Source organism: Lactuca sativa, chromosome 3, assembly GCF_002870075.4.
Source record: "Lactuca sativa cultivar Salinas chromosome 3, Lsat_Salinas_v11, whole genome shotgun sequence".
NCBI classification, from domain to species: Eukaryota; Viridiplantae; Streptophyta; class Magnoliopsida; order Asterales; family Asteraceae; genus Lactuca; species Lactuca sativa.
Genome location: NC_056625.2, coordinates 229,243,689 through 229,315,777, shown reverse-complemented (window position 1 = coordinate 229,315,777; position 72,089 = coordinate 229,243,689). Strand labels below are relative to the sequence as shown.

Genomic DNA, 72,089 nt, shown 5'->3' with positions numbered 1-72,089 from the left:
CAACAACCTACCGCCAATAGGTCAAGCCCCAAACAACAACCCTCAACCAGCTTTTCCAGGTCCTACACCCTTGTGGGCAACCAACTTGAATCGCTGGAGCGACGAATAGGGTCAACCCTTACCTTATTTTGGGGACTGAAGCTTTTACAACCTCAGCGAAGGTGGCTCTACGGATCGAGATCTGCCCGTCATTGTCCGCAGAATAGCTCGTAATGTTGAGCAAGGTTGAGCAGCCATCGACCGAGTCATGGAGATTGATGCCAACTCTGGTGTCAACACAGTCCGTATCCGCCGTCTTGAAGAAGAAGTGGAAAGGACCAGGAGAACCAATGAGACCCTGCAACAACAGTTGGCTGCCTCCCGAGCGGAAGTCATGGAACTTCGAGCCCGTCAGAGGGCTCATGAACGACACCTTCAAGAAGTGGTTCGTCAAGTGGAAGACATCAGGGTTCGCCCGAGGAATTCCCATCGCCATTAGAAGATGTCTAGTACATCTTTATCTTTTGGTTAAGGAATAGCCTTTAGTGCTCTAAGTAGCACTTGTCTGTAAAATATTCCTAACTTTCAGTACTCTAACTAGGAATCTAGGAACTATAAAACTTTCCGTATGATATGATGTAAGACCTACTGTTAGGTCGATTTTCCCTGAACTTATTACATCAGTAATACCAGTATTATTGAAAACTACCTAATATGTGAGAAAAATCTGTACACTTGTGTTTTCCTACTAATCTTCTTTGTTGTGATCTCAAACACTCATTCAACTGTTGGGCTATGGTTAGTTAGTCCATGTGTCACTCTCACCCCACTTACAATTGATTCTTACCATTGTGTTTATCTTTATAAACTTATAGCTAAAAGATGCCTCCTCGCAAATCTCCCAGGAATAACCCTGCACCTCCACCTACTCAAGTTGTTTTACTTCAAACTGTTTTTACTTCAAACTGCTTTACAAACTCTTTTACTTATCAAATACTTTTACTTAAACTTTGTTATACTTATTATAAATTGCATACCCGTATATGCATAGTTATATAAGCAATGTTTAAAAGGCTTAGGAAGGTCGTCCGCCCTATTTCCTTTTCGCGCTTGAGATGTGGTCTGGTGGGATATCGAGTAGCCGTCCGAAGGTCATTTCAATATTAATAATATATCATGTCTACATATATAGTCATAAAACTTCTTCCATATTCATGCGTACTAGTTACATCATTAGTAAGTTACCATCGGGGTAGCACATGATCATACTTCTACTATTGCTAGATCAATGAGTCAGTTCATTCATGAGTCAGTATTTATTACTATGAGAACATATACATTAAATTACTATGAGAACATATACAACTATACTAGAATAAGAACATATACAACTATATTAGAAAAAGAACATATACAACTATACTAGAGGAAGAACATAGACAACTATACTAGAGAGAGAACATATACAACGATACTAGAACGAGTAACAATACATTACATATACATGAATACGTTGACAAAATTGTGATCCACTGTATCAGAGCATGCCTTAAATGTCATGGCCCGAGTTGTAGCCAGAGTCTCTTGGAGGGAGAGCGTGAGTTTATGTTTAGATCTATACTGGATTGAGTATCCTACACCTTGCTGCTAGCTACAGCCGGACCTACAGGTCTGTGGGTGCCAAACGTCATACCTTTTTACGACCTACATTTGTCGTTGTTACCTAATCGATAGTATGGTACAATTAATCACATGATACCTTAATATAAATTTGGTTTAAGGTAGTTAGTACAGCAGTAGTTCCTATAATACAACACTACAGTACTACAATAATTTACCTTTTATATACATTTAGTGATCATTTCACTTAAACATTAATGTACAAACTATATTTTGTTAATGATAGTTACACTTGGGAAAATTACACACTTTTACGATAAACGTGTTGGATATAGTGTCTAAGTCCATAACTTTATTTGGTATGTACTTGACCCGACCCGACATGGTCCATTTGGGTTGCATGGCATTGCAATACTTGGATAGACTAAATGAGAGAATAAGGCACTTATGATTATTAATATATTATAAGTTCTAATATATTAATAATAGTATTATTTAATTAGTATTGATCAAGTATTAATTTAGTATTAATTTGGTGATCAAAGTGAGACTAATTAAATATATAAGGGTTGATTATGACAATCATCAATTCTTTTATGGTGGATTAATGATCCATGGTTTATGGGTTATGGATGTAACCATTAGGAGCTCCATGGATAGTCCATGGGAGTTACAAACCCATGGGTCATGAGAAATGAAGAGTCATGGCAATTATGGGTCTTCATGATGAAACCCTAATTGTGACACCACTATAAAAGGGACCCTTTGGCTAGCAAAATTGTGACCTAGTATTTCTAGAGAGGGCATAACCGATTTTGAGTGCTAAAAGTATTCTCTCAAGTTATTCCAAGTTTTGTGGTGTTGTGTGAAGCATTTGAGGCACAACATTTGGGGTGCTAGGCTCACAAAGTCTTGAAGGAATCCAAGCAACAACAAGGTATGTATTTCTACTAGTTTTTATTTTTTGTGTAATCCCCATTCCATGCTAGTTAGGAAATAACCTTGAAAAACAAATTTTCATGTATATAGAGAAAACATAGATTCAAGGTTATTAGGGTTGCATGTACACTTAGGAAGTGTTAGAATGCTCAAAACCCATCAGTGGTATCAGAGCCTAGGATTGTTTTCTGTATACTAGATGCAAAACTACTTGAAAGTCGAAAATTCTGCTCACTGTCGACTAGACTCGCCAATTTCATGGGGAGGACTCGCCGAGTCCATGAATAAATTCATCCTACTCGCCGAGTAGGATAGTGCACTCGACGAGTAGGAGCGTGCTGGGCAGATTTTTCGTGTTTTGTTGCTAGAAATGGATTAAAATCATTATCCCAATCTGTTTCGGACTTGTAAAATCTGTTTTTCAAAATGATAATGATTATGTTAACCCATTTTTACATGACCTTTATCAATTTTCAAGTATTGTATATAGTTATATGATTTCTTGAAATTGCTTGACATGAATTTGTGTTCTTATGAGTTTTTAGAAGATCATAGGAATTATGTGTAACCTCCATGTGTGTTTAATTTATAATCTTAATGGCAATGATGGTGTCCATAACTTGTCCTCAAGTTATGGATAACCAAAAGTCACTTCTTTAAATTGTGATTAAAGAACTAAAGAGGTTTCATAAAATGAAGAGTCTTCATTTTTATGAACCATTAAAACTCATAAGTTAAAAATTGAAGAGACTTGGAATAGTTTCAATTCTTGCCCTCAAGTTTTGGAATTTGAAAAGTCTTACACTCTAATACTTTAATTCCAAATTAAACCTTAGTTTTTTAAAAAGTTTAAAAATCAACACTTATACTATTATTATAATTTTATTATATAGTTATACATAAGAATATGTCATTCTTACCGTTAGTAGGCCTCATTCACGAAGCCGGTCTATAAAGGGGGTATAAGGTTGTTGCCTATAAAATGGTGACTTAATGGGTGTCCACTCTCAACCACCGCTTCCTTGATCGGTGGAGGGTCGTTAGCCGAACGGGTAGGATACGACTTTAAATTCTCATTAAAAGTATAATGAATTATAAAGTAGTTATACATTATAAATTCCCAATCTTAGTTACTTTAGGAAAATGTGAAATTGGTGCTAGCCCATGAAATTACACTTTGTACCTTACCAAGTCGTTAGTGGAGTGTATGTGGTTAACCGGCACACTAACATGGACTAGTAAGAGTGGCAAAGGGTAACTTAACTTTATTATAGATCGGTGTAGCGTGTGTGGTTAACCGACACATCGATTAGGTAATATTGTTAAGGGTGCCATGTTAATTTGTATGGTTATTCACACCTTGTTTGTGATCCTCGACATCCCAGTCACAAACTTGAGAGGGTACAATCGAGATTCAAACTTGCCATTGAAAAGTTCAATGTATCTCAAAAGATCTAGGAGTTTCGAAACCAATAAAACCTAATAATTAAATATTTCGTTCTTATGGTGGAAATTGGTAAATCGTCATTTACCTACCTTCAAATATTTTATAGTGTGGATTACGGCATCCCTCTTCCACCTATAAATAGTTTGTTGGATCCTAGCCTTAATATTTCATTTGGGTGACTTATTAAGGATTCTTAATCTAATGAAACTTATCTTCCTTTTATTCCAGATGTCTTCCAATAACGCTGCTGGCTCAAACCCTACAGGCTCCTTTTCCCTAATGAACTTGTGTGGTAAGGTCATCTTTGATGGATCCAACTTCAATGAGTGGATCATAAACATCAGGATGATTACCTGCTATGAGGACAAAGAATATGTCCTTGATAGGGAGCTTAAGGTTGTTAATGAAGCCACTGCTACTCCAGAAGAGCTTGCGGAGTTCATTGCACATGAGAAGGATGCCACCAAGGTGTCCTACATCATGATGGCCACAATGACTCTGGAACTCCCAAAATCTTATGAAGATTTCTACCCCTATGAGATGCACCTAGATCTGAAGGAAAGGTACCATCAGAGCGCGCGTCAAGAGTGGTATGAAATCGTTCCCTCCATGATAACCGCAAGGATGAAGGATGGTGAACCCATCACCGGTCACTTGCAAAAGATGCAGAGGTTCGTTGACCGGTTGCTAAAGCTCAATGTTGACTTCCCTGATGATTTGGCGATTGACATCATTCTCCATTCCTTACCTCCAAGTTATGATCAGTTTCGTAAGACTTATCATATGAATAAGGAGGAAGTCACACTTAGCAAACTTCAAGGACTCTTAAGGACAGCTGAAAGTGGCCTTAAGGGTAAAGCGGTTGCTACTTCTACTCCTACAACAACCCCTGTTCTGGCCATTGGGCAGGGAAAGGGTTAGAAGAGGAAAAGCCCTTCGAAGGGTACCAAGGGTAAGACTCTTGATGGTTCCTCTTCAAGTGGGACAAAGAAAGGTCCCATTACTCCTTCTTCAAACCCAAAGGAAACACAGTGCTTCTATTGCTAGGATAAGGGACACTTCAAGCGAAGATGCGCCAAATATCTGCAAGATCTAAAGGATGGGATGGTTAAACCCACCCATGCAGGTATTTACACAATATTGTCTAACAACTCATCGAATGCTAATTCTTGGGTGCTTGATATAGGGTGTGGTATTCACATTTGTACTGATTTGCAGGCACTAAGAAGAAGTGAGCAAGTGGAGCACGGGAAGATAAACTTAGTCATGGGCAACAGGAAAGCATCACCTGTTACCAAGATAGGAGTTTATTCTTTATTGCTAAATAATGGGTTAATGTTAGATTTGAATAAGTGTTGTTACTCGCCCAAAATAGCGAGAAATATTATTTCTTTTCATGGCTTGTACAAACAAGGTTTTTCATTTTCATTTGATAATAAAAATGGTGCTATTAATGTTTATTACAATGATGTATTTTACTTTAAAGCAATACCTTGTGATGGTGTATATGAAGCTGTGAATGTTGTAGACAATTTAGGAAATAATGTGTTGTATATTGATTCTTCCGATAACTTGGATAAAGCGTCCTTGTGGCATTGTCGTCTTGGACATGTTAACAAGAAGCGCATAGGCCAACTCCAAAAGGCTGGAGTCTTGGAATCATTTGACCTCAAGTCAGATGATAGTTGCAAATCTTGTTTACTTGGAAAAATGAAAAAGTCACCCTTCACAGGTACTTGTGATAGGGGTGAAGGTTTGTTGAACCTTGTACATACGGATGTGTGTGGGCCCTTCAGAGTTGCTACAAGGGATGTTAATCGTTATTATGTGACTTTTACTGATGATTACAGTAGATATGGATATATTTATTTAATCAAGCATAAGTCAGAAACCTTTGAAAAGTTCAAAGAGTTTAAGCAGGAAGTTGAGAATCAATTGGGCAGGAACATCAAGATGCTCCGATCCGATCGGGGAGGAGAGTATCTTAGCATTGAGTTCCTTGACTATCTTAAGGAATGTGGGATTGTCTCACAATTGACACCTCCCAGGACACCACAGTTGAATGGTGTGGCCGAGAGGCACAATCGAACGTTGTTGGATATGGTCCGTTCCATGATGAGTCGAGCTTCGTTACCAATCTCCTTCTGGGGGTACGCCATAGAGACTGCCGCCCATATCCTTAATCTAGTCCCTAATAAAAAGGTTGCCAAAACACCTCACGAGATGTGGACTAGGAAAGTGCCTAATTTGGACCACATCAAGATTTGGGTTGTGAAGCTTTTGTGAGGCGTGATAATCATGACAAGCTTGAACCCCGAAGCGAGAGGTGTATTTTCATCGGCTACCCACAGAGATCCTTTGGTTACCTCTTCTACAGACCCAGTGATAATGTGGTATTTGTAGCAAGAAGATGAGTCTTTCGTGAGAGAGAATTCATAAGCCAACGGGACAGTGGGAGGCAAATTGACCTTGAAGAGCTTCAAGAGTCAAGTGGTGAAGGAACCTCAAATGCTGTCAGCCAACCTGAGGAGGAAACTCCTGTTGAGCCGATAGATGAGTCTGTACCTCCAAGACGTTCCACTAGGATGAGGAACACACCTGATTTTTATTATGGTTATCACATCACCACTGAAGGTGATACATTTATCAGTGATAGTACACTGATAGATTTGGATGAACCTAATAATTATAAGGAAGCCATGGCAGGCCCTGAGTCTGCGAAATGGAAGGAGGCTATGGACAACGAGATTCAGTCCATGTATGACAATCAAGTTTGGAACTTGGTTGACAATGTACCAGGTCGTAAGACAATTGGGTGCAAATGGATCTTCAAGAAGAAGAACGACATGGATGGGAAAGTACACGCTTATAAAGCGCGACTGGTTGCGAAGAGCTTTACTCAAACTCCGGGAGTTGACTATGTTGAGACCTTCTCACCAGTAGCTAAGATTAAGTCTATTAGAGTGTTGTTAGCCATAGCTGCATTTCATGATTATGAAATATGGAAAATGGATGTCAAAACCACTTTCCTTAATGGGAAGTTGGCTGAGGATGTTTACATGGCTCAGCCAGAGGGTTTTGTCGATCCAAAATACCCTAATAGAGTGTGTAAGCTTGAAAAGTCCATTTATGGATTGAAACAAGCATCTCGCAGGTGGAATCTTTTCTTTGATGAGAAAGTCAAAGAGTTTGGCTTTTCTAGGAGTGAGGATGAGTCTTGTGTGTATGTCAGGGCTAGTGGGAACATAGTTAGCTTCTTGGTGTTGTATGTGGATGACATACTTCTCATAGGAAACGACGTCCCAACCTTGCAGGAGGTTAAGGCATGGCTTGGGAAGTGTTTTGCTATGAAGGACCTTAGGGAAGCCGCCTATATCCGAGGGATAAGGATATTGAGAGATAGGAGTAAGAGACTAATTGGACTTAGTCAAAGTACTTATGTGGATAAGGTACTGAAGAGGTTCAGTATGCAAGATTCCAAGAAAGGAGAATTACCAATCCAGAGTAATGCCAAGCTAAGTAAAACTCAGAGTCCGAGTACAAAGGCTGAGATAGCTGAGATGAGTCAGATACCATATGCTTCCGTTGTGGGCTCGATCATGTATGCTATGACTTGTACTCGCCCTGATGTGACCTTTGCTTTGAGCATGGTCAGTAGATACCAAGGGAACCCTGGCAAGGCACACTGGACAACGATAAAGAACATTCTCAAGTATTTGCGGAGGACTAAGGACTGGGTCCTTACCCTCGGAGGTAGTGAGGAATTAAGAGTGGAAAGATATAGTGATGCTAGCTTTCAAACTGATAGGGATAATTTCCGCTCTCAGTCAGGCTGGGTCTTTATCTTAAATGGAGGAGCGATTACTTGGAAAAGTTCCAAGCAAGAAACAGTAGCTGATTCAACTTGTGAATCAGAATACATAGCAGCAAGCGAGGCAGCAAAAGAGGCGATATGGATAAAGAACTTCATCGGAGACCTTAGAGTTGTACCATCTATAAAGGATCCAATGGAAATTTTCTGTGACAGTGAACGTGTGGTTGCTTTGGCTAAAGAGCCAAGAGATCACGGGAGATCTAGGCACATTGACAGAAAATACCATTTCATCAGACATAGAATAGAAGAAGGACTCCTCGTAGCAAAGAGAGTATCATCAGATGAGAACCTGGCAGATCCCCTCACGAAGGGACTGAGCAGGGTTAAGCATTTACAGCATGTGAGGCGCATTGGGCTGAAGGATGATATTAGTTTCAATAATTAGATTCCTGAAACTTGTAAAATGTAATTGACATTTGATGATAAATAAAAGTTTTTATTTATTTATGAGTAAGGTGTTACTATCTTGTGTTGATTGTTTACTATGTTTCAATTTTGCATGTTTTTACTTCCAGAATAATTAAGTTATTATTCAAACCATCCACAGTCAGTCAAACTTTGGAAGTAAGTATTGATTTAAGACTGTCATGAATTTGGCTTGTATGATTTGTCTAAAGTGCTTTAGACAATGCAATGGTTGCTACAACATTCATGAGTACTCATAAGGGCTGAGTATTGGATTCAACCCATGCTCACTTGCATCACTTCATGGAATATATCTCGAGTGATCGTGAGACGGTAATATCATATAAATCTTCAAACCTAGAGATATGAGTTGTTGACTATGAGTTGGTTATTCATTGATTGTACGAAAATGCATTGGTAACTCGATGTTATAAAACGTGCCTTTGTGAGTAATTCAACAAGTAGTTAGTACAAGCATATCAGTCGAAGTTTATCTGTTCCTTCTAGAAATAGAAGCGATATCTGGGCCCCTCGATGATTTGGTTTTGACCCATGTACCGGGCCCGGTCAGAACCTAATTGATGTGTTCAATTTAGTTCTATGTCAAAACAAATCGAAGATCGAGAAACAAATGTTGAACAATAAGTAAGACCATGTTCCATGTGTTTGTCCGGCTGATATCATGAGAACGGAGGATTATATGATCACTTATCTTAAATGGCGTATCATCATCATCTCAGTTCCGAGAGACTTTGAAAGAGCTACGATTGCTAGTCGGATTTTGAACTCATATTTGCAAATATAGTTATTAGACTTATCCAAGTGGGAGACTATTGGATATAGTGTGTAAGTCTATAACTTTATTTGGTATGTACTTGACCCGACCCGACATGGTCCATTTGGGTTGCATGGAATTGCAATACTTGGATAGACTAAATGAGAGAATAAGGAACTTATGATTATTAATATATTATAAGTTCTAATATATTAATAATAGTATTATTTAATTAGTATTGATCAAGTATTAATCTAGTATTAATTTGGTGATCAAAGTGAGACTAATTAAATATATAAGGGTTGATTATGACAATCATCAATTCTTTTATGGTGCATTAATGATCCATGGTTTATGGGTTATGGATGTAACCATTTGGAGCTCCATGGATAGTCCATAGGAGTTACAAACCCATGGGTCATGAGAAATGAAGAGTCATGGCAATTATGGGTCTTCATGATGAAACCCTAATTATGACACCACTATAAAAGAGACCCTTTGGCTAGCAAAATCGTGACCTAGTGTTTCTAGAGAGGGCATAACCGATTTTGAGTGCTAGAAGTATTCTCTCAAGTTATTCCGAGTTTTGTGGTGTTGTGTGAAGCATTTGAGGCACAACATTTGGGGTTCTAGGCTCACAAAGTCTTGAAGGAATCCAAGCAACAACAAGGTATGTATTTCTACTAGTTTTTATGTTTTGTGTAATCCCCATGCCATGCTAGTTAGGAAATAACCTTGAAAAAGAAATTTGCATGTATATAGAGAAAACATAGATTCAAGGTTATTAGGGTTGCATGAACACTTAGGAAGTGTTAGAATGCTCAAACCCCATCAAAATGAACATACAAAACAGTTACGCCTTGGTAGAAGGCTACTTTTAATAGAAAATATAGGTTTTTCTGAGAGATTCAAACTTTTACAAACACTTACAAACGTTCACATACTTTTATCACCAATGTTTACAAACTCATGTTTAAAACCACGTTCAAACGTTTTGATACAAACACCGAAACTAAATTACTTATGAACTCACCAGCTTAATGCTGATAAACTCTTTCAAACTAACTTGTATTCTCAGGTCGTCAGTAGACAGGTACCGAGGCCAGCTTTTGAGAAGATGGAGCGCATTCACGACTCATCTTATTATTTTGATTTACTTTTTGGTGTCTATAACTGTACGGAACACACTTGTATTAAAATTATATATTTAATGCAATGGATGATGTTGTTTGCTTATTTACTGTTATACTGTGTTGTGATACTTTACATGACGTCCTCCGCCCCAGAACGTTTCCGCCGTTCTTGGTTTTGGGGTGTGACAGTATACTTAACACAAGGTTTTAAGTAATAGTATCATATATACACATCTTGGTTTTGGGGTGTGACAGTATACTTAACACAAGGTTTTAAGTAATAATATCAAATATATCTAACACGTATTTTGGACAATGACAAATACTTCACATACATATGTGTATTTCATATTATAATCAATACTCGTATTTAAAATCACGTTCCTAAAAGGAACTATACACATGATACCTTATCGAATGAATACGTAGTTCTAAAATACATAATCCGTACTCCCGGATCTTAAATTTTCCTCATTACCTAATCCATATTCCCGGACCTAAAACTAACCTCTTGATCTGATCCATACCCTTGGATCTAAAACTAACCTCCTGCTCTGATCCATACTCTCAGATCTAAAACAAGTTTATCTCTTTATCCTTTTATCTCATTGTCCAACCCACCTTTTATCACCTACCAACAACCTCATCTACTCATGTTCTACCCAACATATTTTTAGATACAAAATACATATATAGTTTAACTCATTAAAACTTATATAATTCATCCATTCCACAATCATCTCAAATAAACAACAATATATTATACACATAGCACGTATTTCATAGCAAATACTTAATATTTATGTATTAGAAGAAAGTGACCACACACTCACTTGATCAAAAGATGATCGGGCAGAACTATGGCTTGTAGAAGTAGTATCCTTCGATGAAACTGTGATCTCTTCACACACCTGACTTCTCGCGGGCAGAGCTTCGGTTCGGAAACTCTTTTCTTCTCGGGATCTTCGGGCTTCGGGACTTGCTTCGGGTCTCAGGGTTGATACCGCGGCTTCGGTGGGGTTAAAATTGCACATAAAACGATGTAATATGGGTAAGAGATCAGAGAATGAGCAACCAAACTCGGCTGGCCCTTCAAATCTATTTATAGAGCAAAATCTGCCCTTGCCACGTCGTAACACCTTTTTCCACGTCGTGGGCTTGGTCGTCACTGCATGCGTCATTGCAAGTTGCATCTGGGGGACTCCCGGAGGTGTCAGAAGACTTGCCACGTCGTGGTATCTGACAGTTTTGGGGTTTCGCATCCCGAACTTCAGAAATTCATAACTTTCGCATAAGAACTCCGTTTTCGACGTTCTTTATATCGACGCATAGTGAGATTATGCTCTACAACTTTTGTTTAGACTCCATTGACTAATTTTGACTTTATTTTTAATATATTATAAGTATATTACTTATATATTATCTTTAGTAGGCTGGGACAGGAAAACTCCGTTCGAAATTCATAACTCCTTCATCTGAACTCCGTTTTCGTCTGTCTTTTTATCGTTGGACTACTATCGAAGAAATATTCGACTCTCATTTAGATCACTAAGGATAGATATCTATCTACCTTAAATTAACTATTTACGTCGCGCTGGGTCGCGCTGGGTCATGCCGGTTCTGTCGCGAAACTTCGACATGTCATAACTTCTTCGTTATGAATCGGATTTTGGCGTTCTTTATATGCACGGAAACCTTGTGACATATACTACAACTTGGTTAAGATTAATCCTTCTAAATAATCTTCCATAAAAAGTGATTTTTGATGCTTATCATCTCTAAATTGACTAGCCCGGATCTACGGGCGTTACACGAACACAACACAAACACACACACAATTCACTTAAATTCTCTCAAGGAAAATCTCTCCACTCTCCACCAAATTTTCGAGATTTAGGAAGCTTTAAAGGAGATTATTCCACAAATACATCATCTAAGGTAAGATCTTACATGGATCCATGATCTAGCTACTTCATTTCATCAAAAATCTCTTCTAAATCTATTCAAACTTGTGATCTTGCATCTTAGAAGCCTTTAAATTCGAGATCTTCTAAGAAGACTTGCTAGGATCGAAACTTTCTTCATTTCTCTCTTCAAAACCAAAACCACAACTCAAGGTGAGCTTCATACCCCTTTCTTTTCGGTTTTTATGTGTTTTATGGGGGAGAATACAAGAAAATGTGTAGATATATGTGTATGTGTATGCCATGTGTGATTTTATGCATGTATGTGTGTTTTTATGATGAAAATGTTACCAAAAAGGGGTAATACTCGAGATCTATGGCATGAGAAAGGACACAAAGATGATCTAATTTATTTTACACTAAACTAGTCAAGAATAATAACTTATAAGATTATGATGAACATATTTCCAACATAAAACCCATTTTTGGGCTTAAATTGTCAAAAATACAATACTTGGGTTAAAAATTGACAAGTCACTGTTTCTTAAGGGCCAAAAGAGTCAAAACAGTTTCCATAATTATTTTTCTGAATATTAATATTTTCAAAGGACTTGAAATGTAAATTTTTAGCTTAATGGGCTAATTTTGGGCCTTTTAGCCCAATAAGCCCAAAATTGCAAAAAATGACAACTAAAGGGGCTGAAATGAAACTTTCTTCAAAACAGGGGATAAAAAGGGTAATAAAACTATTTCAAGGGTAAAAAATGCTTTTTATTTCCAAAAAGGATAAAAAAAATGTAAAGTTTTTGGATTTCGGGCCAAAACTGTAAAAATTGTGAAAAGTTGGGTTTTAACCGAAAATTACTATTCTAAAAGGACTAAAACAGTTAACAAAATAAATTTTGAGTTAAAACCATCATTTCAACAAATGTATGATACAAAGGTGTCAAGAAAATGTTTTAAGGGCTAAAAATGTCTTTTCTTTTATATAAATGACTAAATTTGTTATTTTTATAAAAAGAAAGGTGTGAAAAGGGTCAAACTTCTACTTTTAAACAAATTGTTTCATTGAGTCAAAATACAAAAACCACGACTGCCGAAAAATCAAAAGACGAATACACGTTTAACTCCAAATATCGTTACAAACGAATCGATCGGTCTCGAATCGATAGTATTACAACAACCGTAAAATCGAAGCCTCCAATAGATATGCGAAACCTAAGATGAGTAATTATTCAAACTTGGGCTTAGATGTTTCAAATCATGCTTGTTGGACCTTGCAAGTCCATTAACATGATCCTTTGGGCCTAAAGGGATAACGCTTATATGTTACTGGGCCTCCTATGACCCAATTCCATATAAAAGGACTTTCAATAGCTTTTATGTGCTATTGGGCCCTAGTGATCCAATAGTATTGCCAGTAAGGTCAAAGTAATCAAATGCGAGATGGGCCAACGACTCTTTCGCATCCCCGACGACCTAAAGTAAACTCACGGAAGTAGCAATATTTGTACTCCTCTTTTCCTCGTTTGCTAGGCTTATGAGTAATCAACGTAAACAGATTCAGGGCGATAATCGAGAGTAATCAAGGTGGTTGGATTAAGTGAGTTATAACGGGCGCCGCCTCTAAGGATCGTTCGTAAATTGTAGTTATAAACTAGTCATTACTAATGCATGATTATAACAACTCACAAACCTTAATTAATCCAACACCACCCGAGTAATCAAGGAAGAGTAAACAAAATCATTTATTGTGGAGGTATAACAATTTGAGAAATCACTGTATTTTATGTTTTTGGAAAACATCGGGTTTTCCGGGGAAGTTCAACATTTTCACTTGGACGTTTAATACTAAGTTCTTCAATTGTACATGTTTTGAATCATCATGCATATTGTACGGATCTTCACACCTTTTTATAAACAATGGCCTTTTCAGAAAATATCGGATTTTCTGGGTTTTACAAACTACACAAATCATTTTTATCACAACATACTTATGAACACACCAACGTTCCATATGTTGACCGTTTTTCAAAATAACTTGTATTCTCAGGTAATAGGTAAGCCGAGGAATAAGTACTAAGTATGTTAGGGTGTTTTGCTTATGAAATCTATCAAACAATTTATGTATGGATTTGTAATGTTCAAACAGTGTACTTGATGTGAACAATTCTAGTTGTAATATATTGATGCATGGTGATGTTTATGTTATGATTTATGTATATTCATTGTGATGATATTCAATTTAAGTCACGCGAGCCCTCGGACGTTTCCGCCGTCTAGTTCGGGGGTATGAAAGTTTTACAATTCTAATAAGTAGCAAAGCGTGACAACTGATGGGTTTTGAGCATTCTAACACTTCCTAAGTGTACATGCAACCCTAATAAACCTTGGATCTATGTTTGTCTAAGATACATGCAAATAATTAATTTTCCAAGGTTTATATCCTAACTAGCATGGCATGTGGAACATGAATCAAATAAAGCTAGAAGACATACTTACCTTGTAGTTGATGTTGATTGATTGGAGTTTTAGAGCCTAGCACCAATAGTGTGGATGCCTCAAATGAAAGTCACAAATCACCACAAACTTGGAACTTTGAGAGAATAGTCACTACTATCTTGAAATTGCCCTCACCTCAACAAGTGTCAACTAGTATGATTTCAAGAACCAAGACCTCCTTTATATAGTGTGGTGGATTAGGGTTACATCCATGTAAACCCTAATACCCATGTCTCTTCATTTCCATGAGATCCATGGGTTAAAGCTCCATGGAGTATCCATGGACCTCCCCATGCAATCCTAGCCCATTCCAAATGAGCATAAGCCCACACTATATAAATATAGAAGCCCATATTTAATTAGTAATATCTTTGATCACTAAATTAATCCTAGATTAATTATAGATCACTACTAATTAAATAATATGATCTTATATTAATATATTAGAACTTATAATATATTAATAAATAATAACTTGTACTATTCTCAAATATTATCCATAAATTGTTCGGGTGAAGTGCAACCCAAATGGACCATGCCGGGTCGGGTCAAGTACATACCAAATATAGTTATGGGCTTAGACACTATATCCAACAACAACAAGTATAACATACAAACAAAGCTGCTCCCTACATACCATTATCTCTGTTCCTATCGTTTCCTCCTTGATTATTCTGTGATTGAAAAACCGAATAAATCTTCTCCCCACATGTCAGGTCGTTGAGCATTGATCGAAGATTTTCCAACTACATAATAAATAATAACATATATAATTTTATAAGTTGTAGTATCAAACCTAAACAAAAACTTACAAAGTATATTTCTACTTCTTGCACTTAAATACAAGATATACCAAAAGTAAATTGCTATTTCCTACACTTGGGACAAAAACACAATTACCAAATCAACATGCATTTTATAATGCCAAAGTACATTGCTATTTTTAAAATAGAGACCAAAAAACCAAAGTACATTGCTATTTCTTGCACTTGAGACAAAAACCCAATTAACAAATCTTTTAGCAAATAATCACCACAAACCAAAATTACCAAATCAACATGCATTTTATGATGCCGAAGTACATTACTATTTTAAAACTAGAGACAAAAAACCAAAGTACATTGTTATTTCTTGCATTTGGGACAAAAGCACAATTAACAAAGCTTTTAGCAAATAATCACCACAAAACAAAATTACCTAATCAACATGCATATTATGATGATAAAGTACATTGCTATTTTTAAACTAGAGACCAAAAAACCAAAGTACATTGCTAGTTCTTGCACTTGAGACAAAAACCCAATTAACAAAGCTTTTAAAAAATAATCACCACAAACGAAAATTACCAAATCAACATGCATTTTTTGATGCTAAAGTACATTGCTATTTTTAAACTAGAGACAAGAAACCAAAGTACATTGTTATTTCTTGCATTTGGGACAAAAGCACAATTAACAAAGCCTTTAGCAAATAATCACCACAAACCAAAATTACCTAATCAACATGAATTTTATGATGCCAAAGTACATTGCTATTTTTAAACTAGAGACAAAAAACCAAAGTACATTGCCTTTTCTTGCACTTAAGACAAAAACCAAATTAACAAAGCTTTTAGCAAATAATCACCACAAACCAAAATTACCAAATCCACATGCATTTTATGATGTCGAAGTATATTGCTATTTTTAAACTAAAGACAACAAACCAAAGTACATTGTTATTTCTTGCATTTGGCACAAAAGCACAATTAACAAAGCTTTTAGCAAATAATCACCACAAACCAAAATTACCAAATCAACATGCATTTTATGATTTCAAAGTACATTGCTATTTTTAAATTAGAGACAGAAAACCAAAGTACATTGCTATTTCTTGCACTTGGGACAAAAACACAATTAGCAAATCAACATGCATTTATGATACCAATTACCAAAGCTTTTAGAAAATAATCACCACAAACAAAAATTACCAAATCAACATGCATTTATTGATATTAAATAATCTTGTTTTACCTGTGACGGTTATGATGACTGTGGTGGTGGTTGTGATGGTTGTGAAATCAACAAGATAGCAGAAAGTTTTCGGCCGATGCCTTTGAGCATCAAATACATATACTTTCACATACATATCCCACATATACACCAAATACACATACATTCACATACATACATAATACCATCCTACTTACACAAAATACACATATACTTATATATATATATAGATATATATATATATATATATATATATATATATATATATATATATATATATATATATATATATATAATAACATCCTACTTATACCAAATACACAAATTTCACATTCATATATCACATATACACCAAACACACATAATACACATACATACATAATAACATCCTACTTATACCAAATACACATATTTCACATTTATATACCATATATACACCAAACATACATACATTGGCATATATACACCAAATTTACATAAATTCACATAAATATATCAAATATATGCCAATTTTCACATAATTTATACAATTACACATAGTTTGGAATTAAATTCAAATTTCACAATAAATAGAAGTAAATAGAACTTGTGGTGGCGGAAATTACTCAATGTCACCGGAAAAATTGGGCCTCACTGGAAAATACTCTCACCTGCCGGTACAGTAAACCCACGATGGTGACAAAGACAAAATAACCAAAAAAACTAAAATTGAAAAGTATTTTGCAATTAATCATCAAATGGAGCTAAAAATCGATGTTATAAGAGAAAGACAAACAAAAATTAGAAGTTGAAGTTACCTTTTACCCGAGATGCACTGTTTTCATGAGTTGAACCCATTTAATTGAAGCCCTAAACCCCTTTGATCCGTAATCTTACAATGTTCAGAGACTCTTTGTCGGAATCGATGATAACTCACAGAAAATGGGGGAAGAACAAACGACATAACGACATGAATCGAAAACAGAGAGGAAAATTGAAGTCTGCGTCGTTTTTTTCTTTTTATCTGCGCAGGCCTTTAGTGGCGACACTTAAGGCTTTACTGGCGACAACCAACAACAACGACGATTATCTGTAGGGAAGGGTAATGCGTCTTTTATTATCCACAATTAGTAGTGATGATTTCGACCTTTAGCGCGCGACAAATTGTCGCCGGTATAGGTTTTGTGCGAAAAGAGGCCCCAATCGTTGGATGGGACGACTAATGTCTACCAGAAGGGGATAACGCAGATTCGGGCAACAAGACCTTAGCGGCGACACAATTAGCGGCGACAAAGTGTTGTGTTACCGCTAAAAGAAAATGGCGCCGCTAAAGCCTTGATTTATTGTAGTGTAGTTTTTTTCTTCCTGTTATAGGATTGTTTCCTTTTATTTTTCCCTATAACATTGTGTTTAAATTGGGGAGAAGATGAATATATAAAATATCAGAAATATTGAATTATATTTAGTATTTTATATTGACAACCACAACAAGAAATATAGGTATTAGGGGCGACGCCATTATAGACGACAGGTAGTATTAGGGACGACAGGTGACAAGACGCGTTTTGACGTCGTCGCTATTAGTCACCAAAAAAGACGCGGGATATCTTCCCTCCAACTTGTCACCCTAATTAGTTCCCTATTGCCGCAAATAGGGTCGCCGCTAAAGGGTTCGTCCGCTTTACCTCCCCATCGTCTCTCGAAAGAGGTTACAGCTTCACTCCAAATTCTCTTACACGATTTCCGACAATTTTTCGGCCAAAAAAACCCCGATCCTCTTGATTTGATCGGCGACCACCACCACAAAGCCTTTAATTTCTCCTTTCCTCTTCACTCCTCCTCTTCCCTACATTTGGCTGACACTATGATACGTTTTCCAGAGACAAACTCCAATTTTCCGGAATCTGTAACAACGGTAGGTGCTCCCTTCCCTCATTTCTCTTTCAGTTTCTTTTCTAGAATGAATTTGTGTGTTAATTTTGGATTTTGGTGTGATTTTGGTGGTTTCACAGCAACATCTCCGGTGACACAATCTCTTTTCTGGTGATACCACATTTACTCCGGCGACTTCGACCATAGCACCACCACCTAAACAATTTCCAGGTTATTTATTTCGGTTTTTAATATAGGTATAAGAAATGTTGGTATTTGTTTGTGAAATGTATATGTATATGTATATTTGTATATGAAATGCATGACTATGTATGAAAAAATGTGTGTATAAGAGTATTTGCACGTGAAATATAAATGTATATTTGTATTTATAGATGAAATTTATGTGTATGTATGAAAAAATATGTGTATAAGACTATTTGTATGTGAAATGTATGTATATGTGAAAAATCTATATATATGGGTGTAAATATATGAAAAAATCTATGTTAATGTATGTATTTGTATGTGAAATGTATATGTATATGTGTATATTTATATAAATATGTATGTATATGTGTGGATATGTATGAAAAAATGTATGTATATCTTTGTATATGTATGTAAAAATGTATATGTGTGGATATGTATGTAAAAATGTATTTATATGTTTGTATATGTATGTAAAAATGTTTATGTGTATTTGATGTTATAATGTGAAATGTATATGATTGTATAATTGAAACAAAATAGAAAAATATGAAATTGTACAATGTCGTAATAGAAAACTAAAACTAAAAATAAAAATAAGTTTATATTAAAAATGAAGATATGGAAAACACATGAAAAACAACTCCCACTTGTGTTATAATTTTTCTTATTATGTTATATATATATATATATATATATATATATATATATATATATATATATATATATATATATATATATAGTGTTATAATTTTTCAGGATGTAATTTTTTTGGATTGCATTGGTTCATTTCATGGCTGTTGTGATGAGCCATGGAGGTGATGGTGGTGACGAACCACCACATCCGTTCGATGGAGATTTTGGTGTTCACCAGATTGATGGTAATTAAGATTTATTCTAATTCATTGTATTTCATATTGTATGTATATAAAAAACTATCTTTTACTACTATTTTTTTCTTTTGCAGCAATACCTCCTAGACGAAGATGTATGACAGTAAACAAGAAAATGCATTGGCTATATGAAGCAAACGGCAGACAGCCTCTAAAACTAATATTTGACATAAATACTTTTGTGCCACTTGGGGATATATATGAATGTTTCATTCGGAAGGTTGGAAGTTATATCTGGCGTGACATAGCTTTGGATAAGAACACCTGGAAAGAAGTTCCTAAAGCCGATCGGAATGGCATGTTTACATATCTTTTGGTAAATTATTTATTATTTATAAAGTCATATTTAACATGTTTAATTTTGATTTATTTTTAACTTCTATATTTTTTGTAGACATATTTTGATTTTCAAGCCATTTCAAATGATCCCGATGCTAGAAGTTTATGGGCATCACTGAACCATCGAATATGTCAGCGGTATAGAGGCCGCAAAAATTTTGCAAAAGGTAAATTTATAGATATGCTCGACCCCCTGCGGGTATGGATTCAGCGCGTTGGAGTGCTACTATTGACCACTTCTTAAATGATACGCATTATAAACGATCCAGTGTAACCAAAGAATGCCAGAATAAGCAAGTAGTTAAGAATCGTGGAGGGACATGCAGTCACGGTAGTGATTTTTTCAAAAGTGTAAGTTACATTAATGTTTATTCAATTATAACATATTTTGTAATGTTTATTTAAGTATAACATATTTTTAATGTTAAACAGAATTTGAATAAACTTGAAGTATTTCACTATGTACATGTCAATAAACAAGAGGAATTCGTTGACCTGTTAGTTGAAGAACAATATGTAAGTTATTATTACGTAAAATGAAGTAGAATGTTTTTTTTTTGTTTGTTTTGAAGTATATTAACAATCTTCATGAAATGCAGAATGATTTAGTTGCTGAGGTTGCTTTACAAACTCAGCATGTAGCCGACTCCGGTGGTGATTCGAACTCCATTGATTGAATAGCCTTATTTGAGAAGGTGTTAGGTGCTCGAAGGGGACATGTGAGAGGCATCGAGCCTAAGCCTTTCGTAGCGGTACAAGTGCTCCCACCCAGTGGCAGTCACAATAACAAACACCGTAACCAATACATGTACTTATTAATTTGTTGTGAATTTTGTTGTTTAATAGTTTGGTAGTTTGTTAGTTTGTTAAATTGTTATGAATTTGGTTGTTTGTTTAATTGTTAAGGACTTAACGTGTTTGTGACTTAATTGTTAAGCAATAATAATTTGTTTTTATAGTATGATATATTTGAACTTATATTCTTACTTTGTAAGATGTGGATGTTAACACTTTTCTCCAAAACCCGGCGTTTGTGACGACAATTGGAGATACTATCCTGTCATTTAGCAAGCAAGTCGACAATGCGACCAACAACGACGAGGAAAACGATGATGGGGACGACGATTAGTATATATTGCTTTATGTTATGGATGATTTTATTATGGATTTGGATAATGTTAATATAATATATTTTATATAATGTTATTTGATGTTTTATGTAATGCAGATTTTTAAATTATAAGTTTAATAATTTTAATAATTTTGTATTTTTATAATATAAACTAATATAAAATATAAATTTTGTTTATAAAAAACAAGCATTAGTGGCGACACCTTTAGGGACGATCTTAAGCATTAGCGACGACACATCCTGCTGGAATATTTGACCGGAGTAACACTGGCCGGTGGCAGGGGCGTAGCTAAGTTGAAGGTTGGTAGGTCCTTGGACCTACCTATTTTTCTTAATATTAATATTTAGTGTAAGATATATATATGAAAAAATTGGAGATTTACCTTATTATTTTTGTAGGACCTACCTTGTAATCTTTTGGATATATATATATATATATATATATATATATATATATATATATATATATATATATATATATATATATATATATATATACTAGGCGAATGCTCGCGCGTTGCGTAGAAAAACTTATATAGTTGAAGTTTTTACAAATATATATATTTTTAAATATAACAATAACGTTGTTGTTAAATTTGATATAATAATTTATATATACTAAATTGATATAATATATTGATTATTTTGAATTATATGATAATATATACATTTATTATAACTTCATAATCTTAATCGTTTGAATGACTTCTATCCGCGAGTTACACATGAATAAAATTAAATATAATGTATGATTTGATGTTATATATAGTTGTTTTTATTATTAATTAATTTTGTAAAATTTATTTGCTTAGTGTTTTAATTTCTATCATTATAATTATTTAAAACATCAAACATTGTTTTTTTTTAATTTTAAAGCCAACAATATAATCATTTATATAGAGTTGTTTTTAACTATTGTTATTGTAAGTTATTTTAAGCTACTTATTTGGAAACTTTTAACGATTATAAAAATATATTTAAAAAATATTTTAGTTAAATTGAATTTAGAATTTAGTTTTTTCTTTTATCACTGCAATTTATCACTTTTAACTATTTACAAAATATTCTTTAGTTTTTTTTAAATGGAACTGAAATTTATATTTTAGTTGACATTGTAATGCGCAGAAACACCTATATAGTTGAAGTCTTTACAAATATATATTTTTTTAAAATATAAAACTAACGTTGGTGTTAAATTTGATATAATAATTCGTATATTAATTTGATATAATATATTGATTATTTTGAATTACATGATAATATATAAATCTATTATAACGTCATAATCTCAATCATTTGAATGACTTCTACTCGCGAGTTACGTATCAATAAAATCAAATATTATATATGGTTTAATATTATTTATAGTTATTATTTTTAACTAATTTTTTAAATTTTAATTACTTAATGTTTTAATTTCTATCATTATAATTACTTAAAACATCAAACATTATTTTTTGATTTTAAAGGTAACAATATAATCATTTATATAGAATTATTTTTAACTGTTGTTATTATAAGTTATTTTAAGCTACTTATTTGAAAATATTTATCGATTATATAAATATATTTAGGAAATATTTTAGTTAAACTGATATTACAATTTAGTTTTTGCATTTATCACTATAATTTATCACTTTTAACTATTCACAAAATATTATTTGGTTTTTTTAGCGGAACTGAAATTTATATTTAAGTTGACACTGTAATGTTGTATTTAAATTAACAATTTAAGTATTTTGTCAAAACTGTTCTAAAATTGTAGCTTTAAACTGATAATGGTTTAAATGCAACAACATTTTAATATAATAAATTAAGTATAATATGTTAAAATTTAAAGACATAACTGTATAAATAGAAGTAAAGATATTATTTTAAAATTGAAATTTAGTCTATTTATGATTACACTTTAGATTTGATATCTATTTAACCTTATTAACCAACCTACAATCATTATTAGAAAGACACTACAATTTATCACTTTTAACTATTTATAAAATAATCTTTGGGTTGTTTAAGTTAAATAAAATTTATACTTAAGTTGAGCCTATAATGTTATATTTTAATTAATAATTTAAGTATTTTATACCAATTATTCAAAAATTATACATTTAAAATGATAATGGTTTACATACAACAATATATTAAAACTAATAAATTAAGTATTATATGTTAAAAGTTAAAAAACATAATTTTATAAGTAGAATTAAATATATTATTTTAATATTGAAATTTAGTTTATATATGAATACACTTTAGATTTGATATTTATTTAACCTAATTACCAAATTTTAATTATTATTATAAGGAAATTGAAAAGTCATGGGAGTTTCAAATGAATGTGGTGAAAGGAAAAAAGAATGGGGGTTTCAAATGCATGAGATTTAAGAAAAAATGTTAGCTTTATAAGTATGTATGATATATATATATATATATATATATATATATATATATATATATATATATATATATATATATATGTTGGGTCATGTTTTGTATTAAGTGTTGCGTCTATTGGGCTCGTTAGCTAGTCCATTTTTGTATCTCCGGTATGGGCCTGTCCACCCGTGAGTTTAGTAGGGTTGAATAAAAATATAGGTGCTTGCATGCATCTTAGAAAAACGATAGAATAGAACGATCAGAGCATTATTCAGAAGTTTATTATTATCGTTCTTGTAACCCTAAATCCTCTACAACGGAAGTTCTTAGTCGAGCTCTGCTGAGGATTATTTGATCTAATCATTCGACATATTTTGATCCACTCTTGTTTTATTTATTGTTGTGAGTTCATCGTAATACCTGTTTCATAGATCTAATCGATCTTCACGTTTGTGATTTTATCCTATCAATTGGTATCAGAGCAGGAGGCTGTGTAATTCATACACATCTTTTCTGTGAAAAAGGTTGCGATTAGGGTTATTCCGCATTAACTAATATTTATTGAGTCGTCATCCCATAATTGACGTAACTCAGCATTTATTCGTTTTGCCCTAACTTAATATATTACAAGTCTGATCTTTTAAACAGGTTATTCGATCTAGCATGGACGAGTCACAATCAAATCCCATTAACATCTCAAACAGCATTGGATCAACGACGAAGATTCCCATCCTTTACACCCAGGATTACGAAGTCTGGGCACATCACTTTGAAGATTATGTCATTGGATCTGAGGACAACGGATATCTTATTTGGGTGGCAATCGTGTCTGGACCATTCGCTCATTCAGCAACATCAAGAATCATTAAAACTCAGAAAGAGTATAATGATCTGTTGAAAGATGTAAAAGATGTTGCCCAAGAGAAAAAGATAAATTTCAGTGCAATATTAAAGCATTGAGACTAATCAGATTCGCTCTTCAATCTGATACTTTCAGGCTAGTGAGTTCGTGCAACACTGCTAAAGAGATATGGGATAGGATGCGAGAGTTATATTCCACAGATGAAGATCTCGAGCATTCCATTCAAACCTTACTTTTGTCCGAGTTTGGTGAATTCAAGCAGAGTCCTGAAGAAATTGTAACTCAAACGTTCGATCGCTTCAATCATCTTCTTAGTAAGATGATTAAACATGATATTGAAAGGAAGTTGATTGAACAAAAGGTTACGTTTTTAAACGGTCTTAGATCCGAGTGGAGAGCGGTTGTGTCCATCGTTAAGGCACATGAGCAATTCAAATCTTACTCATTGGCAAAGCTAGTAGGGATTTTGAAATCCCAAGAAAAGATTGTCTTGCAGGAGAAAAATGTAGTTTCAAGCTTGGGATCATTGGCCATTTTGTCCAAAAGCAAAGGTGTGATGGAAGATGAAGACTTCAACTTAGAGGACTATGACCTTACCTCTGAAGACTATGCAATGATGGTGTCAAACCCGAAGAGGTTCATCAAGAAAAGGTTTCCTACCAATAAGAACCGAAATTGGCAGGGAAGTTATAGTTCTGAAAAGGTGAGGGAAGAACCGAAAGCAGAAGAACCAAAGAAGGAACCGAAAGCTGAAGGAGATTCGGGAGTGAACTGCTACTATTATGGAGGAAAGAACCACTATGCCAAAGATTGTGTCCTCAAGAAATTAGCAGAAAAGGATGAGGAGAAAGATGAAGAAGCTGTGTTAATGAAAAAGCTGGAAGAGATCAAGAAAAAGAAAGCTGTCACTAACCCTTCAATGAATGCTTTAATTGTGCAGGGTTCGGTAGCAGATGATGAGTTCGGTGGCGTGGAAGTCTGGTCAACCGACTCTGAGGATGATGAAGTGAGGAAGCCATCTCATGGAAAGGCTTATGTTGCGAAGGATGAAGGAAGCGGTGGAAAGTGCTTGATGGTGTCGGATGTATCTCAAATGAGGGGATACAACACAGACGGTGGGAATGAAGACACAAAGGAGCGAGAGGACTTGTGCTTCACAGCAAAACCTCTCAGCGTGCAGTTTAAAGAGCTTGATGAGTTAATAAAGAAGGTACAATCTATTTTTGTTTCATTCAAAGTCCCACAAAGCTCATATGAAAAAGAATTAAAAAATGTAAATTCAAGAATCTCGCATCTAGACAGCAGTTTAACTCAAACACGGGTCACCAATTCTAACCTAACTGACCAATTAAGCAGGGCGTCTTCAAAAAGTGAGGAACGGAGGATGTGGATCGAGCTGGAGGAGTCGGAGTTAATCAAATCCAAGGACGAAAACATTTATTTACAAAGAGACAATTTGAAACTTTTAAAACAGAGAAATGTCTTTTGTTTAATTGCTAAGCGTCTTTACACTAATATCACACAACTTCATTTAAACTGTGAAATAGGGCAGAAAATTCATCGCATGATTTTGCCCTTCCTTGAGTTTAAGGAGGATGAAATCGACGCTGAAGCATATAATTGCGAAAGTGTAGTTTCGTCTGAGGATGTAAATCTGACTTATATGTATGGTCTAGACAAAATCGAATCTTTCATTAAGTCCAAGGACCATAAGGACATGCTGAAAAACCTTTTGGATGAAAATGATAAATTGAAACTAAGGACCGAAACCATACAAAAGTTTGACTCATTGAATGCCAATTTGAGCTCAGAAAATAAAATTGATGTTGAAAATGCATCTGAGCTTAATGAGGATGACGATATGAGTGAAATTTATGTAGAGGATGAAGTTGATTGTTCTGAGTTTGTCAAGAGCGAACCCAAAAACCACAAAAATCTTATTTTAGAAAATTCTGGGGAGTTTGCTCGTCTGTCCCAACAAAAGTCCCCGATCCTTGAAGAAAAAGCTGTTGTATACCAAAAAGTAAGGACGACTCCAAATCAGGTGTATAAGGTCACAGGAGTAACCGAACATCAGACAACCGAACTCACATCCATTGTAAATGAAGATAATGCTGAAGGTTGTGATGAGTTCTTCTGGTCTGCTCTATCGACAATGCTGACGAAACCGTTGGTCTGTCTGAACGGACGTCCTGGAAAACCAAAGGCAGATATGTACCAGAGCCTCTGAACAAGCCCGATAACTTTGACATGCCAAGTACTAGTGGTACAAAAGATGTTCCTGAAGAAAAAGGAGATCCTGCAAAAGAAGTCACTCCTTCAAGCGAAACCTCATCAGTTCAGAGTGAACCGGATGACAAAAAGCAAAAGCAAAAAGCAAATATCCATCGACAGCCGAAGCAAGTGAAGAATCATAAGCATCAAAGGAATATGAGATACAAGAAGAATCTCTCAGAACGAAAACAGTTTTGGCAATCTCAAAACGCCCATTTCTCTTATCATGACAGAAATTCAAAGTCAGAGAAAAGTATTGTTAGATCACAAGAAAGTAATAACAACCGAAGGGAGAGGTTCGGTTCTGAGGGTCATAACAACCGAAAGGATACGTTCGGTTCTGAAAATTATGATAACCGAAGGCAAAGGTTCGGTTCAGAAAACACAAGCTACTGAATGCATAAGTTCGGTTCTGAGAGCAAAAGCAACCAAAGTTCTAAGTTTGGTACCACTAATGATCAAAAACAAAAGGGTCACTTAGAACCTCAAGTCAAGAAAACATCTTAGTCTAAATTCTATCGTTCTACTTCTTCTAATCCTTCTAATTCCTCTCAACCTCATTCTAAATCCAATTCTGTTAATACTCAAAATCCAAAATCTTCAATAGATTTGAAAGGAAAATCGAAGGTTTCCTCAGTCAAAACCGATCAAAAGCATTCCAATGTCCCAGTGCCTAAACCTGAATCCAAACCGACTGTAACAAATCCCAATAAAATTAAGGTTTTCACCATTAAAAAGAAAGATGAAACAACTTTAATAAAAAGAACATACCTTGTTGACATCTCTATTACTATTCCTGTTCCTATGAAAGGCTCACGTGGACCCAAGAAACTTTGGGTTCCTAAATCTGCTTAATTTTTGCAGGTTATCAGTGACGAGCAGTTTGACGAAGAATGGTATATTGACAGTGGCTGCTCGCGTCACATGACAGGAAGGAAGGAAGAGCTGAGGGAAGTTCGGTCTCTTTCAAACGGTGGAAATGTCAAGTTCGGGAACAACTCATTCGTCACGATAAAAGGGTATGGAATGATAACAAATGGTGACCTCACAATCAGAAAGGTTGCATACGTTGAAGGCCTACAGCACAACCTCATCAGTGTATCTCAGCTTGTTGGAGGTACTGGTCTCAAGGTCTCATTCGATGATGAGGGTTCGGAAATAATTGAAAAGAAAACGAAAAGAGTAATTCTCAAATCGGAGCGCAAAGGCAAAATGTTTCCCCTGAACCTCAAACCTATCAAAGGGAATCCAGCTATCTGCCTGTTATCCAAAGCACAATCTAACGAAAGCTGGCTGTGGCACCTAAGGCTCTCTCATCTCAACTTCAAGGATATTAACAAACTTGTCACAGGTGGTCATGTTCGAGGTCTTCCACTGCTCAAATTCGATCGAGAACATTTATGTGCTGCGTGTGAAATGGGGAAGCAGAATCGTCATAGTCATCCATCGATTGTAAACACTAAAGTTGTTGAACTATTAGAGTTAATTCACATTGACTTGTGTGGTCCATCATCTATCGAAAGCATCGGCAGTAGCAAGTATATTCTTGTCATCATTGATGACTTCTCGCGTTTTACATGGGTGTTCTTTCTAAAGCACAAATCTAAAACCGTTCTCAAGCTGAAGATGTTTATCAAGCAGGTTGAGGTACAGCTGAAGAAAGTCGTTCGCAACATCAGGAGCGACAATGGGCTGGAATTCAAAAATAAAGAATTCGAAGAATTCTTGGCCGAAAAAGGAACCAGTCACAACTTCCCAGCTCCCTACACCCCTCAACAAAACGGGATTGTCGAAAGACGAAACCGATCTTTGTGTGAGGCGGCTCGAACCATGCTAAGTTTTGCTTCTTTACCTTTATATTTTTGGGCTGATGCTATTGCTGCAGCATGCTTTACGCAGAACAGGTCATATCTCAATAAGCGATTCACTCTCACTCCTTATGAGATCATCAACAACAGGAAGCCAAATGTCAAATTTTTCCATGTATTCAGCTCACGGTGTTTCATCTTCAATTCTAAAGAACATCGTAACAAGTTCGATGTCAAAGCCGATGAAGGGATATTTCTGGGCTATTCTCTCACTTCTAAAGCCTACAGGGTATTAAACAAGCGCTCGAGGAAAATAGAAGAAACTTATTATGTGACTTTTGATGATAGCTATGTCAAAAAGCTAAAGGCCAATGAAGACACAGTTGGAGGAATCTTTTCTCACACAGGCCAAGTCACAGCCTCGATCGCAAACCTATTTGAGAAGTTCGTCGAGTTATTTGATGAACCAGAGAAGGCAACTCTCTTAGAAGCTAGTGCAGCAGACAACAAAGTAGATCATCTAAAGCAACTCATCGAAGATACTGCAAAGAGAATGAATGAAGGAGGATCAAGTTCTAACGAACCTCCACAGCACGATACTTCAGTTGAGGGGGAGGACACATCTTCGTCATCACAGCCGAGCTCACATGTTGAGGGGGAGAACAGTTCTCAAGCTGCACCCGAAGGTGCTATCACACCCGAAGGTGCGTCAACACCTGAAAGCTCAACACCACCCGAAACCCCTATAGCTTCGGAAACTCAAGACACATCTGAAAACTTATATGTCGAGGGGGAGACTGCTGATATGCTTTATGACGATGACAGTCAATCTGAACTAGAAGAGATGGTAAACGTTGAATTGGATCCATCTTATGATCCAAATTACCCTCCTCTTGTGAAATAGACCAGAGATCATCCTGTTTCCCAGGTTGTCGGTAATGTCTCTGAAAAGGTCCTAACCCGATCACAACTAAAGGCAAAACAAACTTCCTTATTTTCAAAAGTAGAATTCTGTATGTTTAACTCCTTCGTCTCAAAAGTTGAACCAAAGACAGTTAACACTGCTCTTGATCACTCCGATTGGGTTCAAGCTATGCAAGACGAACTGAATGAATTCGAAAGGAATAAAGTTTGGCGTCTCATTCCAACTCCTCAAGATGCCTCAGTTGTTGGTCTCAAATGGGTCTTCAGAAATAAGATGGACAAGGAAGGCAACGTGATACGAAACAAAGCCCGTCTGGTGGTGAAAGGATACTGTCAGGAGGAAGGAATCGACTATGAAGAAACTTTCGCTCCTGTAGCTAGGATGGAATCCGTTAGAATATTTCTTGCCTATGCTGCAGACAAAAACTTTGAGGTCTACCAAATGGATGTCAAGTGCGCATTTCTAAATGGAGAACTTGAAGAAACGGTGTACGTGGAGCAACCTCCTGGATTCGTCAATGAAAGGTACCCCAATCACTGTTACATTTTGGACAAAGCCGTATATGGACTGAAACAAGCTCCGAGGGCCTGGTATGAAACGCTAACCAAGTTTTTAAAGATGTCAAAATTTAAACAAGGTTCGGTTGAATAATCTGCTTTTCGCTCATCAATCAAAAGTAGTTTTCTTGGTTGTAGATCTTATGTATAATTGTTCCAAATGCATTTATCTTATTGTCAAAGTTATCTCTTTGTTAAACCTATTTACTTTGGCAACCGAAATATACCGAACGTTCGGGTTCGGTTCCAAAATTTTTCTCACCCGAAATAGACCGAACGCTCGGGTTCGGTTCCAAAGTTTTTCACAACCGAAATAAACCGAACGCTCGGGTTCGGTTCCAAATTTTTTTTTCTCTGTATTTTTTTTATTTATTTCATTTTATTTTTTTATTATTATCAAAAATTCCAAAAATATTTTTTTTTAAATTCAAAAACTCCAAAAATATTTTGTTCTTCATTTTTTTTTTGCTTTAATTTTATGTGTGTGTTCGTTTATGGGGAAATTATTGAATTAACTAAGTGTCCCTAGAAGCATGCTGTTGTATGTGTCCAAAGCCTCACCTGATTCTGAATAATAGGCCTTACTGACTTGGTATAAACAAACCTTGTCTTCCCAATTAGGCTTTCTTATTTATTCTAATGATGAGCTACCTAACTCTCTGCTCACATGAGATAAGAGTTTTCTGCTTGGTCCTATTTTTCACAGCAGAGGTACTTTGATTTCTTACGCCATCTTAATTGCATTTATCCATCACATTCGTTTCACAAACGTAACCCTTGAGACTCTCAGCAATTACCACTGAGGTTTATGGTTATGCAATTACTGTGTTCATGATCTTAGTTTCGTGCCACTACGATCTAAGTGAAACCCAAAATTCAATACCCAATACGAATTGACGGTGACCAATTAATTTGCTCTAGTTTTCACTAATGCATTGACGGACGTACCTCCTTGAAATCTCAAATTTTTCTTTTTGTGTGATTCCTATGAAATTGTTAACACCCATAATATTTCTTCCCTTGGGATCCAGTTTTAAATTTTTGTTGAGATTTTATATACATGTTTCTGAGCTAAATTAAATTATCTCCAACCTACTTGTTCAATAGACTACACCGGTCTCACAAGTACTTCGTTCGCTTTCTATCTTATATCAAGATTAGGAAGTTTGAATCGAAACGAAAGCCACCCTAATAAGCCTAGTTAAAAGAAGCCTTTCAACACTTCTTAATAAGTGTTTGATCGTTATTCAATGGGAAACCACACAAACACTTTAAGGTCTCTCTTGACTTTGAAGGAAGAGATTCGTGCCCGGGATCATTTGTTTCGCGTCTTAATTGACATCACATATTTTCCAAAAAATATTGCTTTATTTCTTTTCTTTTACACCCTACGCACGAAAATCTTTGATTTTCCTAAATTCAGGTTCTATTAATTACAAGGCATTTTACTTGGATTGGCAGTCGATTAAAGGCTGTGGTTGATTTTAATCCACGTGGGGGCATTTTTCAAAAGGTGCTGTTACAATTTAAAGGGATAAGATGAAGACATGTTGACTCAGGCGGGAGTCTAATCGATTTGATTTCAAACGACGCTAAAAGGGCACGCATGAATCTGAACCGTTTCGTCTCCAAACGGCGCCTGATGGGAAGGCGTGTTATTAGGGACCTGACATTCTCTCTCATGCGTGATCATCGGCAACCCCAACTGTCACGTATCAGTCAACTCCGGAAAAACCCTTCGTTTTTCAATAGAAGATTTGGGAAGATCTTTCTCTCTCCTTACCCCACAGTATAAAAAGCAACATCCTCCACCGTTTATCTCTTTACTGCAATTCAAATTCCCAGAGCACAAGAAATACCTAAACCTTCACTGTTCATCATCTTCTCTACTTTCTTCAAGCAATGGCAGATTCCTCTTCTGTTCACGCAACATCCCACATTTTGCCCATTCGCCCACAACAAAGCCTAATCATCGATTTAACCCCTCATGCTTACGACGCCTTCATGTTCCCCATTATCGAGTGTTTGAAGTTTTCTCCGATTGCTCCTGCACTTACAAGAGCTGAAACTGTTCTGATGGAGTTCTTGTCACAAATCTTTGCGACCGCTCACTACGACAAGGTCGTTGACAGAATCTTTTTTGATGTCTTTGAGCACAAGGCGTCAATTTCCAAGCAAAGGTTTTGCTCGCTGTTAGGGTTTGAACTTGATTCTACGAGGGTTAACCCTGAAACGATTCCAATGGGGCACTTGTTCAACATGTTTTATAACATGGGTTATACGGAGGTGCTTACTACGGTCATGAAGTTCAAGAAGTCATGCCTACCTCCACAGTGGAACAGGATGTTCACTGTTCTATTTAAAGGGTTATCTGAAAGAAGTGCTGGATCTGATGGTCCCAGTCGGTTATTTCTGTCCATAATGTATGGTATCTACAATGGCATCAACATGGATTATGGGTTTGTTCTATGGCAACAACTCATCCAGAGTCTCTCCTCTACCTCCAGACATTCCGAGATTTCATACGCTAGGTTCTGGACTCTGATCACGAAAAGGGTGATGGACAAGTACCATGTCCCCATTGTCGCTGGTGCTCCAATGACTTCGATTGGTACCTTCCATACCACGAAGATCATTGTCTCGGATGCTTCCAAGTTTCCGTTCAACAGTTCAATTCCGGAAACCATGTATGGGGATGTTCCTGCTGACAGTCGGATTATCTAGACGTACAAAGGGTTCAAGCACTCTGGTCCGAGGAATCTTACTCCAGAGATGTTGAAGTCAATACATGATGCCGACAAGCCTGCTCCAAGAGGCAAAAAGGCTGATAAGGGAAAACAGGTGGCAAAAGCAGCAAAAGGCCCATCTCCAAAGAAGAGGAAACCTACCAAGCCTGCTCAGTCTCCACAGCAAAAGAGGAGAAAAACCCAACCACGATGAAAGTTAATTATCGCTTCATCCTCAAGCGAGTCTGAGGGTGAGAGTTCAGATTCTGATGACTCTCCACGTGGCAACACTCCACCCAGATCTCCTACCCCAGAAGTTCATGCATCTACTTCTCCAATTTCCTCTCCACCTAAAACCATTCCTATTTCTATTCCCCCCATAACTTCCACTACTTCAATACCACCCACTTCAATCCCAATACCAACACCAATATTCACCGACGCAACCACAACATCCACTGCAGATGTTAGAGCCAACGTATCTGATACGGGGGTTCATACTGATGCACCCGAAATCACTCCAGCACCCGAAACCAAAAAAGCACCCGAACCTACACCTATACCCGAAACAACCCAACCCGAACCTACCCATACTACTACACCACCAGCTTCATCACCACCACCTTCTCCTGGTCATGCTTCAGAGGGAGACGAACCATTCCTTGGCGGGGAAGATATGACGTTTGACTCGGTCTACTATAGTCCGTTTCAAGTACAGAGTGATGACGATGACGAAGCTCCTGTCACAAAACGACATCTCAAGGAGCTCCATGACAAGATTGACTTGCTCATCGCCTCCTCTTCCACTTCTCAGTCATCCCTTTCTGAAGATGCAGTTCAGAAGATTGTTGACGCCTTCTCTAAAGCTCAGCAAGATTCCATTGCTTCTGCAACCTCCGCCATAGATGCCTCCACAAAAGCCTGTCAGGCTGCGACCGAAAAAGTCGATAAACTATTTTCTGATGCCTCTTCCCTGTTAAAGTCTTTATAGGAGAGTGCAAATGCAACCAAGACTACGTTGGAACCAATTGTTCACCAGCTAGCAACGTCAGTATCCACTGAGTTGAAGTCCTTCGCTTCTTTTCGTCAAATGCTTTCAGACGACAACTCAGCCTTTCGCACCACCATTGACGAGCGTCTCTCGAAGCTACAAGAAGATTTGGCTGCTGAGAACTCTCTTATGGATGTTCTTGCAAAGAAGACCACTACTCTGAAGGTCAAGAGTGTTCAACTCTCCAACTCTCAACAGGAGATTGACTCTCTTCGGTCCGAAAGGGAGGTGATAAAGTCGTGTGTTTCGGATGTCCACTCTGCCATCTCCAACATCCTCGAAGCACATGATCCTATTCTTAACTATACTGTGAGGCGTGACCTTGCAGAGAAGCTCGCTCCCGCCCTTGCTCTGCTCAGCAAACTCGAAGGGCTACTTGATTTCGTGTCCATTCCGAAACAAGGGGGAGAGAAGGAAACAATGTCTCAACAACCTCCTACTTCCACAGCTACTCATACTATCGAACCTCCTCCAGTAGGCCAAGCCTCCGGTTCTGGTATGAAAGACAAAGGCAAAAAGATTGCTGAGGAAGAAGAAGAAGAAGACAAAGAAACAATCGCCGACTTGTTGAAGCGTAGAAGTCGACGCAATGAGGCTGATATCAGTGCTCGTGTGGCAAGGGAGGCTGAAGAAGCCGAACGTAAACAGAAGGAAGCCCACGACCTTCTTGAGAGTAGGAAAACTCTTTTTCCTGCCTGGACTCTCGAGAGGATGATAAAAGAAGCCATTGACACACCGAGTATCTTGTGGCTGGAACCTATAATCTCTCTTGATTGTTCCAACACTGTCGACTCTCAGTTTGACATGCCACTGACTCGAAAGGCGTTCATCTTTCATGCCTTTTCCAACGTTGCAGAGTTCCCTCATCCTCATCCACAGGTTGATCGGGACTTAATCAATTTCTATCTGAAGGCTGCTCAACCTCAGTATCAGACTTGGAGCGCTCAGAAAATTATCAACGTTCGGGTCTTGAAGCCGTATAGTGAAGGGAACTTCATCAACATTCGGTTCAAGGTACTTCGGGGATCTGCTAAAACCGAACATGCTATTTCCCTTGCAGATCTTCCAAACCTTAATCCCCATGATTGGATTATCTTTCACAACATCCTTCTCACCAACGAAGCTGAATACGGTCCGATTATCGACCATCTCAAGAGGATGCTCGTGTGCTACATCATGGAAGTTGCACTGATGGATCAGGAGATTGCAAGCGTATTTAAGAAGAAACCAAAAATATCTCCTGTTGGCTCTGCCAGTGATCTCAACCAAATGCAGATGGGTAAAATTGACTCGAGAAGGAATTCGGTCATGTTCACCAGGAACGAAGGACAGAAATGTCTTTTCGCTTTGGCTGACAAACACCTCTACACCACTGCTTGCTTAGAGCATGTTTTGGGGATCATCCACAGATGCAAGCAGAACTCAGCGGATGATGTCAAGTACTTCGATGACATGATACAATGGTACATTCGGTTCAGACAGACTATTCTCGCTCTTATTACATGTCTGTTTGATACTGTAAAGAAGGCTCCCGCTGCTGGCCCGAAGAAGAAGTAGTCTCGCTCCAATTTGACGCAAAGGGGGAGATTGTTGGGTCGTGTTTTGTATTAAGTGTTGCGTCTATTGGGCTCGTTAGCTAGTCCATTTTTGTATCTCCGGTATGGGCCTGTCCATCCGTGAGTTTAGTAGGGTTGAATAAAAATATAGGTGCTTGCATGCATCTTAGAAAAACGATAGAATAGAACGATCAGAGCATTATTCAGAAGTTTATTATTATCGTTCTTGTAACCCTAAATCCTCTATAACGGAAGTTCTTAGTCGAGATCTGCTGAGGATTATTTGATCTAATCATTCGACATATTTTGATCCACTCTTGTTTTATTTATTGTTTTGAGTTCATCGTAATACCTGTTTCATAGATCTAATCGATCTTCACGTTTGTGATTTTATCCTATATATATATATATATATATATATATATATATATATATATATATATATATATATATATATATATATATATATATATATATATATATATCAATTTAAATTTTATATATTGTAATCCACTTAAAATAGTTCACACTTTCAATCCATTTAAAATTTATTCATTAGCCAATAGCCCAATTCATTTATTTTATTTTCTAAAAAACTCACGAAACGTGATCACCGATCGACATCTCCTAACGTTTGACGCCTCATCACGTTCTTGCCTGCCTGATCGATCAATCGATCCCATTGTTTACCGTTCAGCCAGACCACCGGCCACCGTCTCCCCTCCACCAGGCGTCACCGACTCGTGCCCATATTTTATATATTTCAATTTTTGAATGATAATTTAAGGTCATATATTGAAAAACAGTGTTTTAGAAAATATCAATAACAATATAATTATGAATATATTTCAAGGTATAAAACCTAGTAGAGTTTAAATGTAAAACTTTATTATAAATATTGAAGTTATGTTTAACTATTTAAAGGCATACGTCCCGACCCGACCCGATTAGTATTTTTTTTTCCTTTTTATTTTTTTAGTTTATTACATAAGGAACCACATGGTTTTTTGTTATAGATTCGCCACTGGCCAGTGGCCGGAATATTATTAGGGACGACACCTTTAGGGACAACGAATGCTATTAGCGACGACATGTATTAGGGATGACGCCTTTAGGGACGACATTTGAGTATTAGCTACGACGTATTTGCGGCGACCCAATTGAGACGACATGTCGTCCCTAATATCTTTAGGGGCGACAACCTTGACTATTTGCGACGCATTTTCTTGTCCCTAATTAAAGGTGCTTTTTCTTGTTGTGAATGTGAATTTGTATTTTATGCAATTTTATTACAACATTTTATGTCATTTTATTATTGCATTTTAGCAGCATTTAAAAAAAACAATGCATTAGCGAACGAGGCAAATTATCAGCAACAAGTAGCACCGAAGACGTACAGTTCCATTATGCCTTTGATCGTTAATACTGGCGACTATGACTATTGACGGTGACATGTATTATCGGCAACAGAATTAATACCAACTACAACGACATATAGGGCTTTAGTGATGAATGAATTATTAGTGGCTACTTAACAGCAACACCATTTCGCAGGTAATATCTTTAGCGATGATTTTTAGGGTCTTAATTTACCGGCAATAAATATCGCCGGTAACTTTTTTTTTTTTTGGTAATGCCGCTTCCTTCTAAACCCCTAACAAAACGGACAATGGCAGCTACATTGTTTTATTATTGAATCATATTATTGTTTTTATCTTCGATCCAGATCAAGAAATTAATAATTAATATTGAAAACATTTATATAAGAACGAATTTGTGTTAGAGTATAGAAATAAAGATTTCACACAGGAAGTAATTTGTCATTACATCAAAACAAATATAATCATTTCATTTAACAAATTAGAAAATAAATATCAATTCGATGTTTATAAACCTTGGCACCAGCAAAAAAAATGGAAAAAACAACAAAAAAGCAACGCATCCTCTCTCATTCGTAACGATAGATAATATTCTATGCATGCTGGTGTTGTTCCAAGCATGTTAATAGTTGACGACATTGCATTTGACCCGGATTTCACCATGATCTTGAGATGTGAAGTCAAGAATATTTGCAAGCTTCACCATGGATACACTGAATTGGTTGGAGAAAAGGGAAGAATCGAAAGACAAAGCATCAGCAATCGGTTTAGTCCTTGAATCTCCATAAAGCAATTGGTCCGTAGACAATAGCCCCATCTTCTTCTTAAGATTTTGATAGTACTGCGTGTCGAATTTATGTGGGGTCGTAGCATCAAGATACACATCTTCAGAAGCCCATCGACATTTTCTCCTTAAGTAGTTCAAATACTGAGGATCGATTGATGGGTCTGGTTTCTTTGTTCCTTTGTAGTCGTAGAGCCTATATTGCACTGATTCACATTTACTCCTTCCTATCGTATGTGCACCTACAAACCAAAGAACAACCGTAAGTAATGACATTACTTTAAGTCAACCGTCTTGAAACCTAATTAATAGTACCTGACAGGACAACCAAATCAAGAACATTCAAACCCTTGGACTGAAAAAACTCGATAAGATTGGTAATACTTTCACGACCCATGGGGACCTTTGCAGCTTCCTTCGCTAGGGAAACTCGACCATCTTTCCTTCCAAAAGGAATTGTCCAAAAAGGTCCACCAGCTAGAACAGTGGCATCTCTAGCAGCTGCCGTCAAGATGTCAGCACAAGAGACGGTTTTAGGGCATTTCTTCTCAACTGCCGCTTTGATGTCGTTGATCACTTCGAACCCTCGTAACGACTTGCTAACATTCGCCGACTTTTCACTTCCTTTATGGTCCAGAAGTATCGACGCATCACATCCCTATACAAAAACAACGTAAATACATGGTACCAAAAAATATTACTAAGTAATCAAAATTGAGATATTTACTTACCCTAACCGCACAATCGTGAAAATGAAGTCTCATGAGACTAGGAGCAAGAGTTGGGTCCTTCTTAACCCATTCCTTAACTTTCCTATAGATGATGCCTTCAACCCCTCTACAACTGTGTTGATACAAAGAGTAGGAAAGATCGTCCTCGAAAGAGGAGATGTCTGGTAGCCTTGGTACTTTGAGAGGATGCAACAGCGATGGAAGGTTGGAGGCTGAAGCTGACAGGAAAAACACGATCGCCAAGAAGGAGAGAACAGTAGCACCAGTCTTCATGGTTGCCGCTTACGTTGAGATAGATCAGTCGCTATGTATTGTGTTATATATACCGGTTGATAAAATGTTACGTGAAGCCCACCATTCCCATTCTGCCATCAACGTGCTAACATGAAATCCTTTAAATAATAAGGTTACCCTTTGGTTTGATGTTGCAGTCGAGTCTGACTTCGCAACTGAATAATGTTATATTTCGTTTTATATTAAAAAAAAATCATAACATTCTAAATTGATGTAATCGTGTATTTTCTTACTTATGGAGTTATAAAAAATATTTAGAATAAAATCTATGAAAGTCAAAACGTTTGTGATAAAGATTATGGTATCGTATTTACACATTTTTGTTATAATATTTAACAAAGAGACAAGTCAATCTTTTGATTGAAATAAAAAAACAAAGAATAATTTTAAAAGTAGATTAAGGGGTGTTTGGATAAGAAAAAAAGAGGTGCTTACTGCTTATTCCCACAATAAGCTAACTTTGAGTGTTTTGATAAAATCCAACTTATTAAGCTAAATAAGCTAATTTTAATAAGCATCTTTCTCCATGCTTATTGCTTATTGCTTATTCCCACCACAAATAAGCTAATAAGCTAATCCAAACACCCCCTAAATTGTGTTTTTCTAAAAAAGTTAAAGAAAAGATTGAAATTAAGGGTGTTTGTGGTGTAGTTTAGAGTCAAAATTGTAAAATACGTATATGCTGTTTGAGTTTATTGGAAACCACAAACCGTACTGCGAAAGTTTTAAACTGTGTTTTGCGGTGCGGTTTTGATGCAAACAATTTATGTGGTTTGCGTTCGGTTTGACGTGTTTGATAAGCTGTTTGTTTTTATACATTTTTCACATTTAAAAATAATTGAAGGTATGATATACTCCAATTTTAGTTTGCTAATTGACACAATACATTGCAAATTGTATAAGTTGCAAGAATTTAATTTAAACTCGGTATTAAAACCTTCAATTTGTATTGATTTATTTAGTAGTATAATAGCATTTGAGTTATGCCGTATAAGATCATAAAAAAGGCTAAGTGGATTTAAGGACAAATTCAAAAAGACTTATAATGTTTATGAGTCATAAGGCTACATGGTATGAGACGTTTTTATGTGTTTTTGTTTCTGTGACCTCAATGGCATGATAATGTTTGGAACACCACCCTAGGGTAATGTTATTGTAACATCCCAAAAAATCAAGGTAAAGTTTTCGTTTTTAAATTCCAAACAAAAACAAAATTGTTTTACAAACATAGTTTCCAAAAGTAATAATCACGAATCAGAGTATCCCAAAATAAAAAATCATAAAAATCAGAAAGATGAGCACGATCATGCATTTGCTTTCCACCGGTCATCTTAAGTACCTGACACATAAAACTTAAACCGTAAGCCAAAGTTTAGTGAGTCCCCCAAAGTACCACACACAACCAATGTAGATAACAACATGCATATATAAGCCTTCAGCCTGAATGGACCACTTCGTAGGGCCTACAACCTATCAGTACTGCTCTCTTAGCCTTCAGCCTCAGTGGACCGCCTCGCAGGCCTTCAGTCGATCCGGACCGCGTCGGGTGTCTTAGCCTTCAGCACAAAGCAAGACCACCTCAACCTAACAAACCATAACATTTCAAAATATACAATAACAATCAATAACCAGCAACACAGATAATCATACAGATCTACAAATCTAATGCATACTCAGTGAACACATGTAGTTATACAGATCTACCAATGTAGCACATACTTAGCATAATAACAATACAATATACAAGGATATAAAATCCAGTGGGCTGACCTTGGTACCTTCAACCCACAAGTATAGTGAGGAAGATTAACCTCACAGCCCGAAAAGATAGCTGAACAGTTCACAACTCCAACTACTGACTCTACAAGTCACCAATACAACAAACAATGACCTAGTCTCAAACTACTATTCAAAATACCCAAAATGCCCCTAAGTCACTTTTGTCAAACCCCAAGTCAAAGTCATATTCAACAAGTCAAAAAGGTCAAGGGAAGATCAATTGGCTGAGTACCATCCACGTACTCAACTGTTACGCTGGGCGTAAACATAAACCACTCAAAACTATGGGCCTCTAAAGTAGTACACAAAGTGTACCCATTGGTACGCCCAACATACTACGTCTGAATCCAATGTTCATAATAAGAGCTCATTCCTTATGGCTAGACAAAGCCTAAAAGCTAAAACCCTAACTCAATGATCCATTAAGACATCACGACTCTTGCATGGAAGGAATAGAAGGGCCAATACCACATATTTATGGTTCCTAACACCTAAAAACATCTGAAAGGATAACTCTTTTGTTATGAGTAATCCATACTCATGAACACTAAGCTTATGGGACCAAAATAAACATAGACACAAGGCTAACAAGATCTAATCAATTAACTCATGAAGTTTCATACTTTATACCTTCAAAAGATGCTTGAGGGAGAAACACTTATGGATCCAAAATGCTTTGAGCTTCTAAGATGATTTTCTCTCCTTCTTTTTCCTTCAAGAACAACAAAAACAAACATTGAGGCTCAAAGATGATCACAAAATGGATTTAGGTTTGTAAGGGACAAAGTGGGCAATGGAGGCTGATGAAAGAAGGAGTCTCAATGAGATAATTAGGGTCAAAAATGGAAATTACATAGATGAAGGTGTTACAATTCCCCTACCCCCACTTGAATTAGACTTCTTCCTCGCAGTCCGATGCTACAAATAAATCAGGGTAGTGCTCTCGCATATCTGCCTCGGGTTTCCACATCCATCCGGAACCTTTTCGATGCTGCCACTGGACCTTGACTAAAGATACCACCTTGCTGCGCAAGGCCTTCGTCTTCCCATCCAAAATAAACACTGGTTTCTCAACATAGTTCATGCGATCATCAACCGGAATATCATCCAAAGGCGCCACTATTGAATCATCAGCCACACACTTTCGAAGCTGAGAAACATGGAACGTGTTGTGAATCTGGCTAAGTTCCTCAAGCAAATCGAACCGATAGGTTATTCTGCTAACCCTGAAAAACACTCGAAACAACCCAATATACTGGGGCCCCAACTCGCCCCTCTTCCTAAAGCTTATCACACCTTTCCATGGTGATACCTTCAGTAAAAGCATGTCGCCAACCTACAACTCCAACTCGGATCGGCGTTTGTCCGCATAACTCTTCTACCGACTCTGGACTATCTGCAACCTCTACCTGATCTGTTGAATAAGCTTTGTCATCTAAAGAACTACTTGTTGGATTAGGTGTCTAAGCCCATAACTATAATTGGTATGTACTTGACCCAAGATTAGCATGGTCCATTTCGCGTTTCATATCACTAAGACAACTTGATAGGATGGATATTTGAGTAAGAGGTTATTTATGATTTACTAATATATTATAAGTATAATATTTATTTGAGAAATCATATAATTTAATTAGTATTGATCAAGAATTAATTTGAAATTAATTTAGTGATCAAAAGAGACTAATTAAATTAATGGGGCTAATTGTGTGAATTAGTGAAACATATGGATTGGGCTATTGATCCATAATGGACTAAGTTTGTGTAAGAATCCATAAAGAGTTAGTCCACATGAGTTACGGATCATAAGCCTATGTGTATGGATTAGGGTTTACCCATGACCCTTATAATCCAACATTATATATATGTTGTCCCATAGCCTAAAATGTGACACTAGTGTTCTCGGAGTCCATATAGCCGATTTTGTGTAGGGATGGCAAAAAAACCCGAACCCGACGAGGAAACCCGAAACCCGATCATTTCGGGTCGGGTAACGGGTTGTTATCGGGTTTTTTATCGGGTTCGGGGTAGGGAGTGGGTTATCTTCGCCCCGCCCCGCCCCGCCCCGATTATATATATATATATATATATATATATATATATATATATATATATATATATAATATGTTCAAAAAAATTTGCTGTTAATTGTACGCGTTCAAATATAAAATACTTATCGTGGACAATTTTTTTAGTTATTAACAATCTGGTGTTAATGATCATTTTTATGTGTTTTGATGTATTAAAAAAAACTTAAATCAAATAATTTTTAATATAACATCCAGTTTATTTTATTAAAGTGATTTATCATGTTTTTAATTTAAAAGAGTTGTTAGAACATGTATATTTTATAAGACATTGGGGTACCCTAAAAGAGAATAAAGATTTCGTTATCAATTTTTGTAAACCCGATAAGATACCCGAAACCCGACGGGGAAACCCGAAACCCAATGGGGCGCCCCGATAAGATACCCGAAAGTTATCGGGGTGGGTTTGGGAATCCATGCCCCGCCCCGAACCCGCCCCGTTGCCATTCCTAATTTTGTGCCTAGTAACCTCTCTCTCAAGTACTCCATTTGTTCATAATGTGTTGTGAACCGTATGAGGCATCACACTTGGGGTGCTAAGTTCTTAAAGGCCAAAATTCAACAAGCTATAACAAGAGGTAATCTTCTAACTCAATTTTATGATTCATATGCCAAATTGTATGCTAGTTGTAGGCTTCATGCTTTGGAAATTTTTATTGCATGTATAACTAGAGAAAACTTAGATCCAAAAGTTGCATTATGTCAAATTTGTAAAAGATAAAATTATGATTATTTTATTGGTTTTAAAATTTGATCTAAATGGTTTTAGGAATTACAAAACTGGCCTTTATGTTTTGGAACTCAAAAGATTTTTATGGAGTTACAAATCTTGTCATCAAGTTTGGAACTCAAAATATTTTCAAGAGTTACAAAACTTTCACTCAAGTTTTGAAAGTTGAAAAGTCACATTTATGGAATATTGAAAAGTTTTCAAAACGTTCAACTCTTGGGTTCATAACTTAATAAATTAATTAAATAATTTTAATTTTGAATTTTTATATTTTGAACCTTGATGATTTTCTTTTGAATAGTTCAAGTTAACTCTTATGGATTGTATTAAATTAATTAAAGTGTTTAATTAAAAGAGAAGATTAATAAATCCATAATAATAACATGGTTTAATATTAATTAAATTAAGAGTATAATTTATTAATAGATTAAATCATCTAGTATTTTAAAAGTATAAAATACACCCTTATACTATATAAAATTATAAGTTTAATAATTATATATATGTATAAGTAAAAGGTCAGTATTACCGTTAGTAGGCCTCATTCATGAAGTTGGTCTATAAGGGGGGGGTATAAGGATACTGCCCCTAAAATGGTGGTTTGATGGGTGTCCACTCTTACCCACCGTTTCCTTAACTGGTGGAGGGTTGTTAGCCGAACGGGTAGGATAGGACATTAATTCTCATTAAAAGTATAATGATAATTATAAAGTAACTAAATGTTTTATAAAATTCCCAATCTTAGTTACTTTAGGAAAAAAAAATTGGTGCTAATCCATGAAATTGCACTTTGCACCTTGCCAAGTTGTTAGTGGAGCGTGTGTGGTTAACCGACACACTAACTTGGACTAGTAAGAGTGGCAAAGGGTAGCTCGTAGTTTGTCATATATCAATGGAGCATGTGTGGTTAACCGACACAATGATTAGGTGATAAATGACTTCGAGAGTACGGAGCTAATTTGCATGGTTATTCACACCTTGTTTGTGATCCTCGGTATCCAATCACAAACTTGAAGGGAATAATCGAGATTAAACATGCCATTGAAAAGTTCAATGAATCTCAAAAGATCTAGGAGTTTCATTTAAAACTAAATTTCTTTAAAAATTTCGTTGTCATGGTGGAATTGGTAAATCATCATTTACCTACCGACAAATAGTTTACACTTGGATTACGACATCCCTCTTCCGAATTGTAAATTATTGTGTTGGGTCCTAGCCATAATAATTTATTTGGGTCTTATATTAAGGACTTAAATAAACTAAACTTGAATTTCTCCCTTGTAGATGTCTAGTTCGGACAAATATGGTCTTCCCGAATCTTTTGGAAAAAGCTTTCCTCATGAAGATGATGTTCCCATAAATCATACTTCACTTCCTTCACCTCCTCCAATAATTCCCCCCTAACCCACATGTTCGAAGACTTGAAAAGTTCAAGGTCACTCAAACCCTATTGGCTAGCAAACACCAAGATGGAAGGTCTGTGTGTGCACATGTCTTAGAGATGAAGTCACACATTAACAAGATGTGAATGTTAGGAGTCGTTGTGTTGATGCAGTTGGCTGTTGACTTGGTTCTTCAGTCACTTCCCGAGTCATATAGTTAGTTTGTTAAAGACTACTATATGACAGACCGCGACGTGACCCTTATTGATCTCACATATTTGCTAATTGCTGTTGAATCAGCAATGATTTTGCACACTGGTAATGCAAATTTGGTTGGAAGATCTAACTCCTAAACATCCATGGACATTGACAATGGAAACATTGGATGTCTAGAAAAGTCTTCTCTTCCTAACGGAAAAGGATTGGCCATGGTCAAACCATTTGACCTAATGGTAAAGAGAAAGACTAAGTCTGAGATTGTCCCGTGTGACATTCCAAAAGAATTTGTTTGTTTCTACTACCAAGAGAAGGGGAATTGTTGCGAAGCTGCTGTATCTACCTGAAAGACCACAAGGATGGTAAATTCAGAGTGTATGACTCTGCTACAAGTAAGTCCACTATCTAACTCTATTAAGTTACTATTTGGAGATTCTTAATACATCATGTAATGTAATTATATTTTGATGTTTTGTAGAATCGAAGAAAAGAAAAGAAGCTTAAAGGAAGAGTAAGCAGAATTTGATCGTGAAGAGATGGATTTTGATCGCATGATTCGATGATCGGATTTGAGCTACTGCTTAGGAGTTATGATATATTGCTTAGAAATATGTTGTAATATAGTTTTCATTTGTAATTTCATAGTAAGGAAAAGTTTTTCCGCATTTTATAAACAAATAATTTTTTTTAAAATTTTTTATCTTATTTTATATTTCCTTGCAATGGCATTTGTGAAAATTGATGTTTGTATGTTTCTATTGTTTGCAATGTTGAAAATGGATTTGATTCTTTTGTTTGTGGTAGTGTTAGAAATTTACCAAATAAGGAAAGATTCTCATCAACCAAATTTCAATCGGACAAAAATTTGGAATCACGCAACTTGTATTGTATGATGAATGAGAATCTTCATCTTTGGGAAATTAAGACTAATTGCTTGTTCACATGTATACGTGAGTCAAGTAAAGGACTAAGGGATTGGGTACACTTGGTTGTGTACTGGATACAGTCCACCACAAAGAACGATAAGACTATTCCTCATGATATACTAAAAGCTTAGTGAATATGATTATACTTACAAGATTAAGTATAATTCTCAATCATTGAAAAAGTTTCAATGTATAGCAGAACGAATAATAAGAATCAATTAGGCAGAAAGATAAAAGTTTCTCCAAACTTATTGTTGTAAGTTCTGAATAGTTTAGACACACATATGAGCTTTCTAATAAAAGGTGTATGAGCTTAGATAAAGGCTTATCGAAACATTTAGTATCATAAATATGAACTTTGGTAAGAAAGTCAATAAATATTGATTTATAGATGTCCAATTGATTTCTGGGTACATGTCAAAGCAAGTGGGAGTATAAGTGTTATGCTAGTAACAAAATAATTGTTATGCTAGTGGGAGCATAATTATTATGGTAAGTGTTGCGAGTTAGCAGTACTATTTATAGGAAACAAATTTCTAATTTGCAAAATTGCAAAGGTTGAAAAGTTGTTTTGCTATAGTAAGGGAGAGGATACTTATACCTTATTTCGAATCTAAAAGTCTAGATTGAAGTATTAATCAAACTTAGTCATGGATATATGAATACCATGTTGAAATATTTCAACATTGGAAATTCTATATATGAAAATATTATAGCAAAAGACTGGTCAAGTATCATGTCTTTATGTAAGACATTATGAATCGTGTCTCATATGCTTCGGATATAGGATCGATTACATATGTTGTAATATTCACGTGTTTTAATTTTCCAAATGCCTAGGGCATTAAGAGGGCAAAAGGACTGGAACCGGATATGACAAAAGTGGTTAAACAATTGTCAAGGACAATCTAAGGTTCGCTAAGGATTGGTTGGTTAAAGACAGTTGGAAGTATAGTAATGAATGGACCATATTGACATTATTATAAATAGACATGATTCTATTTATAATGAGTTGTAATATTGCATATATGGAAATGTTTCCATAATGGGAGATAGATATTAAGAATATATTCATGCAAGAAAGATGTTTAAAGGAATGTACTTCGAATTTGAGACTTCGCTTCCTTGGAATTGTCTTGCTTTCAATCTCCAAAGGAATACTTTGTAATCTCGTTGGCAAAGTCTCTATGACTTTTGTACCTCGACATTACAAAAGGATCATTGCATGATAGTGGCAAGAATTTGGTGTTCTTACGCTAAGGATTTGGAATTGTGAATTGAGTATGATTGAAATGTTTTCAATTGATCTATTTCACAAAGTAAGGACCATAGGTAAACATAGTGTGCATGCTTAGAGCATGGGATAACTGTGGTTTTAATTCAAGCATTAAGTTGCTTAATCGAAACATTATAAAATGAATTATGTGTAACTAATATGGTGATTAAATAAAAGATGTTTTATTTATATTCAAAAGTTTTGAGACCATATTGGATTTGATTATTCTTGTGTTTCACTTTGCATGTTTTTGACTTCCCGAATAATAAGATTATTCAAACCATCCACAGTCGATCATACTTTGGAAGTAGGTATTAAGGCAAGACTGTCATGAATCTGACTATAGATTATCTAGAGTATTTAGACATAGCACAAGTTTGCTGCAGTGTTCATGAGTACTCCTGTAATAAGATTTGAGTATTGGATTAAAACTCACGCTCACCTGAATCACTTAATGGATTTTATCACGAATTATTAGTGAGACGATAATATCTTATATTCTTGAAATGGAGACATATAGTTGTAGTTTACAAGTCGGTTGCACATTGATGATATGTAAACGCACCATTAACTTGGTGTTATAAAACGTATCGTTGTGTGTGATTTGATGAGTAAATAGAGCAAACATATGAGTCGAAGTTTATTCATTCCTTTTACCCTTAGAGGGATAATAGCGATATTTGTGGGCCCCTCGATGATTTAGTGATGACAACCCTAAGCGCTTGGCCTAGCCTGGACTGATTTGATTTGTTCAATTAGTCAGTCGTCATAAATTGGAAATCGGGAAACAACACATGGACAGAGAGAACGATTATAATCCATGTCTTATGTCCATACGATATCTTGAATGGAGGAATATATGATCCCTTATCTAATGGACGCGTCACTGACAAGGTCAGAGTTTGACAACGGATTTTAAGAGCTACGATTGCTAGTCGGGTTTTGGAGTCGTACTTGCAATAATAGTTATTAGACTTATCCAAGTGGGAGACTGTTGGATTAGGAGTCTAAGCCCACAAATGTAATTTGTATGTACTTAACCCGAGAGTAGCATGGTCTATTTTGGGTTGCATATCACCATGACAATTTGATAGGATGGATATTTGAGTAAGTGGTTATTTATGATTTACTAATATATTATAAGTATAATATAACATAATTATTCTGGAAGTCAAAACATGCAAAATGAAACGATAGTAAACAATTGACAAAAGATAACAACACTTTACTCATAAATGAACAACAACTTTTATTCATCATCAAATGTCAATTACATTTTACACATTTCAAAGCTATCTAACTACTAAAACTAATACCATCCTTCAGCCCTATGTGTCTCGCATGCTAGAGATGCTTAACCCTACCCAGTCTCTTCATGAGGGGATCTCCCGAGTTCTCATCCGATGATACCCTCTTTGCCACGAGGAGTCCTTCTTCTAATCGATGCCTGAAGAAATGGTATTTTCTGTTGATGTGTCTGGATCTCCCGTGATCCCTTGGTTCCTTGGCTAAGGCAACTGCACTTTCACTATCTAAGAAAATCTCTATAGGCTCCTTTATATCTGGTACAACTCCAAGGTCTCCAATGAAGTTCTTTAGCCATATAGCCTCCTTTGTTGCCTCGCTTGCCGCTATATACTCTGATTCGCAAGTTGAATCAACCACTGCCTCCTGCTTGGAACTTTTCCAAGAAATTGCTCCTCCGTTTATGGTGAACACCCATCGTGACTGAGAGCAAAAATTATCCCTATCAGTCTAGAAGCTGGCATCACTGTACCCTTCTACTCTCAAGTCATCACTCCCACCGAGGGTAAGGACCCAATCCTTAGTCCTCCGCAAGTACTTGAGAATGTTCTTTACCGTAGTCCATTGAGCCTTGTTAGGGTTCCCCTGATATCTGCTGACCATGCTCAACGCAAAGGCCACATCATGATGAGTACAAGTCATAACATACATGATCGAGACTACAACGAAAGCATACGGTACTCGACTCATCTCAGCTATTTCGGCCTTTGTACTCGGGCTCTGAGTATTATTTAATCTGGCGTTACTTTGGATCGGTAACTCTCCTTTCTTGGAATTCTGCATGCTAAATCTATTTAGCACCTTCTCCAAGTAGGTAATCTGACTAAGTCCAATTAGTCTTTTACTCCTGTCTCTCAAAATCCTTATCACTAGGATATAGGCAGCTTCTCCAAGGTCTTTCATAGCGAAGCACTTCCCAAGCCAGGATTTCACCTCCTGCAGAGTTGGGATGTCATTTCCTATAAGTAGTATGTCATCCATATATATTACCAAAAAGCTAACTATACTTCCACTAGCCTTGACATATACATAAGATTCATCTTTACTCCTCGAAAGCCAAACTCTTTGACTTTCTCATCGAAACAAAGATTCCATCTGTGAGGTCCTTGCTTTAATCCATACATGGATTTCTCAAGCTTACACACTCTATTAGGGTACTCTATACTGACAAAACCCTATGGATGACTCATGTAAACATCCTCAACCAACTTTCCATTAAAGAAATCGGTTTTGACATGCATTTTCCATATTTCATAATCATGAAATGCAGCAATGGATAACATAACCCTAATAGACTTAATCTTCACTACTAGTGAAAAGGTCTCATCATAATCAACTCCCAGAGTTTGAGAAAAGCCTTTTGCAAATAGTCGCGCCTTGTAAGTGTGTACATTACCATCCATGTCGGTCTTCTTTTTGAAGATCCATTTGCACCCGACTGTCTTACGACCTGGTACATTGTCAACCAAGTTACAAAATTGATTGTCATACATGGATTGTATCTCGCTGTCCATAGCCTCTTTCCATTTAGCAGCCTCAGGGCCTGCCATGGCTTCCGTGTAACTGTTAGGTTCATCCAGAATTACCAGTATTGATAAGTGTATTACCTTCTGCAGTAATATGGAAACCATATTAATGCTCAGGTGTATTCCTAACTCTCGTGGAACGCCTAGAGGTACAGACTCACCTGTCGGATCAACAGGAGTTTCCTCCCTAGGTTGGTTGCTAGGGTTTGGGGTTCCTTCACCACTTGACTCTTGAATTTCTTCAAGGTCAATTTTCCTCCCACTATTTCCTTGGCTCATGAACTCTCTCTCGCGAAAGACTCCTCTCCTTGCTACAAAGACCACATTATCACCGGGTCTGTAGAAGAGGTAACCAAAGGATATTTATGGGTAGCTGATGAAAATACACCTCTCACTTCGACGTTCGAGCTTATCGTGAGACTCGCGCCTCACAAAAGCCTCGCAGCCCCAAATCTTGACGTGGTACAGATTAGGAACTTTTCAAGTTCACATCTAATGAGGTATTTTGGCAACCTTCTTTGTATGGACTACATTAAGGATATGGGCAACGGTCTCTAAGGCATACCCTAAAAACGAGATTGGTAGTGAAGCTCGACTCATCATGGGACGAACCATATCCAACAAGGTTCGATTGCACCTCTCAGCCAGACCATTAAGCTGTGGTGTCCTGGGAGGTGTCAATTGTGAGATAATCCCACATTCCTTAAGATAGTCAAGGAACTCTGTACTAAGATACTCATCACCTCGATCGGATCGAAGCATCATAATGTTCCTGCCCAACTGATTCTCCACTTCCTGTTTAAAATCTTTGAATCTTTCAAAGGTATCTGATTTATGATTAATTAAGTAAACATATCCATATCTACTATAATCATCAGTAAAAGTCACATAGAAGCGGTTATCATCCCTTGTGGCAGTTCTGAAGGGTCCACACACATCAATATGTATGATATCCAACAAACCCTCACCCCTAGCACAAGAACCAATGAAGGGTGACTTTGTCATTTTCCCAAGCAAACAAGATTCATAACTATCACCTGAATTTAGGTCAAATGACTCCAAGACTCCATCCTTTTGGAGTTGGCCTATGTGTTTCTTGTTTACATGTCGAAGACGACAATGCCATAATGATGCTTTATCCAAACTAGTGGAAGAATCGATACATAAGACATTATTTCCAAGGTTATCTACAACCGACACAGTTTTATACACACCATCACAAGGTAATGCTTTAAAATAAATAACATTATTAAAGAAATAATTAATACTACCACATTCATTATCAAATGAAAAGGTAAAACCTCGTTTGTCCAAACCATGAAAGGAAATAATATTTCTCGCCACTTCAGACGAGTAACCACACTTATTCAAATCTAACACTAATCCACTACTTAGTAACAAAGAATAAAATCCAATCATGGTGACAGGTGAAGCTATCCTATTCTCCATGATCAAGTTTATCTTCCCATGCTCCACATTCTCACTTCTTCTTAGTCCCTGCAAATCAGTACATATGTGAATACCACAACCTGTATGAAGGACCCAGGAACTAGAATGGGGTGAATTATTAGACAATATAGTGTATATACCTGCATGGTTGGGTTTCACTTTCCCATCCTTAACATCTTGCAGGTACTTTGGGCAGTTTCGCTTCCAGTGCGACTTTTCATGGCAATAGAAGTATTCAACCTCTTTAAGGTTGGCAGAAGGAGTGATGAAACCTTTCTTGCTTCCAATTAAAGAGGAGCCATCAAGGGACTTTCCCTTGGTATCCTTCGAAGGGCTCTTCCTCTTCTTTCCTTTGCCTTTCTCGATTGCCAAGACATGGGCCGCGGTAGGAGTAGGAGTGGTAACAACCGATTTACTCATAAGACTAGTTTCTGCGGCCTTCAAGAATCCTTGAAGTTTGTTGAGTGTAACTTCCTCCTTGTTCATGTGGTATGTCATTCGCAATTGATCATAACATGAAGGTAAGAAGTGCAAAACGATGTCAATTTCCAACTCCTCGGGGAAGTTCACATTCAGTTTCAGCAAACAGTCCACATACCTTTACATTTTCTTCATGTGGCTCGTGATGGGCTCACCATCCTTCATCCAGGTTGTTATCATGGAGGAGATGATTTCATACTGCTCTTGACGAGCACTCTGATGGTAGTGGTCCATCAGATCTTGGTGCATATCAAAAGGGTAGTAGTCGTCATAGGACTTTTGGAGCTCGACTGTCATTGTGGCCAACATGATACATGCCACTTTGGTAGCATCTCTCTCATGTGCCTGGTATTCAGCGATCTCCTCTAGAGTAGCAGACGACTCAAGTTCCTTAAGCTCCTTGTCAAGAAGATATTCCTTGTCCTCATACCGAGTGACCATCCTGATGTTCCTGATCCAATCCATAAAGTTGGATCCATCGAAGATGTCTCTCCCACAAAGGTTCATGAAAAATAAGGAGCCGATAGGGTTAGAGCCAGAAGCAGCATTGTTGGAAGACATCTGAAAAGGAAGAAATGCAAGTTTAGATTAGATATAAAGATAGTCCTTAATAAGAAACCCAAATGTAATATTAAGGCTATGACCCAACACAATATTTTATAACTTAGAAGAGGGATGCCGTAATCAAAGCTATAAAATATTTAAAGGTTGGTGAATGATGATTCACCAATTTTCACCATGAAAAACGAAATAAATTATTAGGTTTTAATTGGTTTTGAAACTCCTAGATTCTTTGAGATTCATTAAACTTTTCAATGGCATGTTTCAATCTCGAGTGTGCCCTTCAGGTTTTGTGACTGGGATCCCGAGGATCACAAAACAAGGTATGAAGTAACCATGCAAATTACTTGGTACCCTTAATGTTTATCACTCAATCGATGTTTCTGTTAACCACATGCACTCCACCGACCTATGATAAACCTTAAGTCACCTTCTGCCTACCTTGTTAAGTCCAGGTTAGTGTGCCGGTTAACCACACACGCTCCACTAACGACTTAAGCAAAGTGCAAAGTGCAATTTCATGGGTTAGGACCTTATTCACATTTTCCTAAAGTAACTAAGATTGAGAATTTATAAAAACATTTAGTTACTTTACATTCATCATACTTTTAATGAGGATTTAAAGTCCTTGTCCTACCCGTTTGACTAACTACCCTCCATCGATCAAGGAAGTGGTGGGTGAGAGTGGACACCCATTAAGCTGCCTTTTTATAGGCAACAACCATATACCCCCTTATCAGCTTCATGAGTGAGGCCTACTAACAGTAAAAACGACTTTGTTCTTATACATATATAATTATTATTAAACTTATAATATTATAAAGTACAAGGGTTGAATTTTAAGTTTCAAAATTCTAGGGGTTGGAACTAAAGTTTTTAAAGTGACTTTACATGTTCCAAAACTTGAGGGCAAGTTTTGTAACTTTCAAAACTTTTCATCTTTCATAACTTATGAGTTAATGGATTAATAAAGTGAGAGACTTTTCATTTTATGTAACCTATGTGTTTAATAATGGACTTTAAAAGAGTGACTTTTGGTCATCCATAACTTGAGGAGAAATTATGGATTCCGTTAAAACACATCCAGATCAAGAATTAAACTAACAAGCAAGTTACAAATAATTCCTATGATCTTCTAAACTCATAAGTTCATGTATGTTCATATAAACAATTTCAAGAATCATAAACAAACCATACAAAACTTGAAATTTTGATAATAACCATTGAAAATGGATTAGCATAACCATTACACCATCTAAAACAAGTATTATAATACCAAAATAGTTTAGGGTAATGTTTCTAGTCCATTTCTAGCAGCAAAAGTCAAAAAACTGCATTCTGACAAGCCAACTCGTTGAGTGCAAGAACCGACTCGCCGAGTTGGTTGAAGATATGCATGGACTCATCGAGTCCCCCCATGGATTCGGCGAGTTCACCCAGGCAGAAAGCAGTTTTGTCGATTTTCTTAACAATTTTGCATCAAGTATCAAGTAAACAAGCTTAGGCTCTGATACCACTGAAGGTTTTTGAGCATTCTAACACTCGTAAGGTGTAGATGCAACCCTAGAAACCTTGGATCTATGTTTTAAAATAATACATGCAAAATTGTTTTTCCAAGGTTCTTAACCTATCTAGCATTGCATGGACAACTTTTAAACATAAATGCTAGAAGAAGAAAATACCTTTTGTTGTTTGGATTTCTTGAGAACCTTGTGAGCCTAGCACCTCAAGTGTGATGCCTCAAATGTATCACACAACACCACAACACTTGGAATAACCTTGAGAGAAGTTCACTAACACCTCAAAATCGGCTAGGCCTCTTTCTTGCTTGTAATAGTGTCAATTTTGCTAGACAAGGGGTCTTTATATAGTTGTGACACAAGTAGGGTTACACCATGTAAACCCTAATTGGCATGGCTTTCCATATTCCATGATCCATGGTTTTGTAACCTCCATGGACTATCCATGGAGCACCTTATGGGTTTTAGCCCAATGCATACAAACCATGGATCATTAGCCCACTATACAAGAATAGATGATTTACACAATTAACCCTAGATATTTAATTAGTCTCTTTTTGATCACTTAATTAATTCCAAATTAATTCTTTGATCAATACTAATTAAATAATATTATTAATATATTAGAACTTATAATATATTAATAATCCTTAAATGTCCTTTCTCTCATTTAGTCTATCCAAGTGTTGCAATGCCATGAAACCCAAATGGACCATGTTAACCGGGTCAAGTACATTCCAGGGATTGTTATGAACTTAGACACATAATCCAACAAATACTTCTCTGGAACTAGTTACCACTAGTTATCATCCCACTGTGGCTCTAACAACCTCCCGACCCAACCGACCGGGTCCATGCGTCGAATCCTGACAACACAAAATTCAAGGGTAAAAGTGATTGCTACCCGTCCAATGGGAGCCTTATCTCACGCGTCCTTAAGCAGTTCATTTCTTCCTTGATCTCATAACTATAGTGATGTTCCTATAGTCTTATCACTTGGTTAACCAGATCTAATCCCTCTAGGGTGATCCATAAACCAATCCGTGGATTTCTATATCCTCATTGTTACACCCGAACTGGTGGGTACTACTGTTCCTTCCGCGTCCTAGCAACACGCTCATACTATCTACCAACCTAGCGAATGATGCTGATACACCTATAGAATTACATCACTCTAGCACTATTTGTTAACCTTGTGAATGCTACGGCTACACCCGTAGACTTAAAACACTTCTCACACTATCTGTCAACCTGGTGAATGCTACAGCTACACTCACCGACTTACAACACTTCTAGCACTATCTACTGCTAGTGAATGCATAGTCTTACAACACTTCCATACTACCTGATCGCTAGTGAATTCTACGGCTACCCCCGCAGTCTTAAAACAATTTCCATACTACCTGATCGCTAGTGAATGCTACAGCTACCCCCGTAGTCTTACAACACTTTCCATACTAGTCGAACACGCACTCGACCTAACACATAACTGAAATTATTTCATGGCTAAAATCCCAACCTAATTTCCTAAATTCTACTATCAAGCACTGAGAAGACGTGATTTCCATGCTAGGGAGTTTTACCGAACTCCCAACTCACACAACTCTCAAACCAAACAGCCACTTGGGTTGTCTTCCTTCCTGACAACGATGCGAAACTTATCCCATTTTTAAAACCGATACTGCTTCTGCATTCCGGGTCGATTCTCCCCCACTTACATTCAAATAAGTCTTCACAATACATTGAAATTTGAGAGCTCCCAATCCTTCTTACTTTCCAACGATCGATCTGATGACAACTAGACCTTTCCAACTAGTACTCCTTTACTAGCCAACCTCAAATGATCACACGCTTCTAATAACTAGATGAACACTTCCTGAATCCCAAGGAATCCAACAGTCCCTAAAGCTCGAATGATCCAACACTCAAATCTTGAAGTCCAAAGATAGATGCTCCAACTAATGTCTCAACAACGAGTTACTTCTCTTGGCGTTTTCCTCCGCCAATCAATAGCGGTTACTAAAACCACTGAATCCTGACAATGTTGAATAACCATTATGTGGGACCCTGTCCACAGACCTCCCATATAATACCCTTCTTCCTAAAGTTCTCCAACAAATATCCCGCTCTCGGTTCTAGAAATCATATCATTCAGGGTCTCGCACCCTGACTTACTCACTAGCTCGATCATCCACAACTGAACTGCAGTAGCTGAAACCACCTCTGCCCTAAACCGGCCACAAACTACTCCCAAGACATAGTCTCCAATCGCCAGAAATGCAATAGATCGCATAATCAATGCTTAGCGTCCGATGCAAGAGATCCAATGTGAATCGGATATTAACTCCTATGGGTCGGAACGGTAATCGCGTACGCCTCACAAGATACTCATGCCACATCGACCCACCTGTGCTCACCAGCGCTGACATACTATTGCTAATCCTTGCAGCTAACTGACCCAGAGATGGAATACAATTTGATCCTGTGGTCACAATCTTGCTCATTCCTTCGAGCTCAAAAAGTTGAAAAGGCATAATCCTTACCCTAGGAAATGACATCTCAATCCATCAATTAACCATTCTAATTCTAGCTGCAAAACTCCAACTAATCATAATAATCACTCGTCTTATGGAGTCCCCGCAACTCGAATCTCGGCATCGAACAAAACCCCCGAAACCTCAAATCCAGAAACTCTTACGCTAGCCTTTCCCATTCAATTTGCGAAATGTAACGAGTACGAAACATCTCTCTGATCCCAAGTAACTACAACTCTCTACTCATCAGAATACATCCAATAACAAGTCCCCACCAGTCATTCGCTCTGAACCTTAGCAGGTTCAGAATGCGCCTAACCTTCTTGTCAGTAGAACATGAACATGTGAAGCAACATCCCTCCACGTCAGATGGCCACCTCATGGCTCTAAGCGGGTCATGAAGCCTATCGTAATTCAGTGCTTCGCATTATTGAAGTCCCGATTGTAACAACGGAAATTTTTAAACAAAATTTTCATTTCAAAAGAAAGTGTTTTCATCCAAAACAAGGCATAAACATTCAACGTGTCATATCATAGTACAAATCATATGAATCCCAAGATCATAAATCATCTATCAGTGTGTACAGATCACGCCGGCGCCTTCCCATGGTCCTCGCTAGTACCTGAAACACATACACAACAACTGTAAGCATAATTGCTTAGTGAGTTCCCCAAAATACAACTTACGCACATACGCCTTTCCAGGCCCTGACCTTCCGGTCCATGTGTCTCAGGGGACTTTCGTCCCTGCTGGGTAAACCTTCCAGTCCTACCCAGCCAACCCTTCGGTCCACATTACAACGCCTTCTGGCCCATAATATAATCGCCTTCCGGCCCATAACATAATGCCTTCCGGGCCACATTAAGCATATCATACATAGCACATATAACAATTAACATATCACATTTAGCACATATGTCTCATATCATACCCGACCTTCCGGTCACACAATCAAACCCTTCCGGGTACAGTATAGTGAGAAGACTCACCTCGTGAATATCGATAGCTAGCAAATCCCGAAATCACTCGTGCTCGATCCTCCGAGCTACAACCTCCCTATAACATCATACATCTCTTATTAACACTTTATATCTCTAAGGTTGACTATCCCTAAGAAGTCAACACAGGTCAACTCTGGTCAACGGTCAACGCTCAACTTTGACCGGACTCGGCGAGTACACTAGGGCGACTCGGCGAGTCTAGACGTTTTCACCATCTCTCTAGGATTCCCTTCCTACACATCGAGTACTCCCCCTGACTCGACGTGTTCCACCTGGAAGAATCGCGGGGCCACCCCGACTCAACTCGCCGAGTCTCAAGAACAACTCAGCGAGTCCCAGCTCGACTCAGTCCACCTGTCAACCCTTCTCTAACTCATCCTGACTCACTGAGTCAACCTATGACTCGAATGGACCGCTCACCGAGCGAACTCAAGGGAATCCTCAAGCTACTCGCCGAGTCTGCTCATCGGACTCGGCGAGTCCATGCCATGCAATCATTCAAACTCGCTTCTAAGGTCAGATCTGTTCCACCAATTCATAGATCTGGCCTTCCTAGACTGATTCACCACGTAAAGCCCCAAACTTGGTGCACATACAACCTCTATATGACCATATATGAAGGATTATCAACAAATATCATAACTCAAGGTCATAACCTCCATTGCTCTTCATAAAGCTTGATGAATGAGGCTCTCTGGACCTCTATGGATCCAGATCCAAAGCCTCATCACTAGCAAGGGACTATTTGGCCATCAAATCAACCCAACAAAGGTCACAAGAAACCCTAAAACCCAACATACTTCACAAAACAGAAGATGAGCCGAAATCATACCATTAGCTCGAAGATCTAAGCTTCAAATCCACAGAATAGCAACCTCCTTTGCCTCCTCTTGGCCAGAACCTCCCTCTTCTTTGCTAAACAACACACAAAGGTCAAGAAATGCTTCCTTTCTCTCTCAAATCGCTAAAGCACTCTAGGGTTTCTCTCTATGGACTGTTGGGTACAAATGACGGCCATAAGGCCCTTTAAATAGGTACCAAACCCGAGAAATTAGGGTTTCATTAAACAGCGCGGACTCGCCGAGTCCATATCCTGGACTCGCCGAGTCCAGACGAATCTCGCGTCCAGAATCGCGACCCTACTCGGCGAGTCTGAGCTCCAACTCGCCGAGTCCCCTCTTAAAACACCAAAAAAAAAAAAACAATAAAGATACCTGGAAATCCGGGATGTTACAATTCTCCCCCACTAGAACTAGACTTCGCCCTCGAAGTCTCACTCTGAAAATAGCTCCGGATACTGCTCCCGCATCTCGCGCTCCAGCTCCCAGGTCATCTCCGATCCCTTCCGGTGTTGCCACTGAACCAACATCAGAGGTACCTCCTTGTTCCTCAGAACCTTGATCTTCCGATCCCTGATGGCCACTGGCCTCTCGGCATAATTCAGACTCGTATCCACCTGAATATCCTCTAATGGAATCACTACCGACTCATCGGCTATACACTTCCTCAATTGCGACACATGAAAAGTGTCGTGGATCTGTCCCAACTCTGCTGGCAACTCCAAACGATATGCTACCCGGCCTACCCTTGCAATCACACGAAATGGCCCAATATACCGGGGTCCCAACCTGCCCCTCTTCCTGAATCGAATCACTCCTTTCCAAGGAGAGACCTTCAGGAGAACGAAGTCGCCGACCTAAAACTCAAGCTCGGACCGGCGTCTGTCTGCATAACTCTTCTGTCGGCTCTAGGCAGTCAATAACCTCTGTCTGACCTGCTGAATCTGCTCTGTCGTCTGAAGCATGATCTCTGTACTACCCATCACTCTCTGCCCAACCTCTCCCCAACAAATGGGGGTCCGACACCTCCTACCATACAACAGCTCAAAGGGTGGCATACCAATGCTCGAATGATGGTTGTTGTTGTAGGAAAACTCTGCCAAGGGTAAATACGCATCCCAGCTACCCCCGAAATCTAACACACATGCTCGAAGCATGTCCTCCAGCGTCTTAATCGTCCACTTGCTCTGGCCGTCTGTCTGGGGATGATATGCGGTACTAAAATGCAATCTAGTACCCAGCTCCTCATGGAATTTCTTCCAGAATCTGGAAGTGAAGCGCACATCACGGTCTGAAACAATCGAGATCGGCACCCCATGCCGAGATACCACTTCTCTCACATATATCTCCGCCAACTTCTCCGCTGAAGAACTCTCACTGATGGCAAGGAAGTGAGCGCTCTTCGTCAACCTGTCCACAATCACCCAAATTGCATCCACTCCTCTGGCAGTCCTTGGCAATTTGGTGATGAAATCCATAATGATCTGTTCCCACTTCCATTCGGGAACCTCCAATGGCTGCAACTTGCCGTGCGGTCTCTGGTGCTCGGCCTTAACCCTGCGGCAGGTCAAACAGCTCTCAACAAACCAGGCTATGTCCCTCTTCATACAGGGCCACCAATACTCTTTCCTCAAATCCAAATACATCTTCGTGGCCCCCGGATGGATCGAGAATTTCGACCGATGAGCCTCCTCCATCAAAGTAGCACGCGTACCGCCCACACACGGTACCCAAATCCGACCCTGAAAAGTCATAAGCCCTCGACCATCCGTAACGAACTCTGAAAGCAAACCAACGACCCGTTCCCTATTCTGCATCTCCGGTCGCACAGCCTCGGCCTGTGCCCCACGAATGGCATCCAATACCGGAGCTATCACGGTCAATCTCAAACATACATCTCGCAGTGGAGTGCTCTGCACCCTGCGGCTCAACGCATCGGCTACCACATTAGCCTTGCCTGGGTGGTACAGGATCTCACAATCATAATCCTTGACCACATCCAACCACCTCCTCTGACGCATATTTAGGTTGGGCTGATCCATCAAGTACTTCAAACTCTTATGGTCCGTGTATATCGTACATCGAACCCCATACAAGCAGTGACGCCAAATCTTGAGAGCGAACACTACTGCCCCCAACTGTAGATCATGCGTGGGATATCTCGTCTCATGAGGCTTCAGCTGCCTCGATGCATATGCTATCACATGACCCCTCTGCATCAACACCGCACCTAGCCCCAAAATCGATGCATCACAATATACCACAAAATCCTCCATCCCTTCTGGGAGGGCTAATACTGGGGCTTCGCACAACCTTTGGCGAAGTGTCTCAAAGGAGGTCTGCTGCTCGGGACCCCATGAGAATGCGACACCCTTCCGGGTCAATCTGGTGAGCGGCACTGCGATCTTGGAGAAATCCTTAATGAATCTCCGATAATACCCTGCCAACCCAAGGAAGCTCCTGATCTCAGATGGTGACTTTGGCACCTCCCAACTCATCACCGCCTCAACCTTGGCCGGATCGACCAAAATCCCTTCCTGGTTAACGAGATGTCCTAGGAACTGGACCTCCCGCAACCAGAAATCACACTTGGAGAACTTTGCATAAAGCTTCTCCGATCTCAAAACCCCAAGGACCTCCCTCAAATGCTCCTCATGCTGCTCTCTAGATCTCGAATACACCAGGATATCATCGATAAATACAATCACCGACCGATCCAACATCGGCCTACATACCCTGTTCATGAGATCCATGAACACAGCCGGGGCATTGGTGAGCCCAAAAGGCATCACCACAAACTCATAATGTCCATATCGCGTCCTGAACGCTGTCTTCTGGACGTCCTCATCCCGCACTCTAACCTGATGATATCCCGACCTCAAATCGATCTTGGAAAACCAAGATGCTCCCTGCAACTGATCGAATAAATCGTCGATCCTCGGTAACGGGTAACGGTTCTTGACCGTCAGCTTGTTCAACTCCCGGTAATCAATGCACATCCGGTGTGAACCATCCTTCTTCTTGACGAACAGAATAGGTGCTCCCCACGGCGAGCTGCTCGGCCGAATGAATCCCTTCCCCAGCAACTCCTGAAGCTGCGAGGATAACTCTTGCATCTCTGGAGGGGCAAGACGATAAGGCACCTTAGCGATAGGGGCAGCCCCCGGAACCAAATCAATACCAAACTCCACTTGCCTCACAGGAGGTACACCCGGCAACTCCTCGGGAAAAACATCTGGAAACTCATGCACCACCGGAACCTCCTCAACTGAACTCGGCCTCTCAGAACCCACCCGCGTATCCATCACATACGCCACTAAACCCTTACAGCCCTGCTGTAGACACTGCCTCGCCCTAGCGGCCGAACAAAACGCTGATCCTGAACGTGTACCCTCGCCGTACACTAAAAGAACTCCCCCACTAGGGTCTCGTATGGTCACCAGCTGACGCTCACAGTCGATAACCGCGCCGAAACGGCTCAACCAGTCCATGCCCACAATGACACAGACATCACCCATCGCAATAGGAATCAAATCAATCGGAAACTCAACCCCGAAAATCTCTAATACACATCCCCGGAGAACCTCCGTGGCACAAATCACTCTCTCATCAGCTATAGAAACTCTCAGAGGCCGACTCAACGGCTCATAACTAACACTGACCTATTGCCTAAAGGCCAAAGATACGAAAGACCGACTCGCACCCGAGTCAAATAACACTAAAGCAGGTACAGAGTTCACAAGGAAGGTACCTACGCATATCATAACATAAGCATAACATCTCAACATCAAATTAAATACATGAAATAAAGCATACCCGCCACAACATCGGGCGCAGCGCGGACCTCCTCCGCAGTCAGCTGAAAGGCTCTTCCATGAGCCCTCGGGGCCTCGGCCTTCACTGGTCGAGTCTCAGTAGCCCTGGCAGCAGGTGCAGATCCCTGAAGAAGCTGAGGGCACTTGGCCTTTCGATGGCCGGTCTGGTTGCAATGAAAGCAAACCATAAACCCCTTGGGGCAATCCCTAGCGATGTGCCCCTCTTTGCCACACTTGTAGCAAGCACCAGATCGACATGTCCCCTCGTGACCCTTGCCGCACTTTCCGCAAGTGCGGCTCTTCAGACCTCCCGTCCTCGAATCGGCGGACTTAGTCCGCTTGGCTGCCGGCTAAGACTGAGCCGGCCGCCGATCCAACCGTTGAGACTCGGCCTCCTCCCTGGTCTGGGTCTCCAACTCGATCTCACGCTTCCTGGCATTCGCCTGAAGCTCAGCAAAGGTATGATATGTAGAGTTCGACACGAACTCCCGGATATCCCTCCTCAACACACCCAAATATTGGCTCATCCGAGCCTGCTCTATGGACACCTGCTCGGGGCAGAACATCGCCCTCTCATGAAACTTCCGCGTGATCACCGTAACCGAATCAGTACCCTACTTGAGGGTCAAGAACTCCTGGACCAACCGTTCCCTCTCCACTGGGGGAATGTACTCGTCTCTGAACATAGAGGTAAACCTCTCCCACGTCACAGCTGAAATCTCTGCCAAAGTGAAGTTCGCCGTCACGAACTTCCACCAATCCTTCGCTCCCAGACGGAGCTGGTTCAAGGCGAAGCGTACTCTCAGATGCTCCGGACATGAACAAGTGTAGAAGCCTCCCTTGATATAAGCAATCCACCTCATCGCAGCGATCGGATCCTGCGTCCCGTCAAACTCAGGTGGCTTCGTGTTGCTGAACTCCCGAAACAGCAACGAGTCACCTCCTTGTGGCCTGGCAGCGGCCACAGCTGCGGTAGCTGCAGCGGCTGCAGCCTCAGTCAACGCGGCGTACCGCTCATCAAAAGTCTCCATCAAAGTGGTCTTGATAGACCCAAACATCTCCGGAATCTCGGCCCGGATCGCCGCAGCCACCTCCTCATGAATCATCTGACGAATCTCCTCGTCACTTACACTGCTCTTACTCGGTCTGTGGCGTGGTCCAACCATGATGCCTCTGAAATACAACATAGAACTATCAGAGACTCTATCGAGCATAATCGTACTCGATAACGCAACCCTACTCAGTCTCCGATACCTGGGGATTCTTACTTGAGTTTCCCACTGACCCGGTGTCTTCAGTAGTACGGGCCCAATACCACCGACCACACCGCATCAGTATTCATCCCAAGTCCTCCTCCCCAAACCCCGGATCGTGAGTACTCTACTCTTGTTATGCACTAACTACCGCTCGCTAACAAGCATCTCATAACAACAGACTTCCCTAAACTAACGCATCACAAATCAGGCCAGTCTAGTCCTATCATGAATACCTAGTCTTCTAGCATGCATAATGATTCATATCATATCATTTTCATAACATAGTAAGGGTATTTTTGGGATCTTTACCGTTCGGGCGCTGACTTGATCGTACACACTGCTTCATTCTTGTTTATCACAAAATCATTTATAAAATTTTATGCCTTTATTTTAAAAGTTTTCCTCAAATCCTCGGTTTGAGTTCAGTTACGCCCGAAGGTGCACCCGAATCCCTCAAACCTAGGCTCTGATACCAATTTGTAACAACGGAAATTTTTAAACAAAATTTTCATTTCAAAAGAAAGTGTTTTCATCCAAAACAAGGCATAAACATTCAACATGTCATATCATAGTACAAATCATATGAATCCCAAGATCATAAATCATCTATCAGTGTGTACAGATCACGCTGGCGCCATCCCACGGTCCTCGCTAGTACCTGAAACACATACACAACAACTGTAAGCATAATTGCTTAGTGAGTTCCCCAAAATACAACTTACGCACATACGCCTTTCCAGGCCCTGACCTTCCGGTCCATGTGTCTCAGGGGACTTCCGTCCCTGCTGGGTAAACCTTCCAGTCCTACCCAGCCAACCCTTCGGTCCACATTACAACGCCTTCCGGCCCATAATATAATCGCCTTCCGGCCCATAACATAATGCCTTCCGGCCCACATTAAGCATATCATACATAGCACATATAACAATTAACATATCACATTTAGCACATATGTCTCATATCATACCCGACCTTCTGGTCACACAATCAAACCCTTCCGGGTACAGTATAGTGAGAAGACTCACCTCGTGAATATCGATAGCTAGCAAATCCCGAAATCACTCGTGCTCGATCCTCCGAGCTACAACCTCCCTATAACATCATACATCTCTTATTAACACTTTATATCTCTAAGGTTGACTATCCCTAAGAAGTCAACACAGGTCAACTTTGGTCAACGGTCAACGGTCAACTTTGACCGGACTCGGCGAGTACACTAGGGCGACTCGGCGAGTCTAGATGTTTTCACCATCTCTCTAGGATTCCCTTCCTACACATCGAGTACTCCCCCTGACTCGACGTGTTCCACCTGGAAGAATCGCGGGGCCACCCCGACTCAACTCGCCGAGTCTCAAGAACAACTCGGCGAGTCCCAGCTCGACTCAGTCCACCTGTCAACCCTTCTCTAACTCATCCTGACTCACTGAGTCAACCTATGACTCGACTGGACCGCTCACCGAGCGAACTCAAGGGAATCTTCAAGCTACTCGCCGAGTCTGCTCATCGGACTCGGCGAGTCCATGCCATGCAATCATTCAAACTCGCTTCTAAGGTCAGATCTGTTCCATCAATTCATAGATCTGGCCTTCCTAGACTGATTCACCACGTAAATGTTGGGTTTTGAGCATTCTAACACTTCCTAAGTGTACATGCAACCCTAAATACCTTGGATCTATGTTTTCTCTATTATACATGCAAATAAGAACTTCCAAGGTATTATCCTAATCTAGCATACAAAACAATAACTATAGCAAGATAGAATACATACCTCTTTGATGTAGAAAGTCTTCATGAAGCTTGAGTGCCTAGTGCCCCAAGTGTGACACCTCAAATGGTTCACACAACACCAAATACACATGGAATGACTTGAGAGAAAACCCACACTTCATGAAATCGGCTAGCCCTTCTAGTATACCCACTAGTGCCGATTTTGGTGAATAATATGATGCTTATATAGTGTTACAATTAGGGCAAACCCTAATTGTCATGACTTTCCATTTCCTTGGATCCATGGGTACAAATACACCATGGAGCATCCATGGAGCATCATATGGGTTTTAGCCCAACTTGATTATCCATGGAGCATTAGCCCACTATACAAGTATGGATGATTTACACAATCAACCCATATATTTAATTAGTCTTCTTTTGATCACTTAATTAATCCTAGATTAATTCTTGATCAATACTAATTAAATAATCTCATTATTCTTATTATTAATATACTAGAACTTATAATATATTAATAACCTTAAGTGTCTTATTTCTCTCATTTAGTCTATCCAAGTGCATGATGCCATGCAACCCAAATGGACCATGCCGGGTCGGGTCAAGTCTTACCAATTATAGTTATGGACTTAGACATTAATCCAACAGTCTCCCACTTGGATAAGTCTAAAACTATTATTGCGTATGACTTCAGGAACCAACTGGCAATCGTAGCTCTCAAAAGCTTCTGTCGAACTCTGACCTTGTCGATGAACTCTGACCTTTGTCAGTGACTTGTCCATTAGATAAGGGATCATATATTCCTCCATTCTAGATATCATATGGACTGAGACATGGATTATAATCATTCTCTCTGTCCATTTTTTGTTTCCCGATTTCCGATTTATGACGACTGACTAATTGAACAAATCAAATCAGTCCTGGCCCGGCCGAGCACTTCCATTTGTCATCATCAAATCATCGAGGGGCCCACATATATCGCTTTTATCCCGAAGGTAAAAGGAATGGATAAACTTCGACTCATATGGCTTGTTCTACTACTTGTTGAATCATACACAAAGGCACGTTTTATAGCACCGAGTTACCAAATGCGTTTTCGTGCTATCAATGTACTATCAACTCATAGTAACAACTCATATCTCTAGGTTTGAAGAATATAAGATATTATCGTCTCATGATCACTCGTGATAAAATCCATGAAGTGATTCCAATGAGCACGGGTTGAATCCAATACTCAGAACTTATGAGCACTCATGATTGATGTAGCCTTGTCCAACACCTTAGACCTCTACAACCCATCATGACAGTCTTAATTCATATCTACTTCCAACATATGACCGACTGTGGATGGTTTGAATAACTTAGTCATTCCGGAAGAATAACCCAGTTTATTCGGGAAGTCAAAACATGCAAAGTGAAACACAATAATAATTGAATCCAATATGGTCTCAGAACTTATGAATATAAATAAAACACCTTTTATTTATCACCATATGATTACACATTATTCATTGTATACTGTTTCAGCTATCAACTTTATTCTTGAATTTAAAACAATAGTTGTCCCATGCTCCAAGCATGTACACTATGTTTTCTTAAACACTAGTCATGCCACACACCAAGTATGAATACTATGTTTGTCTATGATCCTTACTTTGTGAACTAGATCAATTGAACATAACTTCAATGATACTCTTTTCACACTCCCAAATCCTTACTGCAAATGCAAGAATTCCAAATTCATGCCATTTACTGGAATCTGTCAGATTCTAAACTTATATGCATTGATCCTCTTGTAATGATTATGCACAAAGTCATAAAGACTTGACAACAAACATTACAGATCATTCCAAAGGAGATCAGCTCCTTGGAAACATCCTTCTTGCATTAAGTTTCCTAATCTTAAACAGATTGAATAATTCTAACTTTGAAACATTTCCAGATTCCATTTTGACTATCACTTCTAAACAAGAGTTGCCTCCTTACAGATTATGTTAATATGGTCCTTCCAGAATTATCACTATACTTCCAATTGTCCTTGAGCAACCAATCTTTGGTAAACCTTAGATTGTTCTCGACAATTGTTTAATCCTTTTAGTCATATCCAGTTCTAAACCTTTTTCCCTTCTTAATGCCCCAGGCATTTGGAAAATTTTAGAACGGATGAATATAGCACATGTAATCGATCCTATATCTGAAGCATATGGGACACGATTCATGATGTCTCACATAAAGACTAAACCAGTCTTTTGCTATAATATTTCCATTTCAATTTGCCAAGTTCTCATAATTCAGATTATGAAAAGGGATGCCGTAATCATAATCGAATTTTAGAACGCAAATAATGGACCCATATACAGAATTTCCTTATGTTGAGCCATTCCAACATGAAATTCATATATATATCCTTGACTAAATGATTAAAACCTCACGATCTAAGCTTATAGATTTGAGACGAAGTATAATTTCCTCTCCCTTAATTATAGCAAAACAACTTTTTCAATCCGTGCAACCTCACGAATTGAAACTTTTTGTTTTCTATAATTAACATTGCTAACTTGCAATAATTATCATAACGATCATGCTCCCACTAACATGATGATTATTAGCATAACACTTATGCTCCCACTAGCTTTGACATGTACTCAGAAATCAGCTGACTTTCTTACCAAAGTTCAGATTTCTGATACTAGATTGTTTTGATAAGACTTTATCAAAATCATACACCTTCCCTTAGATAGCACACTTGTGAGTCTAAACAATTATGAAGAGGTATGCCGTAATCATAATGTTTAGACCTTTTTGCCATTTCTCACAAGTCCAGGTTAGTGTGCCGGTTAACCACACACGCTCCACTAACGACTTTGAGAATGCAAATATCACAATTGCTATCTAGCTAAAATCTACTTAGTGAAAGTGTTTCCTCACCATCATTTTCATGAATCGGAGAGAAACCTTATGACACTTAGATTTACTGGTGTATGTGTTCTTATCCATGTGAATTGTCAAAATCATAGTCACAAGACAAGGATAATGACAAATCCAAAACCATATGGATTGAACTCAATCTTAACTTCTTGCCACCTGGCAGCTCAAGGGCCTGCCATTGCTTCCAAGTTGTTATGCAACAAACTGAGAACTCTAAGAACTCATATGCAAAGCCAACTTTAACTGGAATGAGCACAGATATGTCAACACGATAGGTTATAAACCTCAAGTCGTGTGCTAGCGAAGAACTTCAGGTTTTATTCTTGATTATTTCTTGAGACTTTCAAGACCTTTAAGACTCCCACTGTCCTCTTGACATATAAGACTCCCTTGTCAAACATCCAAGAGATAGTGCGGATTCTAATCAAGAAAAACACTTTACCCAATTGGCCTAAGTTGGTCTTTGTTTTATCCAAAACATCACAACTTACCAATTTCAAATGTACAAGAGTAGAAAACTTTTACTCTTACATTTGACAAGTGTTTTAAACCTTCTTTGAGACATGTCACTCAAGTTACAATCTTGGAGTATGACTCTAAGACTTGTATTGGAACGAAGTATGACTCATCTTCTTGATTTAACCATTTCAACAATTCAAGTTCCTCTTCTTAGTCATAAGAATGCACTAAGATTTTCTTAGAGAACTAATTGTGCTATGGTTTCTTAATCATTAAGATGATCACAAAACTGATACTAAAGTACTCTCCCATCTTTTCAGATTTGAGAAACTTTTATCCTTCTGCCTAAATTGATTCTTCTTATTCGCTCTGCCTTACATTGGAACCTTTTCCAATGTCTCAGAGTTACACTTAAGCTTGTAAGTATAATCATATTTACTGAACTTAAGTAAATCATGACGAATAGTCTTATCAAACTTTTTGTGGTGGACTAAATCAGTGCACAAGACTATGTACTCGATCCCTTAGTCCATTACTTGACTCACACATCCATGTGAATAAGTAATTAGTCTTAATTTTCCAAAACTTGAAAGTTCTCATTCATCATGCTATACAACTTGCATGGTTCCAAGTTCCGGTCCAATTGAACCTTGGATGATGAGAATCTTTCCTTATTTGGTAAATTTAGACATTACCACAAATGAAAGAATCAATTTCATATTTCCACTCTTGCTTTTAATGGAATTATATAAGCAACAAATTTTCCTCAAATGCCATTGTAAGGATATTTTAAAATAAATAAAATCAAAATTTCCTTTTATTTTAAAACTTTGCGGAAAAACTTATCCTTACAATCCATATGAAAACTTGTTGTTATCTATTCCTTAAGCAATATCTCATAACTCCTAAGAAGTAGCTCAAGAATCCGATTTTTCAAACTACGCGATAGAAATCCATCTATGCAATCAGATTCAGCATATTCTTTCTTTAAGTTTCTTCACCTTTCTTTCATTCTTAAAACATCACCATGTGACCCAGTCACATCATGTATCAAGAATCTCAGAATAGAAACTTAACAGAGTTAGATAGTGGAATTTACCTGAAGTAGAGTCAAACTTATTGACTTTAACATCCTTAGGTAAATTTGGCAGCTTCGTAACCAATGCCCCTTTCTTTGGCAATATACACATATGGACCCTTTGATAAAGACACACAGGACTATCACAGACTTAGCTTTTCTCTTTACCATTTGGTCAACCGAATTGACTATGGCCGATCCCTTTCCATTGGGAAGAGAAAGCTTTACTGGATATCCAATGTCATCATTGTCAATGTCCATAAAGTTTTAGGAAGTTGATCTTAACAAATATCATTAAGGGTCTTGTCATAGTCTGTTTCATAGGTGTTCCAAAAGAACTCACTATGTGACTTAGAAAGTAGTTGAACCACCAACTTTCTCAAGACTTTGACACCCAACTCTCCCGGCTTGTCAATATGTGACTACATCTCCAAGATGTGACCACACCTAGACCTTGCCTTGCCAATAGGGCCTGAGTGACCTTAAATTTTTCAAGAACTTGTGGGTTAGGGAGAATAATTGGAGGAGGAGAAAGAAGTATGATATCCATGGGACATCATCTTCATTAGGAAACCTTGTTTCAAGAGATTTGGGAAGATCATAAGTGTCTAAACCAGACATCTTTTGGGAGATATTCAAGATAGTTGATTTAAAGTCCTTAATATGACACCCAATATGAAATATTAAGGCTAGGACCCAACAAACTATTTTATAACTTAGAGGAGGTATGCCGTAATCCAAGCTATAAAATATTTGAAGGTAGGTGAATGACGATTCACCAATTTCCACCAAGATAAACGAAATGAATTATTAGGTTTTAATTGGTTTTGAAACTCCTAGATCTTTGAGATTCATTGAACTGTTCAATGGCATGTTTCAATCTCGAGTGTGCCCTTCAGGTTTTGTGACTGGGATGCCGAGGATCACAAAACAAGGTGTGAAGTAACCATGCAAATCACTTGGTACCCTTAATAAATTACCCCTCAATCGATGTGCCGGTTAACCACACACGCTCCATCGATACTATGATAAATATTAAGTCACCCTTTACCTACCTTGTTAAGTCCAAGTTAGTGTGCCGGTTAACCACACACGCTCCACTAACGACTTAGACAAAGTGTAAAGTGTAATTTCATGGATTAGCACCTTATTCACATTTTTCCTAAGTAACTAAGATTGGGTATTATTAAAAGTTTAGTTACTTAGTATTTTCATTAATACTTTTAATGAAGGGAGAATTATAGTCCTGTCAAACCCGTTCGGCTAACGACCCTCCACCAGTCAAGCAAGCGGTGGGTGAGAGTGGACACCCATTAAGTTGCCATTTTATAGGCAACAACCTTATACCCACCTTATAGACCGGCTTCGTGAATGAGGCGTACTAGCGGTAAGACTGACTTTACTCTTATACATATATATATTATTAACTTATAATGTTATAAAGTATAAGGGTTGAATTTTAACTTTTAAAATTCTAAGGGCTAACTTGGAATTAAAGTATTCATACTTGAAAACTTTTCAAATTCCGAAACTTGAGGGCAAGTTTTGAAACTATTCAAAACTAATTAATTCCATAACTTATGTGTTTAAAGTAGTTTTAATCCAAAAACTCTTCAAGTTCCATAACTTGAGGACAAGTTATGGAAGACTTTAAACTAATAAAAGAACTAACTTTTCCTTTATTTTATAACTTATGGATTTAATTATGGTTACATATTTTTCTTTAATGAAGTGACTCTTGAACTTTCATAACTTGAGGACAAGTTATGGAGTCATAAAAATTATTCAATGACACAAGACTCTTCATTTTGTAACCATTGCCAACTCTTATGAATTTTATGAGTCTTTAATGTGACTCTTCATGTAACTTGAGGACAAGTTACACAAACACATTTTATACTCAACTCTTAGATTAAAATGGATTGAAAACAACTATTTCACTCAACATTTCTATTAATCTAAGCAACTCATAAGAACAAGATAATTCAAATCAAACTTTTTCATGTAATTAGTCTAAACCTTAAACTAATACAAAACATGAATCTATTGACAATTATCTTTGAAAATGGATTAGCATGAACATTACCACATCAAAAACAAGTTTATAAGTTCAAAAACAACTTAGGGTAATGTTCCTAGTCCATTTCTAGCCAAAAAACTCGAAAATATGCTGTCTGGGGGTCCAACTCGTCGAGTGCATGAACAAACTCGGCGAGTTGGATCGAATTGATCACTTTTAAGGCATGGACTCGTCGAGTCTCCTGATGGACTCGCCGAGTCTGATGGCCAGACAGCACCAGATTCGTTTTTTCAGCTTCTATTGCAGGTATAACAAGAAAACAAGCCTAGGCTCTGATACCACTGTTGGGTTTTGAGCATTCTAACACTTCCTAAGTGTACATGCAACCCTAAATACCTTGGATCTATGTTTTCTCTATTATACATGCAAATAAGAACTTCCAAGGTATTATCCTAATCTAGCATACAAAACAATAACTATAGCAAGATAGAATACATACCTCTTTGATGTAGAAAGTCTTCATGAAGCTTGAGTGCCTAGTGCCCCAAGTGTGACACCTCAAATGGTTCACACAACACCAAATACACATGGAATGACTTGAGAGAAAACCCACACTTCATGAAATCGGCTAGCCCTTCTAGTATACCCACTAGTGCCGATTTTGGTGAATAATATGATGCTTATATAGTGTTACAATTAGGGCAAACCCTAATTGTCATGACTTTCCATTTCCTTGGATCCATGGGTACAAATACACCATGGAGCATCCATGGAGCATCATATGGGTTTTAGCCCAACTTGATTATCCATGGAGCATTAGCCCACTATACAAGTATGGATGATTTACACAATCAACCCATATATTTAATTAGT

The 72,089-nt window shown here is 38.0% G+C and overlaps 1 protein-coding gene across 1 annotated transcript; it reads right to left on the bottom strand.

Annotated features, from left to right (window-relative positions):
* Positions 1–36,905: 36,905 nt before the first annotated feature.
* On the bottom strand, positions 36,906–38,352 carry LOC111915473 (peroxidase 7). The gene is made up of 3 exons (XM_023911131.3): positions 38,027–38,352; positions 37,611–37,953; positions 36,906–37,537 (listed from the first exon to the last, which is right to left on the bottom strand). The coding sequence occupies exons 1-3, from the start codon at positions 38,297–38,299 to the stop codon at positions 37,134–37,136; spliced, it is 1,020 nt and encodes a 339-aa protein (XP_023766899.1). The 5' UTR covers positions 38,300–38,352; the 3' UTR covers positions 36,906–37,133.
* Between the last annotated feature and the right edge of the window lie 33,737 nt (positions 38,353–72,089).

Bases quoted from the DNA above. Each gene is read 5' to 3' on its own strand.
- LOC111915473 (XM_023911131.3), bottom strand. From the start codon at position 38,299: ATGAAGACTGGTGCTACTGTTCTCTCCTTCTTGGCGATCGTGTTTTTC. The intron at 37,954-38,026 runs GTAAGTAAATAT...GTTTTTGTATAG, and splicing joins TTCACGATTGTGCGGTTAGG to GGATGTGATGCGTCGATACT. The intron at 37,538-37,610 runs GTACTATTAATT...TTTGGTTTGTAG, and splicing joins TGATTTGGTTGTCCTGTCAG to GTGCACATACGATAGGAAGG.